General features: G+C 44.2%; 1 long non-coding RNA gene across 2 annotated transcripts; it reads right to left on the reverse strand.

Moving 5' to 3' along the window:
- Positions 1 to 20061: 20061 nt before the first annotated feature.
- LOC129553420 (uncharacterized) lies at positions 20062 to 53809 on the reverse strand. 2 transcript variants are annotated; one of them, XR_008685453.2, is made up of 6 exons: positions 53587 to 53809; positions 44106 to 44230; positions 36298 to 36410; positions 29645 to 29750; positions 26455 to 26598; positions 20062 to 20158 (listed from the first exon to the last, which is right to left on the reverse strand). It is a non-coding gene; the product is annotated as an uncharacterized LOC129553420 (long non-coding RNA). The 2 variants fall into 2 exon arrangements; XR_016035221.1 differs by lacking the exon at positions 20062 to 20158 and having other exon boundaries at positions 25050 to 26598.
- Positions 53810 to 72089: the final 18280 nt, after the last annotated feature.

A 72089-nucleotide genomic window follows, 5' to 3' on the forward strand; every position in this document is an offset into this window, starting at 1 on the left:
GAAAAACATCTATTTCTGCTTCATTGACTATGCCAAAGCCTTTGACTGTGTCGATCACAATAAACTGTGGAACATTCTGAAAGAGATGGGAATCCCAGACCACCTGACCTGCCTCTTGAGAAGCCTGTATGCAGGTCAGGAAGCAACAGTTAGAACTGGACATGGAACAACAGACTGGTTCCAAATAGGAAAAGGTGTACGTCAAGGATGTATATTGTCACCTTGCTTATTTAACTTCTATGCAGAGTACATCATGAGGAACGCTGGGCTGGAAGAAGCACAAGCTGGAATCAAGATTGCTGGGAGAAATATCAATAACCTCAGATATGCAGATGGCACTACCCTTATGGCAGAAAGTGAAGAGGAACTCAAAAGCCTCTTGATGAAAGTGAAAGAGGAGAGTGAAAAGGTTGGCTTGAAGCTCAACATTCAGAAAACCAAGATCATGGCATCTGGTCCCATCACTTCATGGGAAATAGATGGAAAAACAGTGGAAACAGTGTCAGACTTTATTTTTTTGGGCTCCAAAATCACTGCAGATGCTGATTGCAGCCATGAAATTAAAAGACGCTTGCTCCTTGGAAGGAAAGTTATGACCAACCTTGATAGCATATTAAAAAGCAGAGACATTACTTTGCCAACCAAGGTCCGTCTAGTCAAGGCTATGGTTTTTCCAGTGGTCATGTATGGATGTGAGAGTTGGACTGTGAAGAAGGCTGATCGCCGAAGAATCGATGCTTTTGAACTGTGGTGTTGGAGAAGACTCTTGAGAGTCCCTTATACTGCAAGGAGATCCAACCAGTCAATTCTAAAGGAGATCAATCCTGGGTGTTCATTGGAAGGACTGATGCTAAAGCTGAAACTGCAATACTTTGGCCACCTCATGTGACGAGGTGACTCACTGGAAAAGACTCTGATGCTGGGAAAGGTTGGGGGCGGGAGGAGAAGGGGACGACGGAGAATGAGATGGCTGGATGGCATCACCGACTCTGTGGACATGAGTTTGAGTGTACTCCGGGAGTTGGTGATGGACAGGGAGGCCTGGCGTGCTGTGATTCATGGGGTCACGGAGAGTCGGACATGACTGAGCGACTGAACTGAACTGAACTGAGTCCACATGGTATTAAAAGTCACCATAGGAAGAGTAGCCACCATGCCTTGAGTGCTGTGGATGGCCCTGATGGAACTGAAACTATGAGATGTCTGAATTCTAGTTTTCCATGTAACACTACACCAAAGCAACTGTCAGAACATAAAGTGAATTCAGGGACTTCCCTGGCAGTCCAGTGGTGAAGATTCTGCACATCCACTGCAGGGGGTCCGGGCTTGATCCTTGGTCAGGGAACTAAGATCCAACATGCTGAGTTGCATGACCAAAAAATAAATCAGTAGAACTGCAAGATCATGTGTGATTTTCTACACTAATAATGAACTATCAGAAAGAGAAATTAAGAAAATAATCCCCTGTACAATTGCATCCCCCCAAAACTAGAAATTTAACCAAGGACTTGAAACAGCTGCAAGCTAAAAACTGCAAGACACAGTTCTCAATTAAACAAAAGGAGAACAGGCTGGCAGCATCTCCGTCCCTGACTTCAATCTACATTACACACCTAAGGGCACCACAAGACGTGTGGAACTGTATCAGAAGCAGACACAGATACCAGAGAGCCCACAAATAAATCTGCAGGTTCATGGTAATCAATTTACAAGAAAGGAGCTAAGAGCATACACCCAGGAAAGGACAGTCCCCTCAATAAGCCATGCTGGGGAAAATGGACACCACACATCAAGGAACAACACTGGACACCATTCTATACCACAGACAAAAACTGACGAAATACCCACAACTTTCCACATCAAGCCCCAACAGAAGACAGACACTCTGAAGACAGACACTCAGCAACAGCCACACACAGAAAGTTTCTTCTCAATTTTCCTCACCTCTTCCTTCAGCAGCGTCACCTCCCTGCAGGTCCTGAGGAAACCAGACTCCTGTCAGACTCAACTGAACCTCACAAGTACCAAAGATGAAGCCCCAGCGAGTCCTGAGGAAACCAGGCTGTCAACCTGAACTGAACCCCACAATGTCCCAAAGCCAAAGCACTAACGGGTCCTGAGGGGCCAGACTCCCATCACCCTGGATTGAACCGCAAATGTATCAAAGCTGAAAACCCAGTGGGTCCTGAGAAGACCAGACTCCCGTCAGCTTAAGCTGAACCCCATAACATCCCAAAGCCGAAGCCCCAGTGGGTCCTCAGTGGCCAGACTCCTGTCTCCCTGAACTGAACCCCACAATGTCCCAAAGCTGAAATCCCACTGGGTCCAGAAAAGACCAGACTCCTGTCAGCCTGAATTGAACCCCACAAAATCCCAGAGCTGAAGCACCAGCAGGTCCTGAGAAGACCAGACTCCCATCAGCCTGAACTAACCCCACAATGTCCCAAAGCCAAAGCCATAATGGGTCCTGAAGGGCAAGACTCCCGTCACCCTGGATTGAACCCCAAAATGTATCAAAGCTGAAACCCCAGTGAGTCCCGAGAAGACCAGACTCCCGTCATCTTGAACTGAACCCCACAGAGTCCCAAAGCTGAAACCCCAGTGGGTCCTGAGGAAACCAGACTCCCATCTCCCTGAACTGAACCCCACAAAGTCCTAGAGCTGAAGCACCAGCAGGTCCTGAGGAGACCAGACACGAATTCAGCCTGAACTAACCCCATGATGTCCCAAAGCCGAAACACCAATCGGTCCTGAGGAGAACCACCTCCTGTCAGCCTGAACTGAACCCCACAAATGTCCCAAAGACAAAACCTGAGCAGGTCCTGAGGAGACCAGACTCCCTTCAGCCTGAACTGAACCCCACAACGACCCGCAGCTGAAGCCCCAGTGGGTCCTGAGGAGACCAGACTCCCGTCAGCAGCCACACGTGGCCAGGCGCTGGGTCAGAGCGGGAACTCCGCTTGGGGTGGGGGCGGGGCGGGAGGCGGGCTCCGCACTCCTGCCAGCCAATGAGAACCGCAGATCTAGCCTCCCTCACTCTCGCAGGCGCTGCCAAGCGGAGACTCCGCCCCTCAGGGCAGTTCTGCTAGGTTCACTAAACTATGAAAATTCAAACTGAAACATCGCCAATGTCCAAAACTTCTCCAAAATAGTTAAGGAATAATTAACTTGAAACTGTAGAGAATGAAATGTAGTCACCAAATTCACTCAAATTTATTAACAGACATTTAAATTTTGAAACTATCAAAATTGTGGACATAAACATAGAAAATCTACATGACCATGGGTTTGGCCTGTATATCATGAGCTTAGAGTTTTAACACACAAGCTGTCAGTCCACAAAAGAAAAATATTGTGCACTTTATAGAAATAAAGATGTCTATTCTGAAAGACCTCATTCAGAAAATCAAAATACAAGTAACAAACTGGGAGAAAAATATTTGCAAAATTCATATCTGATACAGGATTTGAACACAAAATAGACAAAGACCTCTTGAACAACCCTATAAACAATAAATAAAGATCTGAACAGACACTCAGTCAAAAAAAAGTTATACAGATAGTACAAGACAGAAACACGCTCAACAGCATACATTAGGGAATTAGAAATTAAAGTCACGAGCTTTCACACTACACCCATTAGGCTGCTGAACTCTAAATATATGACAATACCCATTGCTGGAGGCTGAGGAATAGCAGGAACGCTCCCTCACTGCTGGTGGGATGCATGCACAGCCAACTTGTAACACAGTTGGGCAGTTTTCTCCAAAGCTAAACAAACCTCACCTTGGGATCCAACAACAGTACTTCCAGTATTTAGGAAACTGCTTTGAAAAATCCATGCCCAAATGCAAACAAAGATGAACTTAGGCACAGCAGCACTATCCATAATAGTTAAAAGCTTGAAGTAATCAGGGTATCCTTCAATAGATGAATGCATAATCAAGTTGGGGAATATCCATGTCAAAGCAAGTAGAACATGCCACCCCAAAATATGCCTCTCTGCTGTGAGGATTGCTTAAGTCCACTTCCATGGGGGGGCGGGGGGAAGAGGACTCTCAGTAAACTAAGTAGCAATTGCAGTTTTGTGATGGACATTTACAATAGAGAAATCTCTGCATTTAAGGGTTGTCCCTGTTTGCACCTCATTCAAACAGTTGACTCACTGGAAAAGACCCTGATGCTGGAAGGGATTGGGGGCAGGAGAAGAAGGGGACGACAGAGGGTGAGATGGCTGGATGGCATCACCGACTCGATGGACATGAGTTTGAGTGAACTCCAGGAATTGGTGATGGACAGGGATGCCTGGCGTGCTGTGATTCATGGGGTCGCAAAGAGTCGGACACGACTGAGAGACTGAACTGAACTGTTTGCACCAGAAATAAAAGGATAATTAAAACTGCAATAACTTATCAATGGAGAGGTCCCGACTTAAATCTATAAACAATCATACCCTTCTTTACTGTGTTTTGTGTAATTACCTTCCATAACAGGCTTCTCCCATTCTTCACGGTCTTATTTTTAGCTGAAGATGGCATTTAAGGTGACGACTTTGGGCATTTCAGGGAGTGACTCAGGTTTCTTTGGTAACTCCCCTGTATACAGAAGCTATTTGTTGTTTTAGTCACTAAGTCATGTTCGCCTCTTTGCGACCCCATGGACTGTGGCGGGTCAGGCTCCTCTGTCCATGGGATTCCCCAGGCAAGAATCCTGGAATGGGTTGCCATTTCCTTCTCCGGGGGATCTTCCCAACCCAGGGGTCAAACCCAAGTCTCCTGTATTACAGGCAGATTCTTTACCACAAAGCCACCAGGGAAGCATAGAGGAGGTATGCTTCTGTTTTTTCTCCTGGTAATTTGTCTTTTATTATGGAGGGAAGATGAAAATTGCTTTTCCTCCCATACACATGCAATGGAGTATTACTCATCAGTAGTAAGGAATGACGGAGAAGGCAATGGCAAGCCACTCCAGCACTCTTGCCTAGAAAATCCCATGGATGGAGGAGCCTGGTAGGCTGCAGTCTGTGGGGTCGCTAAGGGTCAGACGCGACTGACTGACCTCACTTTCACTTTTCACTTTCACACATTGGAGAAGGAAATGGCAACCCACTCCAGTGTTCTTGCCTGGAGAATCCCAGGGACGGGGGAGCCTGGTGGGCTTCCGTCTATGGGGTCACACAGAGTCGGACACGACTGAAGCGACTTAGCAGCAGCAGCAGCAGCAGTAAGGAATGAACCACCAAACCTTGAAAAGCATGGTTAAATCTCACATGCATGTCACTCAGTGAAAGGAGAGACAGCATACAGTGTGACCTCATTCATGACCTTCCAGGAAAAGCAGAGCCACACAGTGTGACCTCATTCATGACCTTCCAGGCAAAGCAGAGCTGCACAGATGATAAGCAGATCGTCTGCTGAAGGGCGTGAAGTATTCCCTGTGATGCTTTAGGATGGACACCTGTCACTAGGCCTTTGTCTACACTCATCAATTTGTATAGCCCAAGGGATCAAACAATCTATTCAAATATACTTATTTAGAGTGTAGGAGAGTCACAGGACACAATACACAATGCAATAAAACTTAACCACATTAGAAATGCACAAAAAAAGATATCTCACTGTAGGAGATGGGGCAAAATGTGTTGACTTTGGAAATGAATGAACTGATACACAAAAGGCAAAATGGCCTGCACATAAACAATGGGCTTCATTTTATAGAGATCTTTCCAGAGTGCAGTAGCTAGCAATTCTGAGGCCACTGTACATGTAATCTGAAGAGGAGAAAAGAGCTGACAAATGCAAATGATGGGGGCCAGGCTCCTCACTGCAGGAGTGGGAAGTTACAGAGCAAAGAACAAGAGGATGAAGCTGAGCCCCTGACCACCACTCCTTATGGCTCTGAGTTGTGTCCAACAGGACCACCACCACCTGTATGTAGGTGCTATAACCCTCCTGCCCCCTCCTGGCCTTTCCCCTTCAGCCCTGTGATGATTCCAGTGACATTTCCAGCCTGCACCCCTCTCCCAGGCCAGGTACATCTGTCCATCCACAGCCTTCGCATCTCATCCTGGGGTCTAACAGGCCCCTCAAGGACTGCGATCCTGCTGCTCCCCACGCCCAGGAGGCAGCCCCAAATTCTCCAGCTGCTGAGCCCAGACACCTGGTGTAACCAAGCAGGAGCCTATGCGGCCCTCCCAGGACAGACCCAGTCCCATATCCTCTGCTCTGGCTCCTCTCTGACACATGGAGATAATAGTATCTAAGGCACACTCAGGGAGTTGTTTTACAGCTGCTAAAAGCCCCACTGAGTGGCAGAAGTCAACTACTTGATGAGCATGAACACGTCACCCCCAGAGTGTCCAGTGCCTGAGGATTTGTGAGGTTAGCCGCCTCTTACCTCACCAACCAGAGAACCGTGCACCAGCGAATCACATACTCGGTGACCCCCTCCCTCGTGTAACCTGAAAAACTGCTTTCCTGAAACCCTTCAGGGATTTCAGGGTTTAGAGCACAAGTTACCCGTCTCCATGTATCAGTGCCTTTACAATTAATGCCGCACTTTCCTTTTTTGCAACTGGCGTCAGGCGACTGGCTTCATTGCACTCAGGTGTGTGGACTCAAGTTTGGTTCCCAGGTCCTTGTGCCCCAGGGACTGTCAGCTCCTTCTCCAGGGCATATGGCCAACCCCCACGCTAATTCCCCTCTATACCCACGGCCCTGGCCCAAGCCTAATCCCTCCATCAGGCCCTACAAAGCTCCCTGCCCTCACGGTGCGTCTCACATCCCAACCAACATGGTCTTTCTGAAGCCTGAACAAGACCATGCCCCGCTCCTCCCTGTGATTCCCCTCACCTGAGGAAACGAGGCCTTGATCCGTTCCACGTGATTCCAGGATCCTCATTCTCTCCAGATTCCACGTGTGTGGCCGCTGTCTGTGCCAATCTATATGGGCCTGTGGTGATCTCCTAAAATAAGGGTTATTTTATACACAGATAATGGGGTGAATGGTGACCCCAAAAGGTGTGTCCCCCCAGAACACGGGAACAGGCCCGTATCTGGGAAAAGGGTCTTTGTAGATGTAGTTAAGGATATCAAGGTAAGGTCATCTAGGGTTAGGCTGACCTCCAATCCATGACAGAGTCCTTATAAGAGATGAAAGAGGACACAGACGAGAAGCCTCGTGAAGATGGAGGCAGAGGTGGGAGGGAGGGGGCCACAAGCCCCGGGACCCCTGGAGCTGGAGAAGGCAGGAAGGACCCTATCCTGGAGCCTCTGGAGGGACCTCAGCCCTGAGCCACCGTGATCTCAGGTGTCTGGTCTCCAGGACTGGGGGAGGATGAACTCCTGTTGCTTTAAATCACCCAACATGTGGTCGTTTGTTAGAGAAGCCACAGAGAACTCACACAGGCCCTGCTCTGTAGGACCCTAGAAGTGGGGGTCTCACTAAAGGAAGATGGAGGCTGGATTACAGAACCCTTAGAGTCAGCACTGGGCCCTCAGAAATGCTAAAGCAGTGGATGGAACCCAAAATGTTGAGGGGTCAAGTCTGAACCCTGTCCCTAGGGGTACTGGCTGCACATGCCTCCCCAGTTCTTACACCTGTTTGTGGCGTAGTAAGTATCTAGTCCTGGCGGAGGACATTCAATGTCACTGTTCACATTGCTCATTAAGAACCCACCAGTTACACAGGTGAAAACCCAATTAGAATGCTTGATACACCAATGAGCAATTCTGAAGATGGCGGGGGTGGGGACTTACGTGCAGACCACAGCCCTTCCACCCACTCAACCCCCCACCCCCACTCCCACAGGGAGGCTCCTCAATGGGAAGCTGGGGGACCACGCAGTGGCATCTTGAAGTAAATGCTGCCTGATCCCTAGGCTAGCTGCTCCTGAACATTCTCCATCCATCCCAGTTAAAATACTCGAATATGTGCAAAAAAAATTAGAGATACCAAGGGAAGATTTCATGCAAAGATGGGCTCAATAAAGGACAGAAATGGTATAGACCTAACGGAAGCAGAAGATATTAAGAAGGGGCAACAAGAATAGACATAACTGTACAAAAAAGATCTTAATGACCCAGATGATTTGATCACTCACCTAGAGCCAGACATCCTAGAGTGTGAAGTCAACTGGGCCTTAGGAAGCATCGCTATGAACAAGGCTAATGAAGGTGATGGAATTCCAGCTGAGCTATTTGAAATCCTGAAAGATGACGCTGTGAAAGTGCTGCACTCAATATGCCAGCAAATTTGGAAAACTCAGCAGTGGCCACAGGACTGGAAAAGGTCAGTTTTCATTCCAATCCCAAAGAAAGGCAATGCCAAAGAATGTTCAAAGTACCACACAGCTGCACTGATTTCACATGCTAGCAAAGTAAAGCTCAAAATTCTCCAAGCAAGGCTTCAACAGTCCATGAACCAAGAACTCCAGATGTTCAAGCTGGATTTAGAAAAGGCAGAGGTACCAGAGATCAAATTGCCAACATCTGCTGGACCATAAAAAAACAAGAGAATTCCAGAAAAACATCTACTTCTACTTCACTGACCATGCTAAAGCCTTTGGCTGTGTGAATCACAACAAACTGAGGAAAATTCTTAAGCAGATGGGAATACAAGACCACCTTATCTGCCTCCTGCAAAACTTTATCCCGGTCAAGAAGCAACAGTTAGAATCGGACATGGATCACTGGACTGATCCCAAATTGGGAAAGAAGTATGTCAAGACTGTATATTGTCACCCTGCTTATTTAACTTACATGCAGAGTACATCACGAGAAATGCCGAGCTGGATGAAGCACAAGCTGGAATCAAGATTGCCAGGAGAAATAACAATAAACTCATAGATGCAGATGACACCACCCTTATGGCAGAAAGTGAAGAGGAACTAAAGAGCCTCTTGATGAAAGTGAAAGAGGAGAGTGGAAAAGTAGGCTTAAAAGCCAACATTCAAAAAACTAAGATCATGGCATCCAGTCCCATCACTTCATGGCAAATAGATGGGGAAACAATGGAAACAGTGAGAAACTTTGTTTTCTTGGGCTCCAAAATCACTGCACATGGTGACTGCAGTCATGAAATTAAAAGATGCTTGTTCCTTGGAAGAAAAGCTATGCCCAACCTAGACAACGTATTAAAAAGCAGAGACATTACTTTGCTGACCAAGGTCCATCTAGTCAAAGCTATGGTTTTTCCAGTAGTCATGTATGGATGTGAGAGTTGGGTCATAAAGAAAGCTGGCTGCCAAAGAATTGATGCTTTTTAACTGTGGTGTTGGAGAAGAGTCCTGAGAGTCCCTTGGACTGCAAGGAGATCAAACCAGTCATTCCTAAAGGAAATCAGTCCTGAATAGTCATTGGAAGGATCGATGCTGAAGCTGAAGCTCCAAATCTTTGGCCTCCTGATGCGAAGAACTGACTCATTTGAAAAGACCCTGATGCTGGGAAAGATTGAAGGTGGGAGGAGAAGGGGACAACAGAGGATGAGATGGTTGGATGGCATCACTGACTCGATGGACATGAGTTGAGCAAGCTCTGGGAGTTGGTGATGGACAAGGAGGCCTGGCGTGCTGCAGTCCATGGGGTCGCAAAGAGTCAGACACGACTGAGCACTCAACTGAACTGAACTAGGGAACATTGAGTTAAAATCATGAGGTATCACACCACACTTATCAGGACTACTAAACTCCATATACGTGACAATATCCACTGCTGGAGGATGAGGAACAAGAAGTCTCCCTCACTGCTGGTGGGATGTGTGTACGGCCACTTTATAACACAGCTGGGCAGTGTTCTCCAAAGCCAAAACACTGGATCCAACAATCATGTGTTCAGTGTTGTCAACTGCTTTGAAAACTTATCCCAAATTCAAACAAGGATACAATTATGCATAGCAGCACAATTCATAATAGCTAAAAAACTGGAAAAAACTCAGGAGATCCTTCAATTGATGAAAGCATAAGCAAAGTGCGTTACATCCATGATAAGATGAGTAGAATATGCCACCCCAAAATATGCCTCTCTGGCATAAGGATTATTTCAGTCTAACTTTTAAAAAAGAAAAAAAAAAAAAAAAAAACCAGAAATCTCAGGAAACTAAGTAGCAATTGCCCTTTTGTGAAGGACATTTACAACAGAGAACTCTACATATTTAAGGGCTATGCCTCTTTGCACCAGAAGTAGATGACGAGTAATTCTCAAGTAATTATTATCAGTGCAGAGGTCCTGACTTAATCTGCAACAATCATACATTTCTTTATGATGTTTTCATGATAACCTGTCATAACAGGCTTCCCCCTTTCCCCAAGGTCCTTGAGGTGATGGCTTTGGACATTTTGAAGAAGGAATTCATAGGGCCTGGACTCCATCTTAGGCCTGTTTATGCTGATCATGCTCGGCCATCTTTCCAATGGACTCTGAACTCTGTGTTTAGTGCCTATGAAAACGACAACAGAAGGATAAGACCCCCTCCAGTCAGGGAAACCTTGAAGATCGTATCTAGATTACTCATCGCCTAAGAGAAAACATACACTAATCACCCCTTCCTCCAGACAGGCCGTAAATTTTTCTCTATCTATTGGAGTGTAACCTCGGGTTTGTTGATTATTGGCTAATTGTTTGACTGTTTGAGCACATGAGGACACAGCACGTGAATGATAGGGTTATTGGGGTCGTATTTTCCTTGGTTTATGTAAGTCTCAAGGAATTTGGAGTGGTGAGTTCAGACGCATGGGGTATAAAAGATTTTCACAAATGCTGGTCGGGGTCGTTGGCTAAGAGGAGACTCTGCCTTGGGCCCGCCGATGTAATAAACTGCATTCCACTATCTGCATTGTCCTTCTGAGTGAGTTTGTTTCCCAGAATGCATGGCTACAACAATTTCACGGAGTGACTCAGGTTTCCTGGATTGTTCCCCTATATACAGGAGATAGACAAGTTATTAATGTCTGCTTTTCTCCTGGTGATGTCTCAAACTCACTGCTTTTATACAGCAACTGGAGAACGAGGCTGGGCTCCTGAAGGCCACTCCTTCTCATCTAAGTTGCTTCTATCAGTGTTGCAGTTGACAGGTTGTGGTTGAATGAAAAGACGCCAGGATTCTTGGCCTCATGAGGAGAAGAATTCAATCCGGGGCCAGAGACGAGGCTTGATCCCTCAGAGCTTTTGTGTAATAAAGTTTTATTAAAGTATAAAGGAGATAGAGAAAGCGTCTGACATAAGCATCAGAAGGGGACAGAAAGAGTACCCCCTGCTAGTCTTCAGCTGGATGTTATATAGTCACTAGCAGTCTGTTAATGAAAGAAAGGAATGTCTTAAATATCAGAATGGCAAACAGGCCCCTCATCCATAAGATGCATTTTGGGATAATCTTGGCACCAGATGGTTCATCCTGGGCCATAAAACGATTGACTTGAATCTTGTAGAAGGGCAGATTACCATACAAATAGTTTCGTTTACATAGATTAGGGGAACAATATCTGAGTATAACATACTGGTTTGTCAAGTAGGTTCTGAGCCGTTAGGTGGAACCAACTTGAAGACAGAGTCTGGGGTAAATGCATAGTCCATTCAGTTCAGTTCAGTGGCTCAGTCGTGTCCGACTCTTTGCGACCCCATGAATCACAGAACGCCAGGCCTACCTGTCCATCATCAGCTCCCGGAGTTCACTCAAACTCATGTCCATCGAGTCCGCGATGGCATCCAGCCATCTCATTCTCTGTCGTCCCCTTCTCCTGCCCCCAATCCCTCCCAGCATCAGAGTCTTCCAGTGAGTCAACTGATGCTAAAGCTGAAACTCCAATACTTTGGCCATCTCAGGCATAGTACATTAACATAGCCCGAATGGAGGAGCCTGGTAGGCTGCAGTCCGTGGGGTCGCTAAGGGTCGGACACGACTGAGCGACTTCACTTTCACTTTTCACTTTCCACTTTCACACATTGGAGAAGGAAATGGCAACCCACTCCAGTGTTCTTGCCTGGAGAATCCCAGGGACGGGGGAGCCTGGTGGGCTTCCGTCTATGGGGTCACACAGAGTCGGACACGACTGAAGTGACTTAGCAGCAGCAGCAGCAGCAGCAAGACCAACATTTCCATAAGAAAAATGCATTGGTTAACTCAGGTTTGAGAATAGTTAACTTCAGGTGAAACCAGGTGTCATTATGGCAACAGAGTATTTTAAGAGAAACCTTCTTTTAAATTTGTAAAGAGAAGAAAACAATATCGCTAGTTTGTTTCCTTCTGCATCTTAAGAGAGATAAAATGTCTGACACTTGCAGGCTATTTCCTCCTTTTGGAGACCTCTGGCCTTCCTCCCTCCTACCCTCTCACAGTGAAAAGAAAAGAGCGAAATGATTTTCTTTTCTTTCCTGAGAACAAAGAAGATAAAGAGAACAGCGAGCAGGCCGGATCCCTCCTAGATTTTCCTTCACTGCTCCTAATCTGCTCTCTATACCTAAGTCTGTTTTTCTACTCCCTAACTTTTCACTTTCACACATTGGAGAAGGAAATGACAACCCACTCCAGTGTTCTTGCCTGGAGAATCCCAGGGACGGGGGAGCCTGGTGGGCTTCCGTCTATGGGGTCGCACAGAGTCGGACACGACTGAAGTGACTTAGCAGCAGCAGCAGCAACTCTGCCTGAGCCACATCCTGCACCTAGTCTCCTCTAACCCCATGCTACTTACACCCTGGTGCTTGCATTTCCCACAGACCATGCCTTGTAGTTTTCCTTCCTTTTGCATCAGAAAGAAAGCAGCAGTGCAATGAACTAGAGACAAATGGACCTAATGATCGGGATACCTGATTCCAGCTCTGATTTTGGTGGGGGGTTATTGCTGTTGTTATTTTATAATTTTTATTCATTTATTGTCTATTTTTGCCTGCGCTGGGTCTTTGCTGCTGCGTGGACTCTCCTCCAGTTGAGGAGCGTGTGGGCTTCTCCTTGTTGCAGTGTGAGGGCTTCTCATTCAGCTATTGAGCCTGTGCGGAAGAGCCTGGGAGCCACAGCTGCTGAGCCCATGTGCTGCAGCCACAGCAGCCCGCACACCCTGGAGCCTGTGCTCCACAACAAGAGAAGACACTGCAATGAGAAGCCCTCACATCGCAAGGAAGAGTAGCCTCCACTCACTGAAACTAGAGAAAACCCATGTGCAGCAACAAAGACAGTGCAGCCGAAAATAGATGAAGTAAACAAGTAAAATCAACATTTAAAAAAATTAAAGTAAAATAGATGATCAACAAGGACCTAATGTATAGCACAGGCAACTGCACTCAACATTTTGTAATAACTTAAAAGGGAAATGATGGCAGAGTGGAAGGACGTGTGGTCACCTTCTCCTGCGAGAACTCCAAAATGAAACTCACTGCGAAACAACAACAGCAATCGACAGGAGAACGCTGGATCCACCGAGAAAAGACGCCCCACGTCCACGGGCAACGGAGAAGCCCAAACAAGACGGCAGGAGGGCGAAATAGCGCTTAGACTCAAACCCCGTGCCCGGCGGAGACGCGCGGTGGCTCAAACAGAACCTCGTGCACCAGGACCCAGGGGCCCGCAGAGACCACGCAGACCCGCCTCTGAGCGTGCGCGGGTCTCCTGCGGGGCACGGGCCAGGAGCAGCCTGCTGTGGGGGCAGGGGCTCTGGCTGCAGCAGACCTGGGTCAGGCGGCACGTGGCATAAGGACCCAGAGGCCCGCAGAGACTGCACAGACCAGCCTCTGAGCTTGTGAGGGTCTCCTGCGGGGGTGCAGGATAGCAGCAGCCTGCCGCCGGGACAGGAGCTCTGGCTGCAGCAGACCTGGGTCATGCAGCACGTGGCGCAAGCCCTCCTGGAGGAGGTCTCCATTAGCCCCACCACAGAGCCACCGAGCAGATGACCCACAAACTGCACGACAATTACACCAAAGAAATTCTCGCACTGTTAAGAAAGTTCCAGGACCCACAACAGATTTCCCTACCTGGGGATCTGGCAAAGGGACTGAGAAACCCCAGGGAACTAGACATTGGAGGCCAGTGGGATTTGATTACAGAACTCCCACAGGACTGGGGAAACAGCCTCTCGGAGGGCACAAACAGAACCTTGTGTGCACCAGGAGCCAGGAGAAAGGAGCAGTGTCCCCACAAATGACTGAGCTGGACCTCCCTGTGAGAGTCCAGGACCTCCCTGTGAGAGTCCAGGAGTCTCTGGTGGACGCTGGGTCAACACTCTGGTCTCAGGCCAAACAACAGGGAGGGAGTGCAGCCTCCCCATCAACAGAAAATTACATTAAAGATTACTGAGCATGGCCCCTTCCTCCAGAACAAGACCCAGTTTCCCCCACAGTCATTGTCTCCCATCAGGAAGCTTCCATAACTCTCTTATCCTTATTCATAAGAGGGCAAACAGAACGAAAACCACAATCACAGAAAACGTACCAAACTGATCACATGGACCAGAGCCTTGTCTAACTCAATGAAACTATGAGCCATGCTGTGTAGGGCCACCCAAGACGAACAGGTCATGGCAGAGAGTTCTGACAAATCATGGTCCACTGGAGAAGGGAATAGCAAACCACTTCAGTATTCTTGTTTTGAGAACCCCATGAACAGTATGAAAAGGCAAAAAGATATGACACTGAGAGATGAACTCCCCAGGTTGGTAGGTGCCAAATATGCTACTGGAGAAGAGTGGAGAAAGAACTCCAGAAAGAATGAAGAGACGAAGTCAAAGTGAATACAGTGCCCAGTTGTGGATGTGACTGGTGATGGAAGTCAATTCCAATGCCATAAAGAACAATACTGCATCAGTTCAGTTCAGTTCAGTTCAGTCGCTCAGTCGTGTCTGACTCTCCACGACCCCATGAATCACAGCATGCCAGGCCTCCCTGTTCATCACCAACTCCCGGAGTACACTCAAACTCATGTCCACAGAGTCGGTGATGCCATCCAGCCATCTCATTCTCCGTCGTCCCCTTCTCCTCCCGCCCCCAACCTTTCCCAGCATCAGAGTCTTTTCCAGTGAGTCACCTCGTCACATGAGGTGGCCAAAGTATTGCAGTTTCAGCTTTAGCATCAGTCCTTCCAATGAACACCCAGGATCGATCTCCCTTAGAATGGACTGGTTGGATCTCCTTACAGTATAAGGGACTCTCAAGAGTCTTCTCCAACACCACAGTTCAAAAGCATCAATTCTTCAGCGATCAGCTTTCTTCACAGTCCAACTCTCACATCCATACATGACCACGGGAAAAACCATAGCCTTGACTAGACGGACCTTTGTTAGTAATGTCTCTGCTTTTTAATATATTATCAAGGTTGGTCATAACTTTCCTTCCAAGGAGTAAACGTCTTTTAATTTCCTGGCTGCAATCAGCATCTGCAGTGATTTTGGAGCCCCCAAAAATAAAGTCTGACACTGTCTCCACTGTTTTTCCATCTATTTTCCATAAAGTGATGGGACCAGATACCATGATCTTTGTTTTCTGAATGTTGAGCTTCAAGCCAACTTTTCACTCTCCTCTTTCACTTTCATCAAGAGGCTTTTGAGTTCCTCTTCACTTTCTGCCATAAGGGTAGTGTCATCTGCATATCTGAGGTTATTGATATTTCTCCCAGCAATCTTGATTGAGGCCAGCGGCCGAGAGGAGCTGCCCCACGTCCAACAGGCGGCGGCTGCACGGGCGCAGGAGGGCCGAGAAGAGCTACTCCACGTTCAAGGTCAGGAGGGGCGGCCTTGAGGAGATACCCCTCGTCCAAGGTAAGGTACAGCGGCTGCACTTTGCCGGAGGGGCTGTGAAGAGATTTTCCATGAACAAGGTAAGAGAAACCCAAATAAGATGGTAGGTATTGCGAGAGGGCATCAGAGGGCAGACACACTGAAATCATAATCACAGGAAACTAGTTGATCTGATCACATGGACCACAGCCGAATGTGGTCCACTGGAGAAGGGAATGGCAAACCACTTCAGTATACTTGCCTTGAGAACCCCATGAACAGTATCAAAGGGCAAAATGATAGGATACTGAATGAGGAATTCCCCAGGTCGGTAGGTGCCCAGTATGCTACTGGAGATCAGTGGAGAAGTAACTATAGAAGGAATAAAGGGATGGAGCAAAAGCAAAACCAATACCCAGTTGTGGATGTGACCAGTGATAGAAACAAGGTCAGGTGCTGTAAAGAGCAATATTGCATAGGAACCTGGAATGTTAGGTCCATGAATCAAGGCAAATTGGAAGTGGTCAAACAGGAGATGGCAAGAGTGAACATAGACATTCTAGGGATCAGTGAATTAAAATGGACTGGAATGGGTGAATTTAACTCAGATGACCATTATATCTACTACTGTGGGCAGGAATCCCTTAGAAGAAATGGAGTAGCCATCATGGTCAACAAAAGAGTCCAAAATGCAGTACTTGGATGCAATCTTAAAAGCGACAGAATGATTTCTGTTCATTTCGAAGGCAAACCATTTAATATTACAGTAATCCAGGCCTATGCCCCAACCAGTAATGGTGAAGATCCAAAGTTGAACGGTTCTATGAAGACCTACAAGACCTTTTAGAACTAACACCCAAAAAAGATGTCCTTTTCATTATAGGGGACTGGAATGCAAAATTAGGAAGTCAAGAAACACCTGGAGTAACAGGCAAATTTGGCCTTGGAGCACGGAATGAAGCAGGGCAAAGGCTAATAGAGTTTTGTCAAGAGAATGCACTGGTCATAGCAAACACCCTCTTCCAACAACACGAGAGAAGACTCTACACATGGACATCACCAGATGGTCAACACCGAAATCAGATTGATTATATTCTTTGCAGCCAAAGATGGAGAAGCTGTATACAGTTAGCAAAAACAAGACCAGGAGCTGACTGTGGCTCAGATCATGAACTCCTTATTGTCAAATTCAGACTTAAATTGAAGAAAGTAGGGAAAACCACTAGACCATTCAGATATGACAATACTGCATAAGAACCTGGAATGTTAGGTCCGTGATCACGGTAAATTGGATGTGGTCAAATAGGAGATGGCAAGAGTGAACACTGACATTTTGGGAATCAGTGAACTAAAATGGCCTGGAAAGGGTGAATTTAATTCAGATGATCATTACATCTACTAGTGTGGGCAAGAATCCCTTAGAAGAAATGAAGTAGCCATCATAGTCAACAGTTCAGTTCAGCTGAGTTCAATTGCTCAGTCGTGTCCGACTCTTTGCGACCCCATGAATCACAGCACTCCAGGCCTCCCTGTCCATCACCAACTCCCGGAGTTCACTCAACCTCATGTCCATCGAGTCAGTGATGCCATCCAGCCATCTCATTCTCTGCCGTCTGTTGAGAAACTGATGAAGAGGTTGCCAGAGGAGAAGGTCCTCACCAGAGGCAATGGCGAAGGGCCGGCCTCACTCGTCACGTCTCCAACGTTCTCATAAACATCTTGGCCTTTGAAGCTGCCTCACTCAGCCCTTAACAATTCTTGGCATTTAGCTTAAGGAACACTCCCTGCTCTTTCCATTTAGCCTAAGGAACATAGATATAGATCAATATAGATCAATGGAACAAAACAGAAAGCCCAGAGATGAATCCACACACCTATGGACACCTCATCTTTGATAAAGGAGGCAAAAATATACAATGGAGAAAAGACAATCTCTTTAACAAGTGGTACCGGGAAAACTGGACAACTACCTGTAAAAGAATTAAACTGGAACACTTTCTAACACCATACACAAAAGTAAACTCAAAATGGATTAAAGATCTAAATTTAACACCAGAAACTATAAAACTCCTAGAGGAAAACATAGGCAGAACACTCTCTGACATAAATCACAGCAAGATCCTCTATGACCCATCTCCAAGAGTAATGGAAATAAAAGCAAAAACAAACAAATGGGACCTAATCAAACTTAAAATCTTTTGCACAAGGAAGGAAACTATAAGCAAGGTGAAGAGACAGCCTTAAGAATGGGAGAAAATAATAGCAAATGAAACAACTGACAAAGAATTAATCTCAAAAATATACAAGCAACTCATGGACCTCAATACCAGAAAAATAAATGACCCAATCAAAAAATGGGCCAAAGAATTAAACAGACATTTCTCCAAAGAAGACATACAGATGGCTAACAAACACATGAAAAGATTCTCAATATCAATCATTAACAGAGAAATGCAAATCAAAACCACAATGAGGTACCATCTCATGCCAATCAGAACAGCTGCCATCAAAAAGTCTACAAACAATAAATGCTGGAGATGGTGTGGAGAAAGCGGGGGTACCCTCTTACACTGTTGGTGGGAATGCAAATTAGTACACTCACTATGGAGAATATTGTGGAGATTCCTTAAAAAACTAGAAATAGAACTGCCATATGACCCAGCAATCCCACTGTTGGGCATACACACTGAGGAAACCAGAACTGAAAGAGACACCCTTACTGCTAATTGTAGCACTGTTCAGAGTAGCTAGGACATTGAGATAACCTAGATATCCATAGGCAGACGAATGGATAAGAAAGTTGTAGTACATATACACAATGGAATATTACTCAGCCATTAAAAAGAATACATTTGAGTCAGTCCCAATGAGGTGGATGAAACTGGAGCCTGTTATTCAGGAGCCAAGCACCATACAGACAGGCCTAGCCTCGCAAGCTCTCTCCTGCAGAGCAAACGTGATGGAACAGCCGTGTGGAGGTTGCCTGGACATTCACTGGGAGTGTGGCAGCCCTGCCTGGGCACGGGACCCTAGGGGCCATTGCCACGGCAAAATAACTTCCCAGCCAGCACTCCCAGCCTGGGATGACTCTCAACCCCCAGGGTGCTGGGGCCGCTATCGTCCTAGTGTGTGGCTCCTCAGGCACCAGACCGGCGAGGCCTGATCCAAGGAACTCATTTCCCAAGTCAGGGCTGGATGTCCGCCTGCACTCTGTGAGCCTTACAAACACATTCTTAGGTCAGCGCAGTCCTGCCCATGGGTGAGGCGGCTGCGGGAGTGCGTCTGAGGGGGCCGGGTGCCATGTCGGGAACCCTAACCCTAACTCAACCCTAACCCATCTGACCCTATCCGTAACCCTAACCCCAAACCTAACCCTAACACGGTTTCCGGCTGTCTTTCCTCTCTAGGACAGACGCCGTGGCTCGCTGCTCCCTGACGTCTTTCCTCTCTAGGACTGACGCCGCCTCTCGCCGCTCCCTGATGTCTTCCTCTCTAGGACTGACGCCACCGCTTGCTGCTCCCTGATGTCTTTTCTCTCTAGGACTGACGCCGCCGCTCGCCACTCCCTGACGTCCTCCTCTCTAGGTCTGACGCTGCCTGTGGCCGGTCCTGACTTCTTTCCTCGCTCTGTGCCCTGAGACGGCCCCCTTCAGGTCCTCTCCACAGACCCCGTGTGCTGCCACTCGTCCACTTACAACTCCCCACCCCAGGTCCGCTGCACCGCTCCCCTCAGGGTCCTCTCCACGGACCACCACCCCCCGCCAAGTTCTCTCAGTGGTTCCCCCCCCCACCCCCAGGTCCTCTCATCGGCCAGATCCGGTCCCCGGGTCCCCTCACCGGCCCGCCGCTGCTCCTCACTACATCCTGACCCGGGCTCACTACCGCCTGACTCTGGTCCTCGCTGTGCCCTTACTCTGGACCTGACCACACTTCGATCCTGGTTCTATGTCCTGACACTTCTCCATGGAATTCCTGACACTGCTTCTCACTTTGTGCTGACACTGGTCTCACTATATCCTGACTTAGTTTACCCTACATCCAGATTTGGGCCCCACTGTGGGCCTGACTCGGCCTCACTTGGACGTGACTCTGATCCTCAGTCCACCCTGTCTCTGGTCCTCACTTGGGCCTGACTCTAAAACAACTGTTAAAATATGCCATAAATTACCTACACAGAGTGAAGTTATTTCAAACACAAATACAGATCACTATCACTTCAAAGCAATTCAGAAGCACCTTCCAGATGAGATTTCCTGGAATGAACAACCACCAAAATGGGAACCAAGATTACCCTAAGTCTACAGAACCACAGTGTGTCTGCCCTCTGATGCCCCCTAGCAATACCTACTGTCTTCTTTGGGTTTCTCTTACCTTGCTCGTGGGATATCTCTTCACACCTGCTCCAGCAAAGCGCATACTTATATGTAGGGTACATCATGAAGAACGCTGGGCTGGAGGAAGCGCAAGCTGGAATCAAAATTACCGGGAGAAATATCAATAACCTCAGATATGCAGATGACACCACCCTTATGGCAGAAAGTGTAGAGGAACTAAAAAGCCTCTTGATGAAAGTGAAAGAGGAGAGTGAAAAGGTTGGCTTGAAGCTCAACATTCAGAAAACTAAGATCATGGCATCTGGTCCCATCACTTCATGGGAAATGGATGGGGAAACAGTGGAGACAGTGTCAGACTTTATTTTTGGGGGCTCCAAAATCACTGCGGATGCTGATTGCAGCCAGGAAATTAAAAGATGCTTACTCCTTGGAAGGAAAGTTATGACCAACCTAGATAGCATATTAAAAAGCAGAGACATTACTTTGTCAACCAAGGTCTGTCTAGTCAAGGCTATGGTTTTTCCCGTGGTCATGTATGGATGTGAGAGTTGGACTGTGAAGAAAACTGAGCACCGAAGAATCGATGCTTTTGAACTGTGGTGCTGGAGAAGACTCTTGAGAGTCCCTTGGACTACAAGGAGATCCAACCAGTCCATTCTAAAGGAGATCAATCCTGGGTGTCCACTGGAAGGACTGATGCTAAAGCTGAAACTGCAATACTTTGGCCACCTCATGCAAAGAGTTGACTCACTGGAAAACACTCTGATGCTGGGAGGGATTGGGGGCGGGAGGTGATGGGGACGACAGAGAATGAGATGGCTGGATAGCATCACCGACTTGATGGACATGAGTTTGAGTGAACTCCGGGAGTTGGTGGTGGACAGGGAGGCCTGGCATGCTGTGATTCATGGGGTCGCAAAGAGTCAGACACGACTGAGCGACCGAACTGAAACACAGAGTGCATGCCAGCAAGTTATCACACACTGTCTGAGTTCTTGCAACACCCCATGTGCTACTTTCCTGGTTTCCCAGATTAATTCCTTGGAGTAGGACATTTGGAACAGTCCAGGCAGGATGAAGAGAGGATCTTCCTCAAGGCAGAGTTGGCCTTGACAACCGCTAGGCCAGTCCCTCTTCGCTGTCTGCTGCTGCCCTGGAGTTCCAATTGTCAGATGGGGTATGACTCGGTCTCAGCCTTTCCAGGCAAGAATGCCAGGTGATCTGCCCTCTCATGGCATTCTCTAACCCTCCATTCTCTTGAAAGAGGCTGGCATGGAGAAAATCTTGGAGCATCTGATCAAGTCAGAGGACCCACAGGGGCCATCCCCAAGTCAGCCCCACTCTGAGCACCAAATCCGATCCCAAAACACCACCTCTGTACACCTGTGCAAAACCGAATTTCAGAGATAGAGTTTGTGGTAAAGTAGAAAAGCATAGCTTTACTGCTTTGCTAGCAAAGACGGACACAGAAAACCCGTGCCTTCAAAAACTGCCCCAAAGCAGGAGGATTTGTTCACGAGTTTTATAGCTATGGGCTTCCCTGGTAGCTCAGCTGGTAAATAATTTGCATGTAATGCAGGAGACCCTGGTTCAATTCTTGGGTTGGGAAGACTCCATGGAGAAGGGATAGGCTACCCACTTCAGTATTCTTTGGCTTCCCTGGTGGCTCAGCTGCTACAGAATCCACCTGCAATGCGGGAGACCTGGGTTTGATCTCTGGGTTAGGAAGATCCCCTGGAGAAGGGAATGGCCACCCACTCCAGTATTCTGGTCTGGAGAATTCCATGGGATCACAAAGAGTCGGACTGAGCGACTTTCATTTTATAGCAATGGTTAAAGAGCAGAGTTGTTGTAAGGATTAGGGTGTGTACCGGGACTGAACTCCCTTCATCTGACCTCAGGTGGTCTCTGGGTGAGCTTCTCTGGAATGAAGAATGATACAATTTTCCATTTTGCTGGTACAGATGTTTAGTTGGGTAAAAACTTTAGAGATATTTTTATGTGTATCACTTTGGACAGAAACAGGACCCTGACCCAAGACAAAATACTCTTTCTTGAGTGTTCTTTCCTTCTCTCTGCATCCCCTCCCTTCCCTGATTAGCACCTCTTCCAATCTGCCCTTTGGAGCTTAGGGTAGGTCATGGAGCTGGGAGTCTATTCCCAACAAATAAACTGGGGACATGGGAAAGGCTTCTGGGCTCTGGAGCCTCACAGGGACCTGCTCAATTTCACTACCAGGCCCTGACCCTACACTAAATATGGCCCTGAGCTGTGCATGATGGCCTGAGCTTTCCCAGTCTGTCCTCTTAACTCTCTCCCTAACTAAGGCCCTGATGCTGGTTGTAACGAACACCCTGACAATACCCCTGGGACAAATGGTCTAAAGCGGCTTTTACTAAGGTCTCAAAGTTTTCTCTGAGGCCCTGACACTCTCCCTAATTAAGCCCTTAACTCTGTATTTAAGTGACGGCCTGATGCACTCCCTCACTTCAAGGCACTAAGGCCTTGAAGAAGTCTCTACCTGAGGGGCTGATACTGTCTGTAACCAATTTTCTAACTCTTCCCTAACATCCTCATTTTGCCTCTAAATAACACCCTGAGACTCATCCTAATGCCCTGATGGTGTCCCTAATAGCCCTCAATATCCCTACTTTTGCCATGATCCTATCCATAACTAAGGCCCTGAATATGTACTGAAGTAGTTCTCTGACGCTGTCCCTAACTGACACCCTGACACTAGTCACAACTATGAACCCAACGCTAGCCCTATTAAAGTCCTGAGATGTTGCTAAGTAACAGCCTAAACTTCTTTAAGGCCCTCAAGTTATCTCTAACTGAAGCCTTGAAACTGTCTTTAGCTAAGCCCCAGACACGTCCCTAGCCAAGGCCTGAACTATAGTTCAGGAAGGCCCTAAGCCTGTCCCTAAATCTGACACTGCCCCTAATTGAGGCCATGATACTGCCCCTGATCGCCTAAGCTGTCACAAAATAACACCCTGATCCTATTACTAAGGCCCTGACTATGTCCCTCAGAAAGTCACTAAGTACATCTAACTAACAGCCTGAACTATCTCTTACTCAGGCCATGAAGTTATCTCTGAGGTCCTAATACTGTCCCTAATTAAGGCCCTGCTGCTGGCCCTATCCAACGTCCTGCTGCTGAATCTGAGTCCCTGATGGTCTTCCTGTTATCCTTTGCCCTGCCAACAGAGTTTTGTCAAGAGAACACACTGGTCATAGCAAACACCCTCTTCCAACAACACAAGAGAAGACTCTACATAGGGACATGACCAGACGGTCAACACCAAAATCAGATTGATTATATCCTTTGCAGCCACAGATGGAGAAGCTCTATACAGTCAGCAAAGACAAGAATGGGAGTTGACTATGGCTCAGATCATAAACTCCTTATTGCCAAATTCAGACTTAAATTTAAGAAAGTAGGGAAAACCACTAGACCATTCAGGTGTGACCTACATCAAATCCCTTATGATTATCCAGTGGAAGTGAGAAAGAGATTCAAGGAATTAGATCTGATAAACAGAGTGCCTGAAGGACTATGGACAGGGGTTCATGACTTTATACAGAAGGCAGTGATCAAGACCATTCCCAGGAAAAAGAAATGCAAAAAGGCAAAATGGTTGTATGAGGAGGCCTTACAAATAGCTGAGAAAAGAAGAGAAGCTAAAGGCAAAGGAGAAAAGGAAAGATATACCCATTTAAATGCAAAGAATAGCAAGAAGAGATAAGACCTCCCTGGTGATAAATGCAAAGAAATAGAGGAAAACAAAAGAATGGGTAAGACTAGAGATCTCTTCAAGAAACTTAGAGATACCAAAGGAATATTTCATGCAAAGATGGGCACAATAAAGGACAGAAATGGTATGGACCTAACAGAAGCAGAAGACATTAAGAAGAGGCGGCAAATGCCAAAGAATGTTCAAGTTCAATCCAGTTCAGTTCAGTTGGTCAGTCGTGTCCGACTCTTTGTGGTAGTTGGAGCATTCTTTGGCATTGCCTTTCTTTGGGACTGGAATGAAAACTGACCTTTTCCAGTCCTGTGGCCACTGCTGAGTTTTCCAAATTTGCTGACATATTGAGTGCAGTCTTTCACAGCATCATCTTTTAGGATTTGAAATAGCTCAGCTGGAATTCCATCACAATTGCACTCATCTCACATGTTAGCAAAGTAATGCCCAAAATTTTCTAAGCCAGGCTTCAACAGTACGTGAACCATGAATGTCTAGATGTTCAAGCTGAATTTGGAAAAGGTAGAGGAACCAGAGATCAAATTGCCAACATCTGTTGGATCATCAAAATAGAGAGTTCCAGAAAAATATCTATTTCTGCTTTATTGACTATACCAAAGCCTTTGACTGTGTGGATCACAACAAACTGTGGGAAATTCTTAAACAGATGGGAATACAGACTACCTGACCTGCCTCCTGAGAAATCTGTATGCAGGTTAGGAATCAACAGTTAGAACTGGACATGGAACAACAGACTGGTTCCAAATCAGGAAAGGAGTATGTCAAGGCTGTATATCATCACCCGGCTTATTTAACTTATATGCAGAGTACATCATGCGAAATGGCAGCCTGGATGAAGTACAAGCTGGAATCAAGATTGCTGGGAGAAATAACAACCTCAGATAGACAATGACACCAGCCTTATGGCAGAAAGCGAAGAAGAGCTAAAGAGCCTCTTGATGAATGTGAAAGAGGAGAGTGAAAAAGTTGGCTTAAAACTCAACATTCAGAAAAATAAGATCATGGCATCTGGTACCATCACTTCATGGCAAATAGACAGGGAAACAATGGAAATAGTGAGAGACTTTATTTTCTTGGGCTCCAAAATCACTGCACATGGTGACTACAGCCATGAAATTCAAAGACACTTGCTCCTTGGAAGAAAAGCTATGACCAAACTAGACAGAATATTAAAAAGCAGAGACATTACTTGGCTGACAAAGGACCATCTAGTCAAAGCTATGGCTTTTCCAGTAGTCATGTATGGATGTGAGAATTGGACTATAAAGAAAACTGAGCGCTGAAAAATTTATGCTTTTGAGCTGTGGTGTTGGAGAAGACTCTTGAGAGTCCCTTGGACTGCAAGGAGATCCAACCAGTCCATCCTAAAGGAAATCAGTCCTGAATAGTCATTGGAAGGACAGATACTGAAGCTGAAACTCCAATACTTTGGCCACTTGTTGCAAAGAACTGACTCATCTGAAAAGACCCTGATGCTGGGAAAGATTGAAGGCAGGAGGAGAAGGGGATGATAGAGGATGAGATGGCTGGATGGCATCATTGACTCAATGGACATGAGTTTGAGCAAGCTCTGGGTGTTGGTGATGGACAGGGAAGCCTGGCCTGCTGCAGTCCATGGGGTCACAAAGTGGTGGACACGACTGAGCGACTGAACTGACTGAAGCTCTTCCTAACTAAGGTCTTGATGATGACTCTACCTAAGGCCCAGACACTGTCATTAATAACCTAATTCTTTCCCTATATAACACCCTAATTGTGGCCCTAACTCATAACCTAATAATGGTCCTATTTCTCTGATCCTATTCCTTCGTAAGGTCAAGAACCTCCTCCTCACAAAGGCCCTGACACTGTCAATAATAATGACCTGACTTTTCCCCTAAGTAACACCCTGATTTTGTCACTAACTAATGCCCTGACACTGGTTCTAACTACAGCCCTGACGCTGGTCCTATTGAAAGCCCTGAGATACTCCTAAGGAACAACCTTACCTGAAGCCTTGACACTGTGCCTAGCTTAGGTCTTTGTCCCTTATAGTCTATGCTGTCACCAAATATCCCTCTGATTCTGACCATAACCAAGGCCGTGAATATGTCCCTGATAAAGTCTGCGAAGTGTCCCTAATGAACAGCCTTAACTGACTCTTGCCAAGGCCATCAAGTTATCTCTGAGATCCTGACACTGTGTCTAAGGCCCTGATGCTGGCTCTAACGAATGGCCTGACACTGACCCTTACTAAGTCCTTGCCCAGGAGTTTTCCCAGGCTGCTGGGCAGCTTTCTGTTTTCCTCATCTCTCCCCAGCTGCCTGCCATTGGCTAATCTAAGATTCTGTGATGCAGTGGTCCCACATAGGATATGCCTGAGGAGGCTTACCTACCGGAGGACGGTCATGGCCATTCCACCCTCCAAGAGACAGTGGCTCAGGGTGGGAATTTCTCAGCCAGTGTTTGACCTCAGGTTCTGTGTCCCTATTTGTTGTAAAACCCTTGGAGTTACTTCAATAACATTTTTTAATGGATCTCCCCCTTGGCATATTTATAAGATAAATTTTACTGAATTAAAATTCAGGAACAACATTATTAGAATGAGCAGGAAGACAAAGGATGCCCCCAGTGATCTATTACTTGGAGGGTTTTACAGTTCTCATGAGAAAACACTCACTCTCGTCACCCTCGAGGCATCAGCACGAGGTAGGAATCATCTGCATTCTTTATTTATCCCTATGAATCTTTCAGAACCTGCCCTTCAGGAGAAATCTCTGGGCTCTTCAGGAACAGTGAGTGGCGATGTCAGGTAACTCTGAGACTGAAAAACAAGAGGAAAAGAAGGGTGAGGAGATGAGACTTCTTGATGGATAAGCAGGGGCGTCCACGTTCACAGTCAACCTGCGAGTCTGAGTTAGTATCCAGTGAAAGCAAGGACCACCAGGACCTCCCCCACTGGCCGCGTCACCTGGTGCAGGGACCGGAGACACTCGACCTGCCCTGGCCACTTTCAGAGAGATGGAGAAGGTGGGAGAACACCACGGGGCCAACACTGGAAAAGGTCACTGCTACGAAGTAAGATGCACTTTTCAAGAAAGTGAAGGATGATCCCTTGGTTCTCAAAGACTTGCAAAGATTCTGTGTTCTTCTGGAGACATGTTGAAGCCTCCAGTCTTTGAGGGCAGTGATGAGAAGGAGCGGGGCTCAAAACCATCCAGCACTCACTCCTTGAGGGTGCTGAGGATGACCAGTATCCAGCCCAAGGGTGCTGTGGGGCCTGAAACCCCCTCATCACCTGGGATGGGAGGGGCCCCACGGGCACCCCACTGGGCCAGCGGGGCCTTGGCTTGTAGGCTACAGACCTTTATCAGGTACAATATCTGCAAACATCTTGTGCCATTTTGGATGGCGGATCTTTTTCCTGACTCCTTTTGTGCACAACAACTTTTGTTGTGAAGAAGTCTGATTCATCTCTATTGTCTTCTGTTGTTTGTGGTTTTGGTAGCAGATCTAAGAAATCACAGCCAAATCCAAAGTCATGCAGTTTTCTTCCCATGTTTTCTTCCATGGGGTGTATAATTTTGGTTCTTACATCTAGGCCTTTGAGCCATTTTTGAGTTGATTTTGTACAGCGAGGGAAGTAGGGGTCCAACTTTGTTCTTTTGCATGTGGGATCTGGTTGTCCCAGCACCTGTACTAATTGTTGGGGAAAAATATTTGCAAATGATGCCACCAAAAAGGTCTGATTTCCAAAATACACAAACAACACATGCATCTCAAAAAAAAACATCTTTAAATGGGCAGGTCTAAATAGGCATTTCTCCAAAAAAGACATAGAGATGATCAACAGGCACATGAAAAGACACTTCACGCGGCTCATCATTAAAGCAATGCCAATAAAACCACAGTGAGGTATCGACTCATAGTCGTCAGAATGGGATCAATAAAATGTCTACAAATAACAAATGCTGGTGAGCGGGTGGAGAAAACGAAATCTCCCACACTGTGGGTGGGAACTGATGCAGTCACTGTGGAAAACAGTATGGAGGATCCTCAAAAAACTAAAAAGCTGTCATATGAATTAGCAATCCCACTCCTGGGCATATATCCAGACAAAGCTATAATTCGAAAAGATATATTCACCACTCTGTTCACAGCAGCACTACTCACAACAGCAAAGATGTGAAATCAAGCTACCTGTCCAACAACTGATGAATGGATAAAGACGTGTGTGTGTGGCTGTGGTGTGTGTGTGTTTATATATACACACACACACACAGTCCATGGGGTCGCACAGAGTCGGATACGACTGAGCGACTCCACTTCACTTCATATATATATATAAGTATCTCCCATGCACACATGAACTGAAAAGATAAATTCAGCACAAAAAATTGGAATACACACAAATCAATTTTGTTTCCATACATGAATAACAAACTATCAAAAAGAATAAGAAAACAATCCCAGTCACAATTCAAGAAAAAAAACTGTCAAGGAATAAACTTAACTAAAGACATCAGTCAGTTCAGTTCAGTTTAGTCGCTCAGTTGTGTCCGACTCTTTGCGACTCCATGAATCACAGCACACCAGGCCTCCCTGTCCATCACCAACCCCCGGAGTTCACTCAAACTCATGTCCATCGAGTCGGTGATGCTATCCAGCCACCTCATTCTCTGTCGTCCCCTTCTCCTCCTGCCCGCAATCCCTCCCAGCATCAGACTCTTTTCCAGTGAGTCAACTCGTCGCATGAGGTGGCCAAAGTATTGCAGTTTGAGCTTTAGCATCAGTCCTTCCAATGAACACCCAGGATCAATCTCCGTTAGAATGGACTGGTTGGATCTCCTTGCAGTCCAAGGGACTCTCAAGAGTCTTCTCCAGCACCACAGTTCAATAGCATCAATTCTTCGGCGATCAGCTTTCTTCACAGTCCAATTCTCACATCCATACATGACGACTGGAAAAACCATAGCCTTGATTAGACAGACCTTGGTTGACAAAGTAATGTCTCTGCTTTTTAATATGCTATCTAGGTTGGTCATAACTTTCCTTCCAAGGAGTAAGCGTCTTTTAATTTCCTGGCTGCAATCAGCATCCACAGTGATTTTGGAGCCCAAAAAAATAAAGTCTGACACTGTTTCCACTGTTTCGCCATCTATTTCCCATGAAGTGATGGGACCAGATGCCATGATCTTTGTTTTCTGAATGTTGAGCTTCAAGCCAACATTTTCACTCTCCTCTTTCACTTTCATCAAGAGGCTTTTGAGTTCCTCTTTACTTTTTGCCATAAGGGTGGTGTCATCTGCATATCTGAAGTTATTGATATTTCTCCCAGCAATCTTGATTCCAGCTTATGCTTCTTCCAGCCCAGCGTTCCTCATGATGTACTCTGCATATAAGTTAAATAAGCATGGTGACAATATACAGCCTTGACGTACTCCTTTTCCTATTTGGAACCAGTCTATTGTTCCATGTCCAGTTCTAACTGTTGTTTCCTGACCTGCATACAGGTTTCTCAAGAGGCAAGTCAGGTGGTCTGGTGTGCCCATCTCTTTCAGAATGTTCCACAGTTTATTGTGATCCACACAGTCAAAGGCTTTGGCATAGTCGATGAAGCAGAAATAGATGTTTTTCTGGAACTCTCTTGCTTTCTCCATGATCCAGAGGATTGTGGCAATTTGATCATTGGTGCCTCTGCCATTCTAAAACCTGCTTGAACATCTGGAAGTTCATGGTTCACGTATTGCTGAAGCCTGGCTTGGAGAATATTGAGCATGACTTTACTAGCCTGTGAGATGAGTGCAATTGTGCGGTAGTTTGAGCATTCTTTGGCATTGCCTTTCTTTGTGATTGGAATGAAGACTGACCTTTTCCAGTCCTGTGGCCACTGCTGAGTTTTCCAAATTTGCTGGCATATTGAGTGCAGCACTTTCACAGCATCATCTTTCAGGATTTGAAATAGCTCAACTGGAACTAAAGACATAAAAGACCTATAATCAGAAAACTCTAGGGCATTGATAAAGAAATTGAAAACAGAAAAGAAAAATATCCTATTCTCATGCATCAGGAAAAATATTTTAAAAATATTTTCTACTGAGCCCAAGAAGCCCGGTTTCTTACCACTGGAGTGAGAGGTTACAAGCAGACAAAGGGAGAAGGTTACAATAGCTGTGTCTTAACAGATCAGGTTGGAGACATAATTATAAACTATCTTTAGCTTAATGCAGAAACACATAGCTCTCTGTGAAAATTTTCATAACTGTGTGTATGCATAGTCTGGCATATGTATTTTCATGCATTGTCTACTGAGAATAGTAAGCTCCCAAATGCAAGTTTTTATTCCGATTCTCTAATAAAAAGGAAGAAGGGCTCTTTAAATATGTGGCTGATACTAGGACTGAGACAGTAAATATGTAAAGCAAGATAATCTTAAAATATGAGAAAGAAGTACCAAAAAAACCCCACAAACCTGAATTATGTAAAATAAAAACAGGAGAACATGGAAAAGGCTCTCAATAGAGATGCAAAATGGTGAAATCAATGTGTGTAAAACTTCAGCATTTTCTCAAAAATATAGAAATGCAATTATCATATGTTTTGGAAGCTCCACTCCTAGACATACATACAAAGAATTTAAAACAGGTGTTCAAACATAAAGTTGTACACCAATATTCATAGCAGCACTGTTCTCAACAGCCCAAGGTAAAAACAATGAAAATGTCCACCAACAGGTGAATGAATAAGCAAAATAAGGTAGAACCATCCATAAGATGCATTACTCTGCCATATAAAGGCATAGAGTAATATATGCCACATAGTAAAATAGAGCCACAGCTGCAGAAAACAGTAGGGGGCTCCTCAAACACAAATACAGAGTTAACATAGAACCCATCAATTTTGGTCTAGGGAATACACCCAAAATATTTAAAACCAAGAACTGGAACAGATATTCGTATCCCGTATTCACAGCAGCATTATTCACAGTAGCCAAAAGGTGGAAGCAACACAAGCATTCAACAGATGAATGGATAAGCACAGTGTAGTATATACACAATGGAATATGATTCGACCTTTAAAAACAAGATAACTCTCACACATGCTCTAACGTGAATGAAACTTCAAGTCATTATTTGAAGTGAAACAAGGCCAACACAAAAGGAAAAATGTCCCATGATTCCACTAGTACAAGATATCCATATAAGACAAATCCAAGTAGAATAAGGTAGCCAGGGTTTGAGGGTGGTGAGTGTTTAATGGTTACAGTGTCACTTCAGGAAAAGGAAAAGATTCTAGAGATAAATGGTGAGGATATTTCTACAACGTGAGTGCAGTTAATGCAATAGAAGTGCATACTTAAAATGACTCAAATGATAAATATTACATGCTTGTAATCACAAATGATGCTTTTGAACTGTGGTGCTGGAGAAGACTCTTGAGAGTCCCTTGGACTGCAAGGAGATCCAACCAGTCCATTCTAAAGGAGATCAATCCTGGGTGTTCATTGGAAGGACTGATGCTAAAGCTGAAACTCCAATACTTTTGCCACCTCATGCGACGAGTTGACTCACTGGAAAAGACTCTGATGCTTGGAAGGATTGGGGACGGGAGGAGAAGGGGACGACAGAGAATGAGATGGCTGGATGGCATCACCGACTCGATGGACATGAGTTTGAGTGAACTCCGGGAGTTGGTGATGGACAGGGAGGCCTGGTGTGCTGTGATTCATGGGGTCGCAAACAGTCGGACACGACTGAGCGACTGAACTGAACTGAACTGAATCACAATTAAAAAATGATACAGGTTACAACATGAAAAAGCACTGAAAACATCCTCAGTGAAAAAAGCCATAGAGAAAAAGCCATGCAGATCATAGTCATCTTATCACTTTAAATTCACGAAAGTTTTTGACATAAGAGAAAGCCCCAGTGGTGGTCCCAGAAAATGAAAAGTGCATTAGAATGGAGAAAGACATCTGCACAAAGTTTGGGCAGCTGATGCAAGTTGAAGTGGTCCTATGGATAGGATTTTAATGTGGACACCATAACTATCCCCCATTTGGGGGTTATGGGCTGGTTCCCTGGGAAAGTGACCCTATTTAGGAAAAACACATTGCATTTTTCGGTGTGAATATAGAAAATTTTTTACCACTATTAAAACTTGAAGCTTTTGAAATTTTACTAGAAAGTAAATTACTTTTCACTACAACCATATAAGTCACATGCCAAAAAATCAGAGATGGCATCAAACATTGCAATAGAGTCCAAGACTTAACCAGACCAAATTCAACTAAAGTAGTGATGCTAATTGCCTTGTAGTAGTCCACATGGTATTAAAAGTCACCGTAGGAAGAGTAGCCACCATGCCTTGAGTGCTGTGGATGGCCCTGATGGAACTGAAACTATGAGATGTCTGAATTCTAGTTTTCCATGTAACACTACACCAAAGCAACTGTCAGAACATAAAGTGAATTCAGGGACTTCCCTGGCAGTCCAGTGGTGAAGATTCTGCACAACCACTGCAGGGGGTCCGGGCTTGATCCTTGGTCAGGGAACTAAGATCCAACATGCTGAGTTGCATGACCAAAAAATAAATCAGTAGAACTGCAAGATCATGTGTGATTTTCTACACTAATAATGAACTCTCAGAAAGAGAAATTAAGAAAATAATCCCCTGTACAATTGCATCCCTCCAAAACTAGAAATTTAACCAAGGACTTGAAACAGCTGCAAGCTAAAAACTGCAAGACACAGTGCTTAATTAAACTGAACAGATATGAAAAGATACCCCATGCTCATGGGTGACATTACCGTTAAAACCTCCATTCTAATCAAAGTAACATATACATTGATGCAATCACTACCAACATCTCATTGACATTTTTCACAGAAACAAAAACAATGTTAACATCCATGTGGAACCACAAAGGACCCAGAAGAGCCAAAGTAACCCTGAGAAAGAGAACAGGCGGGCAGCATCTCCATCCCTGACTTCAATCTACATTACGCACCTAAAGGCACCACAAGACGTGTGGAACTGTATCAGAAACAGGCACAGACACCAGAGACCCAGAAATAAACCTGCAGGTTCATGGTAATCAATTTACAGGAAAGGAGCTAAGAACACACACCCAGGAAAGGACAGTCCCCTCAATAAGCCATGCTGGGGAAAATGGACACCACACACCAAGGAACAACACTGGACACCATTCTATACCACAGACAAAAACTGACGAAAAACCCACAACTTTCCACATCAAGCCCCAACAGAAGACAGACACTCTGAAGACAGACACTCAGCAACAGCCACACACAGAAAGTTTCTTCCCAATTTTCCTCACCTTTTCCTTCAGTGGCACCACCTCCCTGCAGGTCCTGAGGAAACCAGACTCCTGTCAGACTTGACTGAACCCCACAAGTACCAAAGATGAAGCCCCAGCAGGTCCTGAGGAAACCAGGCTGTCAACCTGAACTGAACCCCACAATGTCCCAAAGCCAAAGCCCTAGTGGGTCCTGAGGGGCCAGACTCCCATCACCCTGGATTGAACCCCAAATGTATCAAAGCTGAAAACCCAGTGAGTCCTGAGGAGACCAGACTCCGGTCACCCTGAACTAACCCCACAACGTCCCAAAGCCGAAACACCAATCGATCCTGAGGAGAACCACCTCCTGTCAGCCTGAACTGAACCCCACAAATGTCCCAAAACTGAAACCTGAGCAGGTCCTGAGGAGACCAGACTCCCTGTCTTCCTGAACTGAACCCCACAACGTCCCGAAGCTGAAGCCCCAATGGGTCCTGAGGAGACCAGAATCCCTTCAGCCTGAACTGAACCCCACAACGTCCCGAAGCCGAAGCCCCAATGGGTCCTGAGGAGACCAGACTCCCGTCGGCAGCCACACGCAGCCAGGTGCTCGGTCAGCGCGGGAACTCCGCTTGGGGTGGGGGCGGGGCGGGAGGCGGGCTCCACGCTCCTGCCAGCCAATGAGAACTGCAGATCGAGCCTCCCTCACTCGCGCAGGCGCAGTCAAGCGGAAACTCCGCCCCTCAGGGCAGTTCTGCTAGGTCCATTAAACTATGGAAATTCGAACTGAAATATTGCCAATATTCAAAACTTCTCCAAAATAGTTAAGGAATAATTAACATGAAACTGTATAGAGTGAAATGTAGTCTCCAAATTCCCTCAAATTTATTAACAGACATTTAAATTTTGAAACTATCAAAATTGTGGACATAAACATAGAAAATCTACATGACCATGGGTTTGGCCCGTATATCATGAACTTTGAGTTTTAACACACAAGCTGTCAGTCCACAAAAGAAAAATATTGTGGACTTTATATAAATAAAGATGTCTATTCTGAAAGACCTGATTCAGAAAATCAAAATGCAAGTAACAAACTGGGAGAAAAGTATTTGCAAAATTCATATCTGATACAGGATTTGGACACAAAATAGACAAAGACCTCTTGAACAACCCTATAAACAATAAGTAAAGATATGAACAGACACCCAGCCAAAAAAATTATACAGATAGTACAAGACAGAAACACGCTCAACATCATACACCATTAGGGAATTACAAAGTAAAGTCACGAGTTATCACACTACACGTATTAGGCTGCTAAACTCTAAATATATGCCAATACCCATTGCTGGAGGCTGAGGAATAGCAGGAACGCTCCCTCACTGCTGGTGGGATGCATGCACAGCCACCTTGTAACACAGTTGGGCAGTTTTCTCCAAAGCTAAACAAACCTCACCTTGGGATCCAACAATGGTAGTTCCAGTATTTAGGAAACTGCCTTGAAAAATCCATGCCCAAATGCAAACAAAGATGAACTTAGGCACAGCAGCACTATCCACAATAGTTAAAAGCTAGAAGAAATCAGGGTATCCTTCAATAGATGAATGCATAAACAAATTGGGGAATATCCATGTCAAAGCAAGTAGAATATGCCACCCCAAAATATGCCTCTCTTCTGTGAGGATTGCTTAAGTCCACTTCCATGAAAAAAAAAAAAAAGAGGACTCTCCATAAACTAAGTAGCAATTGCCGTTTTGTGATGCACATTTACAACAGAGAAATCTCTGCATTTAAGGGTTGTCCCTGTTTGCACCAGAAATAAAAGGATAATTAAAACTCAAGTAACTTATCAATGGAGTGGTCCCAATTTAAATCAAACAATCTATTCAAGTATAGTTATTTAGAGTGTAGGAGAGTTGCGGGATAGAATACACAATGTAACAGAACCTAACCACATGAGAAATGCACGAAAAAGACATCTCACTGTAGGAGATGGGCAAAATGTGTTGACTTTGGAAATGAATGAATCGATACACAAAAGGCAAAATGGCTGTAACATAAACACTGGACTTCATTTTATAGAGATCTTTCCAGAGTGCAGCAGCTAGCAATTCTGAGACCACTGTACATGTAATCTGAAAAGGAGAAAAGAGCTGACAAATGCAAATGGTGGGGGCCAGGCTCCTCGCTGCAGGAGTGGGAAGTTACAGGTAAGCTAAGAACAAGAGGATGAAGCTGAGCCCCTGACCACCGCTCCTTATGGCTCTGAGTTGTGTCCAACAGGACCACCACCACCTGTATGTAGGTGCTATAACCCACCTGCCTCCTCCTGGCCTTTCCCCTTCCACCCTGCAATGATTCCAGTGACATTTCCAGCCTGAACCCCTCTCCCAGGCCAGGTGCTTCTGTCCATCCATGGCCTCCCCATCTCATCCTGTGGACTAACAGGCCCCTCAAGGACTGCGATCCTGCTGCTTCCCATGCCCAGGAGGCAGCCCCAAATTCTCCAGCTGCTGAGCCCAGACACCTGGTGTAACCAAGCAGGAGCCTATGCGGCCCTCCCAGGACAGACCCAGTCCCATATCCTCTGCTCTGGCTCCTCTCTGACACATGGAGATAATAGTATCTAAGGCACACTCAGGGAGTTGTTTTACAGCTGCTAAAAGCCCCACTGAGTGGCAGAAGTCAACTACTTGATGAGCATGAACACGTCACCCCCAGAGTGTCCAGTGCCTGAGGATTTGTGAGGTTAGCCGCCTCTTACCTCACCAACCAGAGAACCGTGCACCAGCGAATCACATACTCGGTGACCCCCTCCCTCGTGTAACCTGAAAAACTGCTTTCCTGAAACCCTTCAGGGATTTCAGGGTTTAGAGCACAAGTTACCCGTCTCCATGTATCAGTGCCTTTACAATTAATGCCGCACTTTCCTTTTTTGCAACTGGCGTCAGGCGACTGGCTTCATTGCACTCAGGTGTGTGGACTCAAGTTTGGTTCCCAGGTCCTTGTGCCCCAGGGACTGTCAGCTCCTTCTCCAGGGCATATGGCCAACCCCCACGCTAATTCCCCTCTATACCCACGGCCCTGGCCCAAGCCTAATCCCTCCATCAGGCCCTACAAAGCTCCCTGCCCTCACGGTGCGTCTCACATCCCAACCAACATGGTCTTTCTGAAGCCTGAACAAGACCATGCCCCGCTCCTCCCTGTGATTCCCCTCACCTGAGGAAACGAGGCCTTGATCCGTTCCACGTGATTCCAGGATCCTCATTCTCTCCAGATTCCACGTGTGTGGCCGCTGTCTGTGCCAATCTATATGGGCCTGTGGTGATCTCCTAAAATAAGGGTTATTTTATACACAGATAATGGGGTGAATGGTGACCCCAAAAGGTGTGTCCCCCCAGAACACGGGAACAGGCCCGTATCTGGGAAAAGGGTCTTTGTAGATGTAGTTAAGGATATCAAGGTAAGGTCATCTAGGGTTAGGCTGACCTCCAATCCATGACAGAGTCCTTATAAGAGATGAAAGAGGACACAGACGAGAAGCCTCGTGAAGATGGAGGCAGAGGTGGGAGGGAGGGGGCCACAAGCCCCGGGACCCCTGGAGCTGGAGAAGGCAGGAAGGACCCTATCCTGGAGCCTCTGGAGGGACCTCAGCCCTGAGCCACCGTGATCTCAGGTGTCTGGTCTCCAGGACTGGGGGAGGATGAACTCCTGTTGCTTTAAATCACCCAACATGTGGTCGTTTGTTAGAGAAGCCACAGAGAACTCACACAGGCCCTGCTCTGTAGGACCCTAGAAGTGGGGGTCTCACTAAAGGAAGATGGAGGCTGGATTACAGAACCCTTAGAGTCAGCACTGGGCCCTCAGAAATGCTAAAACAGTGGATGGAACCCAAAATGTTGAGGGGTCAAGTCTGAACCCTGTCCCTAGGGGTACTGGCTGCACACACCTCCCCGGTTCTTACACCTGTATGTGGCATAATAAGTATCTAGTCCTGACGGAGGACATTCAATGTCACTGTTCACATTGCTCATTAAGAACCCACCAGTTACACAGGTGAAAACCCAATTAGAATGCTTGATACACCAATGAGCAATTCTGAAGATGGTTGGGGGTAGGGACTTAGGTGCAGACCACAGCCCTTCTACCCACCCAACCCCCCACCCCCACTCCCACAAGGAGGCTCCTCAGTGGGAAGCTGGGGGACCATGCAGTGGTATCTTGAAGTAAATGCTGCCTGATCCCTAGGCTAGCTGCTCCTGAACATTCTCCACCCATCCCAGTTAAATACTCGAATATGTGCAAAAAGAATTAGAGATACCAAGGGAACATTTCATGCAAAGATGGGCTCAATAAAGGACAGAAATGGTATAGACCTAAAGGAAGCATAAGATATTAAGAAGAGGCAGCAAAAATAGACAGAACTGTACAAAAAATATCTTAATGACCCAGATAACCAAGAATAGACAGAACTGTACAAAAAATATCTTAATGACCCAGATAACCAAAGATCTTAATGACCCAGATGATTTGATCACTCACCTAGAGCCAGACATCCTAGAGTGTGAAGTCAACTGGGCCTTAGGAAGCATCGCTATGAAAAAAGCTAGTGAAGGTGATGGAATTCCAGCTGAGCTATTTGAAATCCTGAAAGATGATGCTGTGAAAGTGCTGCACTCAATATGCCAGCAAATTTGGAAAACTCAGCAGTGGCCACAGGACTGGAAAAGGTCAGTTTTCATCCCAATCACAAAGAAGGGCAATGCCAAAGAATGTTCAAAGTACCACACAGCTGCACTGATTTCACATGCTAGCAAAGTAAAGCTCAAAATTCTCCAAGCGAGCCTTCAACAGTCCATGAACCAAGAACTCACAGATGTTCAAGCTGGATTTAATTGCCAACATCTGCTGGATCATAAAAAAAAAAAAAAAAACAAGAGAATTCCAGAAAAACATCTACTTCTGCTTCATTGACCATGCTAAAGCCTTTGACTGTGTGAATCACAGCAAACTGTGGGAAATTCTTAAGCGGATGGGAATACAAGACCACCTTATCTGCCTCCTGCAAAACTTTATCCCAGTCAAGAAGCAACAGTTAGAACCGGACATGGATCACTGGACTGATCCCAAATTGGGAAAGAATTATGTCAAGACTATATTGCCACCCTGCTTATTTAACTTACATGCAGAGTACATCACGGGCTGGATGAAGCACAAGCTGGAGTCAAGATTGCCAGGAGAAATATCAATAAACTCAGAGATGCAAATGACACCACCCTTATGGCAGAAGGTGAAGAGGAACTAAAGAGCCTCTTGATGAAAGTGAAAGAGGCGAGTGGAAAAGTGGCTTAAAAGTCAACATTCAAAAAACTAAGGTCATGGCATCCAGTCCCATCACTTCGTGACCAATAGATGGGGAAACAGTGGAAACAGTGACAGACTTTATTTTCTTGGGCTCCAAAATCACTGCACATGGTGACTGCAGCCATGAAATTAAAAGATGCTTGTTCCTTGGAAGAAAAGCTATGACCAACCTAGACTATGTATTAAAAAGCAAGAAACTGTAGAAAATTCTTCAACTGATGGGAATACCAGACCACCTTACCTTTCTACTGAGTAGTTGGTATACAGATAAAGAAACAATTTAGAACCGGTCATGGAAACTGGTTCCAAATTAGGAAAGGAGTGTGTCAAGCCTGTATACTGTCACTCTACTTATCTAATTTCTATGCAGAGTACATCATACGAAATGCTGGGCTGATGAAGCACAAACTGGAATTGATTGCTGGGAGAAATCTCAATAACCTCAGATACGCAGATGACACCTCCATTATGGCAGAAAGCAAAAAGGAACTAAAGCGCCTCTTGATGGAAGTGAAAGAGGAGATTGAAAAAGCTGGCTTAGAACTTAACATTTGAAAAAATGAAGATCATGACATCCAGTCCCATCACTTCATGTCAAATAGATGGGGACACAATGGAAAAATGACAGACTTTATTTTCTTGGACTCCAAAATCACTGCAGATGGTGACTGCAGCCTTGAAATTAAAAGACGCTTGATCCTTGGAGGAAAAGCTATGACCAACCTAGACAGCATATTAAAATGCAGAGTCATTACTTTGTCAACAAAGGTCCATCTAGTCAAAGGTATGGTTTTTCCAGTAGTCATGTATGGATGTGAGAGTTGGACCATAAAGAAAGCTGAGAACTGAAGAATTGATGCTTTTGAACTGTGTTGTTGGAGAAGACTCTTGAGAGTCCTTTGGACTGCAAGGAGATCCAAACAGTCAATCCTAAAGGAAATCAACCCTTAATATTCATTGAAAGGATTGATGCTGAAGCTGAAGCTCCAATCCTTTGGCCACCTGATGCCAAGGACTGACTCGTTGGAAAAGACCCTGATGCTGGGAAAGATAGAAGGAAGGGAAAGGGGATGACAGAGGATGAAATGATTGGATGGCATCACTGACTCAATGGACATGAATTTGAGCAGGCTCTGGGAGTTGGTGACGGACAGGGAGGCTTGGCTTGCTCCAGTCCAAGGGGTCGCAAAGAGTCAGACAAGACTGAGCGACTGAACAGAACTGAATGTTCATATTTGGTCCACTCTAACCTCTTTTGTGTTCACTTTATGCTATACTTACTGCTAACAGCAAAATTACCATTGGAGCTCTGATTACTTTTTTTTTTTCTTGCAATGCTAGCAGGAAAACCAAAGAGTAATTTCTACATCAAACCAGAGAATTATAATAGACACTTTAAATAATTTTATGTAACAACATTGCCATGCTCCTATACAGTCAAAGGCTATGGTTTTTCCACTGGTCATGTATGGCTGTGAGATTTGGACTATAAAAAAGTTGAGCACAGAAGAATTGATGCTTTTTAACTTTGATGTGGAGAAGACTCTTGAGAGTCTCTTGGACTGCAAGGAGATCCAACCAGTCCATCCTAAAGGAGATCAGTCCTGGGTGTTCACTGGAAGGACTGATGTTGAAGCTGAAACTCCAATACTTTGGCCACCTGATGCGAAGAGCTGACTCATTGGAAAAGACCCTGATGCTGGGAAAGATTGAGGGCAGGAAGAGAAGGGGACGACAGAGGATGAGATGGTTGGATAGAATCACTGACTCAGTAGACATGGGTTTGGGTGGACTCCAGGAGTTGGTGATGGACAGGGAGGTCTGGTGTGCTGCAGTTCATAGGGTCACAAAGAGTCGGACAGGACTGAGCGACTGAACTGAACTGCACTATATAGTCAAATGAACATTCAAAATGACCTGATTTTTCTGTTTATTTCAGAAAGTTAGAATTTGATTAATGTAAACAATAATTATATATTAATAAATAAGCTAATAATAAAGCCATTCTCTTTCCTATGTTGCCAAAACTAATTGACTACAAGTTAATTTTAGCAACTATTAGTAAAGTAAGACCCTTATCAACAAGTGAAGGTGTATAGGAAAATTCTAATATATCTAAAAACGATCAATGAAAAATGATGAGAAATTCAGTGAAACTTTAGTTGGTATAGGAAACAGAAGATTATGAAAACAAAGCCAACAATCATGTACCAGTCTTTGATGCCTGTGGCTGTCATAAGCATTGACCTTTATCCTCCATCTGACATTGTAAACGGTGCTTTGTAAATTTCTGATGCTTGCAACCTCCTAAAGAGATTGCGATAAAATGGGATTTGAAGGACATTCTTACAGTTTCCTTCTACCAGGCTGTGGTGAGCTCAAGCAATACATACTCCCGAGGACAGAAGACAGAAATGTTGGGAAGCAGCGATTACTTCCACTGCACTTAGGGAGAAAGGGCATGTTGGTACTCAGCAACTGCCTAGTACAAGAGTAAATGCAACACCTCAGTGATTAATTCTTTTAAAAGTCTATAAAATGACAATGACTAGCATGAAATATCCTTCAGAAGTTCCTTCACAGACCTCCCATCATAATCACAAGCATAATAAAAACACTGACTTTACATGGTCTCAACACAATATTTGGGCTTCCCTGGTAGCTCTGCTGGTAAAGGATCTGCCTGCAATGCGGCAGATTGCAGATCTTCCCTGAGTTGGGAAGATCCCCTGGAGAAGGGAAAGGCTACCCACTCCAGTATTCTGGCCTAGAGAATTCCATGGGCTGTACAGTCCATGGGGCAGCAAAGATTGGACACAGTGAAAATGAGCAACTTTCACTTTCACTTTTCACACAAAATTAGACTAACGTGACAATGGCTGGAGAGGCTTTTCTATGACATCAGGCCTGGTATTTACTGCACAATACACATTGGTTTAGTGCATCACCATGTGTTGTGTAAATAGAGGCTTACTAACAGGGTGAGTACATATTCTAGAATAAAACAGCAAATAACACTGCAAATTCAGGAACAACAGCTGGAGTGACAGTGACCAACTCCACAAGGGCTGCTCCTTATCGAGCCAGGCTTGCCCCCCAGCTACTGGCATAAATGCGTGGCCAGCTGGGATATTAGCAACTGGTTGTATCTGTTGATTTCACTTAGAAAAATAGCCTAATATTTTGCATGTTTACTAGCACAAGGAACGGAGAAGGTGATGGCACCCCACTCCAGTACTCTTGCCTGGAAAATCCCATGGACGGAGGAGCCTGCTAGGCTGAAGTCCATGGGGTCACTATGAGTCAGACAGACTGAGCGACTTCACTCTCACTTTTCACTTTCATGCATTGGAGAAGGAAATGGCAACCCACTCCAGTGTTCTTGCCTGGAGAATCCCAGGGACGGGGGAGCCTGGTGGGCTGCCGTCTATGGGGTCGCACAGAGTTGGACACGACTGAAGCGACTTAGCAGCAGCAGCAGCAGCACAAGGAAAAGAATAATGTTCCTTGTAGAAGGAATTTGGATTGACACACTTCTGTTTTATCACAGAAGTTGCTTATGATAGGTTCTGATCACAAATAGATTGCTATTTCCAAATTTATGGAAAGTTATGTGGAGATTATTTTAAAACGTGGCAACAGACCTAGTAAGCTTGTCAACTAATGAACGAATCCATACAAACATTAGTCATCAGCCTCGTCCTCTACAGTTGACGCCCAGGGTCTGCTCTGAGAGGAGCGGAGCTGCTCGCGTCAGAGAATCGGGCCTTTCTTCTCCGGAGCGTTTCTTCGTCACTCGGTTGCGTGCAGTGAGTAAAGTACTTGAGGACCTAACGCATACGACAGCATGAGGTAAAGAACACAGACTTTTCATTCGCTTTCTCTCTCAAAGGGTGGAATATTTGGGGCTTGCATTGATTTTATGTCTGGATTTCATGTACAATTTTTATATGATATTTTAGTTGAATTACAATAGGAATGAAAACATTGATATAATACTAATAAATCATATTGCTGTGTACAGTTGTCACATATGATTAACAGGAGATTTAAATTCCCAGTTGTCATTACAAAGGATTAAAGCTATTTAGCATCTTCCTGAATCTATGCCAGGAATGAACAGCATTTCTCAAAATATTTCACTGAGGCAACTACAATGAGGCATAAAACTATGTTTCGACTCACAAATTTCTGAGCATGGCTCAGAATACAGATGTAATTTTCAATATTAGAGTTCTTTACGTGTCCATCAATAGCATTTGTTTTTATGTGTACAGAAGAAAAAAATCCACGAGTATAAAACTTGTTCACATAAAACAGTGTGTGAATTGTTATCTTCCCAACGCAGGGACCAAACTCAAGTCTCCTGTCTTGCGAGGCATATTATTTCCCAAACGTGCTGCCTGGGAATCAGTACACGTTTCGAGAACTACTGCCGTCAGCTTCCACTCTTCATGACAGGAGGAGAAGTAAGATCATTGGGAGAAGTACTCAAAAGTGTATTTACTTAGCCAAAGAAATGTTATACTGGGTACTCCAATTATTTCTGGGACAAGTTCCAAGTCCTCCAATTATGATGGCTATAACTGAAAAATTGTACTCATGGGATGCGATGGCTACATTATAAATTTATTCATCTCATGGTACTGCTTCAGATATGCCTACTTCAACATGAAATACTGGACTTAAACTGTGCTACAATTCCAGCTCAAGCAAGAAAAAGTAAATATAAAGTGCTGATCATTGTCATTTTATGAAAATAATCAGCAATTTGTCAACATATGTAAAATGCCAGAGCAAGCCTTGAAATGTAACTCTAAAAACAGTTTTCAGTTCAGTTCAGTTCAGTCACTCAGTCGTATCCAACTCTTAGCGACCCCATGAACCACAACACGAAAGGCCTAGGCCCTCTTTTTACCAAGACCTGTGATAAAATACAAGTAAAAAAAAAAAGAGAGAGAGAGAGAGAAAAGCATTAATTTTGTCTGGGCTTCCTCACCTTTTCTTTCTGGCTGGCAGAAAACATACACTAAAGGCCAGGTGACTGCAGGATTTACCAGTGAAATAAAATTTGGTGGGGGAGAAGCACATCACTGTGATAATTTATGGTGAACAGTGCTGAACTATTGATTTCTGAAGGAGAAGATGTCACTCTGGGACCAAAAGACACAGCCTCAGTCACTCAGACCTTCGTGTAGCAAAAAATTTATTAAAGTTAAAAAGGATAGAGAAAAGACATCAGAAGGGGGCAGAAAGAGTACCCCCTTGCTAGTTTTTAGTAAGATATCATATACTCTTCAGTTCAGTTCAGTTCAGTCACTCAGTCGTGTCCGACTCTTTGCGACCCCATGAATCACAGCTACAGCTCCACTGAGCTCCCTAACGTGTTCCCGCCTGCACTGTCCTGTAAAACTTGGAATGGGGGTCTGGCTAGAACCCAGTAACAGCATGAATTGCAAGTCCCCAAAAAAGCTATAATCTGACACACTAGGTTAGTAGCTTCAACTCCCCAGGCAGTTGCAATTGAGAAATGGTTGAAGAGACCAGGAAAAGTTGATCAAGGAAGGAACGCTCAGTCTACATACAAATAGACACACCAAGTCAGTAAAGCAGAAGCTTTCACCCTGAAATAGCAGAAGAATTAGGCCTCTGAGTGTCCTTACCTTGTCTTCACATCCCGGCAGAGACCCCAAGATGATTGGTGAACAGTGCAGAACTCTTGATCTCCAAAGGAGATGTCACTCCAGGATGAAAAGATGCAGTCTCAGAGTCTCAGTCTCAGAGCTTCCTGTAGCAGAAACTTTATTAAAGTAAAAGGGCCAGAGAAAGCTCCTGACATAGACATCAGAAGCAGCCAGAAAGAGTACCCCCTTGCTAGTTTTTAGCAAGGCATTATATACTTGTTCAGTTCAGTCGCTCAGTCGTGTCCGACTCTCCGCGACCCCATGAATCACAGCATGCCAGGCCTCCCTGTCCATCACCAACTCCCGGAGTTCACTCAAACTCATGTCCACAGAGTCGGTGATGCCATCCAGCCATCTCATTCTCTGTCGTCCCCTTCTCCTCCCGCCCCCAACCTTTCCCAGCATCAGAGTCTTTTTCAGTGAGTCAACTCGTCGCATGAGGTGGCCAAAGTATTGCAGTTTCAGCTTTAGCATCAGTCCTTCCAATGAACACCCAGGATTGATCTCCTTTAGAATGGACTGGTTGGATATCTTTGCAGTATAAGGGACTCTCAAGAGTCTTCTCCAACACCACAGCGAGCTGCTAATCACACATAAATTAATCACCTCAAGGCTGAGAGTTGTACCAGGCTCCTCTCCCACGACACACATCCCGATAGCATCGGTACAAAGGAAGTCGTCCCCAGTGTATATCGCATCCACAAAACAATTGACGTAAATTTGAAGAAACACAGATTTCCAAGCAAGATACATAGTTTCATTAACATAGCTTAAGAGACACATTTCCATGAGTAAGAGGTATTGTTTTGTTGAACAATCAGCAGCTCAAGGTTTAGGGAAAAGTTAGTTTCAGTCAGAACCGATTGTCATAGCAACACAGGATTAAGGAAGACTCCTATGAGACTAAAGCAGAACAAAGGAATGTAGGGGGGAAAAAACCTCCAGTTTGAGAATGCTAGCCTCCCTACCAAGATCTGCCTGTTAACTCTTTCTTCTCTAGTAAGAATGTGGCTTAATTAAACTGTTTGACTTTTGTTCAATTCATCTACATGGAGTTCTGTAATACTTCAATAAGGAAGTAAACAAGTCATACTTCCTTTGTTGGGAGCCCTAACATCTGAGTAGCCAGGATAGGCCTGAGACCTTGCTTAGGCCTAAGTTTCAATTTCCTGGAGACAGGGTGGAAGCTAAGTTCGCAGAAACTCCTCCCTAAGAAGATCCCGCCGGCGCCAAAATTAAGAAACTCCTCCCTAGAAAAGTCCTGCCGGCGCCAAAAATCAGGCCAATCAGAGGAAAAAGGGAAATCCCCCAGCATGAACTGGCCAATGAGCTTCTGCCAGTTTGATCTTTTGAACAAAAATAGGTGCTTATGTAATCTAAGACTATAAAAACCGCTGTGACCTGGGCTCGGGGCTCTTGTCAGCACTCCACTGCGCTGGAGGAGGCATGAGCCCTAGCTCGAGCTAGAAATAAACCCCATTCTTGCTTTTCATTGCTGTGAGTGTCTTATTCTACCAGTATGGGGGGACCGGACTCAGGGCATAACACCTTCCACCTTGGAAATCTCTCAGTCTGCACTAACGTAAATCTCTAGCCCAGCACCGACACAATGGGTGTTACAGGCAGTAGCAGTACATAAACGACGATGAGCAGCAACAGGAAATTTATTTATTCTGTTTCAGTTCTCTATTGACTTTTATATAATTATCCAATGAAAATATGTTGATCAATGAAAAAAGAGTCAAAACTATGGACTGAACATTTTATGACCATTATAAATACATGTTGAGTAGTGCTGTGATAACTGTTAGTGTTGGCACAATGATTATCATTTTTATTATGTCTTTTTCATATATTCCTTTTGAGGTTCTGTTCCATTATACATGTTCATAAAATATTCAGTATAGTTTCTTATACTATCCAGTAGGTCCTGTGGTTTTACATATAGTAGCATGAATCTGTTAATAATCCCAAACTCCTAATTAGTCCCTTCTTACCTTTTCCCTTTTGGTTACCATAAATTTGTTTCTTATTTTTGTGAGTCTACCTCTGTTTCATAAATAAGTTCATTAGTATCAATTTTTTACATTCATTCCACATATAACTGATGCCATATGACATGCCATTCTCTGACTTACTTCATGTAGTATGATCATCTCTAGGACTGTCTATATGTGGCTGCAAAAGTCATTACTTCATTCTATTTTATGACTCAGTAATATTCCACTGTGTGTATGTGTTTGTCTATGCACATAAACACATAAATATATCATATATTCTTCATCCATTCATCTGACAATGGACATTCATTATTTATTTATTTAGGTTGGCTTTATTTATTTAAATTGGCTTCTTGTCTTAAATAGTACTGCTATGAACATAGAGGTACATTTATCATTTCAAAGTAGATTTTATTTTTGTCTTTTCCACATATCTGACCAGGAACAAGACCGCTGGATCATATAGCAACTCTATTTTTAGCTTTTTTACAGAATCTCCATCGTGTTCTCCATAGTGGCTACAACTTACATTCCTACCAATAGTACAGGAGGGTTCCTTATTCTCCACAACCACTCCAACATTTGCTATTTGCAGACTTTTTAATGATGACCAATCTGATAGCTGTGAAGTAGTACTTCCTTAAAATGTATTTTTTATTTTCTTTTGAGTAAATGTCAAAACTATGGATTGTCTGTCCCCATTAGCCCTACATACCTAAGTACCTGGTTAATATATTTAGGTAGCTAACTCACAGTTCTAATAACTTGGGTTGGAAAAGTAAAGGCAATATATTTGTTAGATGAATCAATAGAATCTTATTATATATCATTATATGTTGACCTTGTTTTGGGAGTCTAGCAGGGTGATGATGTCTATTGCAAAGAAGGAGATTTAGACTGAGGTATGGGGGTTTGATTAAACAGGCTGTTTATCTGAAATGTGCATGTGTACATACGTATGTCGTTGCTCTATGTTCTATAACCATCCAAACAATGTCACGCTATGGTTCCTGATAAATAATATTGGTAAATAATATTTAATTTAATGTTAGCTAAAAGCTATTTGACTGCATTAAGGATGCTGACATCCATAGCTAACTCCCAAAACCCCCCCAAAATAAAAAAATAGCAAATTCATGAAACAACTATGTGCGAGCATGGCAGGTCAATCATGATGTCTTACTTAAGGGGAAACAGTAAACGATTTACGTGAGATGAAGTAAGAACCAGATACCACAAACAGTTCATTTACAGAAATCCACATGGGAGTGTGGGCCAGAAATTAAGGCACATTTAGGGGCAAGTGGATACTTTCTCACACCTTCACAATTAAGCTCTGATTATCAGCAATGACAGGCTTGTTCACCACAAATGACATCAGGTCAGTTCAGTTCAGCTGCTCAGTCGTGTCTGACTCTTTGTGACCCCATGGACTGCAGCACACCAGGCCTCCCTGTCCATCACCAACTCCCAGAGTTTACTCAAACTCATGTCCATTGAGTCAGTGATGCCATCCAACCATCTCATCCTCCGTCAACCCCTTCTTCTCCCACCTTCAATCTTTCCCAGCATCAGGATCTTTTCAAATGAGTCAGTTCTTCACATCAGGTGGCCAAAAGATTGGAGTTTCAGCTTCAGCATCAGTCCTTTCAATGAATATTCAGGACTGATTTCCTTTAGGATATATCATGTAATACAAATGATATATCATGTAATATATATAATATATAGGTACATGTATTACATGTAACATACATATATAATAAAGCATAGTACTATACTTATATATGTAGAAGGGGCATACAATTCTTAAGGTACAACTATGTACTGCTAGTTGTTATGACATGAATTTTTAATGCTTGTGTAGCACTTGATGATAGTGTTTATGTCCCATTGACAAAGTGCTCAGGAAACAGTATAGCTAGAGCATCTTCCTTGAGTCTAAAGGAGACATATTACTCCCCATTTCTTACAAAGACTCTTAAACTTTAGCAGCTTACTTTTAATAATGATTATTAGTGCTATAACAGCAACAAATACAAAAAAGTACAGAGCAGATGCTAGTTCTCCAACTGTAAGGTATCGTTGGTCAACGGACTCTCTTCCAGTTCACCTTAGTGTTACTAGGTCCACTACTGGGAATCCAAAGAAACATTAGCTAAGAGGTGAGAATGTTATACTCTATTGTTTTGATATACAAACAATTGGGGAAACTGCTAAAATGACAATTTAGACTAAAGATAAAACACCCATTTATTGTGAATGGATCACAGAACAGCAGATGCAAAAACAAGTATTATTTCAGTTTGATGTGAAGTGGGAATGTCTAAGGAGTTAGCTAGAATATAACTTTCTGGGTCTCCTAGAAGGTCAGATGAGACTACTACTAGAATTAATACAACAATTAATAAGTACAATAGAAAAAAACATTAATAAGTACAAAGCAACCAAGTGATCCTTAACTTTGTAGTACGGATGAAATGAGATCTTACCATAACTGGATGGGATCCCTGTCGAATTACTAGACTGTTCCATGAAAGAATAGGAGGTAGCTGACTGCTAAAATGGCAACAAAAAGTGGGAGGGCTAAGTGGAAGGAAAAGAATAGAATGAGAGTGATTTTATCAACTGAAAATCTTCTGCTGATTCTTTTCACTAATTAATGCCAATGGGAGGAATGGCTAAAATGAAACTTGGAATAACTTCCTCCTCAAAAGGACACTGAGCTTCATTAAACAGGTAACAAATTAACGTTATGACTATTAAAACTGTGGGAAAGTCTTAAACAGAAGGGAATACCAGACCACCTGACCTGCCTCCTGAGAAATCCGTATGTAGGTCAAGAAGCAACAGTTAGAAATGGATATGAAACAACAAACTGGTTCCAGATAGGGAAAGGAGTATGTCAAGGCTATACACTGTCATCCTGTTTATTCAATTTACACGCAGAGAACATCATGAGAAATGCTAGACTGGAGGAAGCACAGGCTGGAATCAAGATTGCTGGGAGAAATATCAATAACCTCAGATATGCAGATGATACCACCCTGATAGCAGAAAGTGAAGAAGAACAAAAGAGCCTCTTGATGAAAGTGAAAGAGGAGAATGAAAAGGTTGGCTTAAACCTCAACATTCAGAAAACTAAGATCATGGCATCTGGTCCCATCACTTCATGGCAAATAGGTGGGGAAACAATGGAAACAGTGACAGACTTTATTTTGGGGGACTCCAAAATCATTGCAGATGCTGACTGCAGCCATGAAATTAAAAGACGCTTACTCCTTGGAAGAAAAGCAATGAGCAACCTAGACAGTGTATTAAAAAGCAGAGACATCACTTTACCAAGAAAGCTCCGTCTAGTTCAAGCTCTGGTTTTTCCAGTAATCATGCATGGATGTAAGAGTTGGACCATAAAGAAAGCTAAGTGCCAAAGAATTGATGCTTTTGAACTGTGGTGTTGGAGAAGGCTCTTGAAAGTCTCTTGGACAGCAAGGAGATCCAACCAGTCCATCCTAAAGGAAATCAGTCATGAGTCTTCATTGAAAAGACTGATGTTGAAGCTGAAACTCCAATACTTTGACCACCTGATGCAAAAAACTGACTCATTTGAAAAGACCCTGATGTTGGGAAAGATTGAAGGTGGGAGGAGAAGGGGACAACACAGGATGAGATTGTTGGATGGCATCACTGACTCAATGGACATGAGCTTGAGTAAGCTGTGGGTGTTGGTGATGGACAGGGAAGCCTGGCATGCTGCAGTCCATGGGGTCATAAAGAGTCAGACATGACTGAGCAACTGAATTGAACTAAACTGAAAGATGTTCTAACGTTTCATATTTCTAATATGATGTAAAATCCTCACTGTAAGCCTCTTGTTACATGAGTAAATACACAAATAAAGAATATGGAACCTCCATTTTCATGTAAATAACAAATAATCCATAGACTGCTAACATATTGATACATATGACTTATGGATGAGAAGACAATTATTGTTTGATATACAATGAATAACTAGAATAATCTGTCATATTTCATTTGTAAACTTAAACAAATACAAAACAAACAGTGGGAATTTCATTATGATGAAGTATTTCATGGGGATGATTGATCAATAAATGCAATGTAAACAATTTTGATTAAAACTGGAATTCTCAAATGTTAGTCATTAATGTTCTTTCATATAGTTGAAATACAATGATGATTTTTCATTTCATTGGCATAGTTCCACTTCATGTAAGAATACAAATGAAATTGATTATATTTTAAGTACTGTTTCTGCTGTTAGTTTTATAAGTTTTTTTTTTTCAAAACTCACAAATTTGTATTGGCCTTGGATTTATTAACACGGTAGAACTGATTGTGTTATTCTAAAGAATTTGATGGTTGATTTGGGGCCTTAATGATTTTTTTATTTCCTATACACTGATTGTTAGTAAATTTCTGTAATACAACAACTATAAGTCCTGAGCAAGATGCTGAGGTTTGAGTTTATAATAAAACTGTCTCAGGTACATTTCCTTTCTGTAATGATGAAAATACAGATTGCAATCACAATGCAATATTTGTTCACATTCACTAAATGATTATAACCAGGGTCTAAATATTAACAATGTGGAAAATTAGATACCTTGTGGATATGAAAAATGGTACAGACTATATGTACAATAGATTGGCATTTCCTCAAAAAGAAGAAAATATACCTTACTGCTTACTTCAAAACCTCCACTCCTCAAAAAAAAAAAACCACCTCTGGGCATATACCTCAGTGAACCGAGAACAGCTATTCAAACAACAACTGGTATACAAATACTATTCCGTTCCGTTCCGTTCAGTCGCTCAGTCGTGTCCGACTCTTTGCGACCGCGTGGACTGTAGTCTACCAGGCTTCTCCGTCCATGGGATTCTCCAGGCAAGAATACTGAAGTGGGTTACCATTTCCTTCTCCAGGGGATCTTCCCGACCCAGGGATCGAACCCAGGTCTCCCGCATTGGAGGCAGACGCTTTAACCTCTGAGCCACCAGGGAAGCCCACAAATATTATTAGTGGCACTATTTACAACAGCCCAAAGGCAGGAAGCATTGAACTATCCAGTGGATGAATGTATATGCAAAACAGGGTACATTTAAACATTTTATCAGTACCCTACAAGAAATGGTGTGGCCACTGTGGAAGACATTATAGTAAATCCTCAATAATAAACACATGGAATTAACATATGATATGTCATAACTGGATTCCCATGACTTCTCCAAAACCAGTTATACAACAATTAATTGGAAACCATATGCAATCAAATAAATGTAGACAGGAACTTTACAATAAAAAAGATATAAAATTCATAACATGTACTTTAAATTTTAAACTCAGTGAAAGGCCTTATTCAGAAAACATAAATACAAGCCAAAAACAGAGAAAAATATTTATAAAATATATATCTGATAAAGGATTTATAGTAACGTTATACCGAAAGCTGTAGAATAAGTAAATTCATTAAAGTTACAAATCTGAACATTTGGCAGAAGACAATATATGGACAGGAGATAAGCATATAAACATACTCAAAATCATATATCATTAGGGAATTACAAAGTAAAACAGTGAATGAAGTAGCACTGCAAACCTGTAAGAACCACTGAACTCAACCAAAAAAAAGGAAGAAAGAAAAATGACCCTATTGATTTATGGTCAGTTAGGAAATACACAAGCTCCTTCACTACTGCCAAGATGCATATACAGCTGCTCTGAAAGACAGTTTGACAGTTTTTTCCAAAGCTGAACAAGGCTCACCTGAGGATCCAGCACAGCACATCTAATATTTACAAAACTACTGTTATACACAGTGTCCAAACAAAAACATCATGTAATTATGCATAACAACTCTACTAATGATGGCTAAAAACTTGTAAATATCAGGAGGTCCTTCAGTAGATGACCGTGTAAGCAAACTAAAACATCCAGGTGAAAGGGGGCAAATGCCATCACTTTGGAGTGAGTATTGGGAGCTGATTGATCCTTTTTAAAAAGGACACATGATCATCTCTGAAACCCAAGTTAAGGTGGCTCTTCTGTGGGTCAAATTTACAATTATAAGGGAAATCTTCATTTGCAAGGAAATCTCCCTGTCTATGGGCTTCCCAGCGGGCTCAGTGGTAAAGAATCTGCCAGCCAATATCCTCTGGAGAATATCTGGCAATACCCTCTGGAGAAGAAAAGGGCAATGCACTCCAGTATCCTTGCCTGGAAAATCCCATGGACAGAGGAGCCTGGCGGGCTACAGTCCGTGGGGTTGCAAAAAGCCAGACTTGATTCAACAGCTAAACAACTGCTCCCTCTCCATGCCCAGAATAGAAAAATGACAATCCTGTGACATTCTGATCAGTAGGGAAGACTAAGGCGCATGCTGCACAACAGCCGTGCCCTCCCTTTCGTTTTTGCCTCTTTTAATGCGCATTACTTCGCTGCGGCGGGTCGATCTTCATTGCTGCACACGGGCTCTTCAACTGCAGCATGCGAACTCTTAGTTGTGCCCATGGATCTAGTTCCCAGACCAAGGGTCAGTCCAGGACCCCTGCCCTGGAAGAGCAGAGTCTTTGCCACTGGACCACCAGGGAAATCTCTGTTTTGTTTTGAGATGAAGATGGTATCTTGGGCCATTTCAGAGAGCAACTCAATTTCCTGGGTTTCCTCAGTGTATAAACAGCTATATATGTTATTAAACTTGTTTGCACAACGAGTGAAGGTAGTTTATACTACAACACTGTACACTTAAAAATATTTAAATGGTATGTCATGTTATTTTTTTAAATTACAATGGGAAAAATAATATAGCACTGGTACACAATACAACATGAATAAACACTAAAAACATCCATAGTGAAAAAGCAACCATACAGAAAAGGCCACCCAGATCCCATGTTTATCCTGTTCGCTTTAAATCCATGAAGGTTGTCCAAATGACAGAAAACCTCAGTCACATTCCCGAAAAGAAAACTGGATGAGGCTAGAAAAAAGATACATTCATACAGTTTGGAGAACTAGTGAGAGTAGAGGTGGGTCTCTGGGTTATGTAATAATGTGGAAACCATATGATTTCCTGAACTGGGGGTTATGTGCTGGTTCCTCAGGGGAATGTGCCCATTTAGGGTAAAATATATGGAGTGTTTTAGGTGATGTGGCAAATTTGAGCACTTTGTACCATTATGAGGAGTTTCCTGTACATTTTGCATTAAATGAAGTGAAGTCGCTCAGTCATGTCCGACTCTTTGCGATCCTGTGGACTGTAGCCCACCAGGCTCCTCCATCCAAGGGATTCTCCAGGCAAGAATACTGGAGTGGGTTGCCCTTTCCTTCTCCATTACTAGAAAGTAAATTACTTTTGAAAACAACCATGTTAAGACCATGCCAGAAAATCACATAAGACAGGCATGAAACTTGGTTAACAGAGGCCAAGACTTACCCAGATCAAATTCAGAGGATGCTGTGATGCTCATTGCCCTTGTAGGGGTCCATTTGGGATGAGAAGCACTGTCAGAAGAGTCCATTAGTAGCTACCATGTTTTCGGTCCACCGGATAACGTAGTGCAGGAGAGACTGAAACCATAGACACATTTTTCAACATACTTCATAAAAAGTTGTTAGAATTCATAAATTCAGTATAATTGAAGAATTTGATATCAACGTACAGATATCTGTTTATTTCTATATAATATATAGTAAATATTTTTATATTTAAATATATTTAAGTATTATAGTAAATATATAGTAAATTATTTCTATATAATAAATAGTAAACCTTTAGGAAGAAAAATTAACAAATTTCCATTTACAGCATTAAAAGGAATAAAATATCTAGCAACAAATTTAACCAAGGACATAAAAAACCATGACTCATAAAAACTAGACAGCATCAGGAAAACAAACGGAGGAAAACACAAAGAAACAGGAAAATATTCTATGCTCATGCACTGGAAGAATGAGTTATTAAAACATCCATTTCAACCAAAACCAGCAGCAAATGAAATTATAATGCTCAAGGGCATTCTTCATAGAAATATAAATACTCCTAATATTAGTATGCAACAACTAAGAACTCTGAATAGCCAGAGACTCTGAGAAAGAATACAGCTGGAGGCATCTTGCTCCCTGACTTCAGGCTCCAGCAAGGAGCTGTGGCACCCACAGCAGAGGAACTGGCACACACAGACAGGCGGAGAACACGGAGCCCAGCAACGAGCCCACTTACATGTGGACGGCTAACTCACGAAAAGTGAACCAAAAAGGTGCAGAGAAGAAAGGACAGTCCTCTCAAGAAACAGTGCCAGGAGAACTGGATGCCCTACAGCAAAGAACATCACTGGTCATCCTCCCCATTACACAGAAACCTCACCAAAACCCCACCATTTTCCACATCGAGCTCTTTCCCTCCTGCGTCCTCTGAGGGTTGGCCTGCCCGGTCAGCACCTAGCTGCTCGCGGGCAGCTCCTTCGTCCTCATTTTCCCCTCTTCCAGCGCCTCTTTGCTGATCAGTACTGAGTCAGCCCCGTTCCTCCCAGCGTGGACGCAGCTCCGCTATCCGGAAGCCTGAGCCCTGATGGGTCCTGAGGAGACAAAGTTCCGCCAGCTGTGCCTGGAGCCGACTCTGGGGGCAGAACGTGCCCGTGCCCGCGGGTCAGGGGCGGGTGTGACGCCCCCTGCGCACCGCCAAGTTCAACCCCCGGAGGCAGCATCCTGAATGCTAGTCTTCTGGGTGCACTAAGCTCGGAAATCCTAACTGAAATGGGGCCGACCGTCTTCACAACCCTTCTCAAAATAATTACTTGGAAAAATTAATTAATTAGAAACCACATGATTTAGAAACACCAGTAGTACATCACTGGTCATCCTCTACGTCACACAGAAACCTCGCTAAAAACAGTGAAGAACAGTGATGTTTCTAATTAATTAGAAACCACACAGTCATGAACTTTGCAATTGACACCACAATTCAATGACAAAGCTGTTAAAAAAATTTAGGGAAAAAAAAAAAAAGCTAGGGTATGCTAAGGAGTTTTAACACAAAACACTAAAAGTCAACTTAAAAAATTTTTAAAATAAACTAATTAAAAGGCCGACGTTCAAAAAAAAATATGCATTTCTACTCTGTGAAGGACCTTATGCAGAAAACAAAACAAAACAAACAAACAAAACCTCTTAGAGGAACATGGACTGAAACCACCCACCCTTGCCAGGCACCATACTAATCACTTGCCGAAGTTTTCTTACAACAGGAGGTCCTGGTAAAGCAGAAAGAGGAGAGTGAAAAAGTTGGCTTAAAACTCAACATTCAGAAAACTAAGATCATGGCATCTGGTCCCATCAGTTCAGTTCAGTTCAGTTCAGTCGCTTAGTCGTGTCCGACTCTCCGCGACCCCATGAATCACAGCACGCCAGGCCTCCCTGTCCATCACCAACTCCCGGAGTTCACTCAAACTCATGTCCACAGAGTCGGTGATGCCATCCAACCATCTCATTCTCCGTCGTCCCCTTCTCCTCCCAGCCCCAACCTTTCCCAGCATCAGAGTCTTTTCCAGTGAGTCAACTCGTCGCATGAGGTGGCCAAAGTATTGCAGTTTCAGCTTTAGCATCAGTCCTTCCAATGAACACCCAGGATCAATCTCCCTTAGAATGGACTGGTTGGATCTCCTTGCGGTACAAGGGACTCTCAAGAGTCTTCTCCAACACCACAGTTCAAAAGCATCAATTCTTCGGTGATCAGCTTTCTTCACAGTCCATCACTCGCATCCATACATGACCATGTCTCTGCTTTTTAATATATTATCAAGGTCCCATCACTTCATGGCAAATATATGGGGAAACAGTGTCAGACTTTATTTTTCTGGGCTCCAAAATCACTGCAGATGGTGATTGCAGCCATGAAATTAAAAGACGCTTACTTCTTGGAAGGAAAGTTATGACCAAACTAGATAGTATATTAAAAAGCAGAGACATTACTTTGTCAACGAAGGTCCGTCTAGTCAAGGCTATGGTTTTTCCCGTGGTCATGTATGGATGTGAGAGTTGGACGGTGAAGAAAGCTGAGTGCTGAAGAATTGATGCTTTTGAACTGTGGTGTTGGAGAAGACTCTTGAGAGTCCCTTGGACTGCAAGTAGATCCAACCAGTCCATTCTAAAGGAGATGAGTCCTGGGTGTTCACTGGAAGGACTGATGCTAAAGCTGAAACTCCAATACTTTGGCCACCTGATGCAAAGAACTGACTCATTTCTGGGGAAGACTGAAGGAGGGAGGAGAAGGGGATGACAGAGGATGAGATGGTTGGATGGCATCACCTGCTTGGTGGACATGAGTTTGAGTGAGCTCTGGGAGTTAGTAATGGACAGGGAGGCCTGGCGTCCTGCAGTCCACGGGGTCGCAAAGAGTCGGACACGACAGAGTGATTGAACAGAACTGAACTGACGAGAGGAAGGTGAGGAACAAAGTAAAAGACTCTTCTTTCCTTGCAAATGTCCCCAGAATGGCAAGCCTCAGGCAGGGAGCGTGTTAGTTTCACTCCCCTGCAGTCCCTCACAGGTGGGCTGCTCAAGTTATCTCCCTGAGGCAGGCCATTATGTGTGTTTACAACAATAAAAAAACTTTAAACTCACAGAAGCAAACCCAGTGTAAATTTAAAATTTACCCTTCCAGGTTACACTACTAGAGAATTACAAATTAAAATCAGGAGACATCACACCACACCTGTCAGAGCTGCAAAAACCCAAATTGATGACAATGTCAACTACAAAGAGCCTTTGCCAGTTGTGTTAGTTGCTCGGTCGTGTCCACCTCTTTGCGATCCCGTGGACTGTAGCCTGCCAGACTCCTCTGTCCGTGGAATTCCCCGGGCAAGGCTACTGGAGTGGGTTGCCATTCCCTCCTCCACAATGACAGTGGCCTTTGCCATCTGCCTCTGTGGAGACTGAACCTGTGCTGCTGCAGCTGTGAACCTTGAACCCCTGAGGGATTTCAGGGTGGGGTGGGGCACTCTGTGCTCCAGGGAATTTGGTGGCACAGGTCTTTAGGTAGTTGGGTGTTTTTAGGAACTAATTCTATGATTTCAATCCTTGCATCTCCTCATATTTAGAAAAACACTAAATCCCCTCATGCTGACATCAGCTCCCCATGACTAGCACCAAACTGTTTTTAAAATAAGCACTTGATTGCATTGAACTCCACCATCACCGAGACCTTATATATTGAACTTCCCCCACTGCCTCTGTGCAGCAGTCTCTCAGAGCTGAGTGCTGTCTCCCAGGCTGCAGTCCTCACATTTCACCAAATAGAACTTAACTCACAACTCTCAAATTGTGCACTTTTTTGCATGCTAAGTCGCTACAGTCATATTCTAGCCTACGGGCCATAGCCCACCAGGCTCCTCTATCTATGGGATTCTCCAGGCAAGAATACTGCAGTGGGTTGCCATGCCCTTCTCCAGGGGATCTTCTCCACCCAGGGATCGAACCTGTGTCTCCTATGTCTCTTGTATTGGCAGGCGGGTCTTTTACCACTAGCATCACCTAGAACTTCTCAGTCAACAACATCAACTGCTGGATGTAAGAATAGGTTAGCATAAGAACGGCCATCTTAGAGGCCGGAAAAACCATTTTTACTGAGTACGTGACTTGAGGGAAGAAGAACTAGATAAAACCTGGGAGACAAGTTAATCTTAAGTACCAGGAAGGCAAGTTAATCTTAAACACCAAGAACGTGGGCGGCTTCGACACTGAAAATTAGGTAAACAGGTCTCATAAACTTATCTCCTTAAGACCCAGGAGAGAGATAGGCACAGCTGTGTGTGTGTGTGTAATGAAAATTCCTGTGAGTTAGGTAATTTAGAAATATCATGATTTGAAAATGCTATATAACCCCTTGGCTCTGAGTGCTCGGGGTCCTTGTTGAAACCCGCTGCGTTGGGCGGACACTTGGACCCCAGCTATCTGGAAATAAACCTCGCTGTGTGTCTTGCATTATCGTGAGTGTCCTCTGTTCCTTTGAGGGAAGGGCGACTCCAGACTCTAACATTTGGGGGCTCGTCCGGGATCCCAAGACCCCTCCTCAAAGAGACAGACAACCTCCGATACCGAGGTTTGCACAAAAGCCGCAGCAGGAGGTTTGGCCACCTCCTAGAGGGGAGGACTGAAACAGTTCCTCGACCAGAGACTGAAACAGGTCTCGGCCCGGTCCCAATTGAGAATTCTTGTGGAAGGGAAGAAGCCGGTTACGACCCTGGAGGCTCCATTACTGGAAGTCATGGGAGACGTCCCCGACGAAGGGGTGCCTGAACGACGTCCACAGTGGACGCCGTTTGGAACCCTAGGTGAGGGTCCTGAGTGTTGTGTGAATGAGACGGCGCCTGTGAATGTGGTGTGGTGGACCGGCCAATGAGTGTTAAAAAGCTCAATTCGAATTTGTGTGTTTGCTGGAATTGTATCCCTTGTCTTTTTCTGGCTCTGCAAGGTCTGTTCAGGGGCAAATTGATCATTATAGCCGGCATAAGGCCGAGGCCCAGCATTCGTGCTGGAAGGCAGCTGGCTCTGCGGGAGAGAGGAGGTCTCCCGATCCGGAATCTGGTGGGCAATGGACGCCCTTCGGTAAGGTTACTTTAAACTGCAGGAAGCCTCAGAGGTCTCAGAGACCTAGTAGTGTGTTTTCGGCTGACGTTTGTCTGTCCTCCGTTTGTCGTGTTATCATGTGTGCCGGCATTGTCTATCTCTCTCCTGTGTCTGTTCTCTCCCGTAATCTATTCTGTGGTCATGGGTCAAGGAAGCTCAGTAGCTGTTACAGGTGCTCTTCACTATGGAAGAATGGGAGCGGATTCTATCGGAAGCTCGGAAACATGTCCCGGGTGTGGACGGGAGGCCCACCATGCAGCCGAACCTAATTGATGAGGGATTTCCATTGACCCGGCCCCAGTGGGACTTTGAGCGCGCAGAAGGTAGGGAGCATCTCCGAGTGTACCGCCAGACTCTTATGGCAGGTCTCCGAGCAGCTGCCCAGAGACCAAGGAGTTTGGCTAAGATAAAGTTGTTCCGGGATTGGTTTTGGCTATGGAGATTAAATGAAAATTACGCTGCGAATACAATCCCCAGAGCTTGGGTCAAGTAAAAAGGATGAATCGGACCCTAAAAGAATCATTGGCAAAATTGGCAATAGAGACTGGCGGGGACTGGGTGGCTCTCCTTCCTTATGCCCTTTTATTGTTTATGGGGTCCCTCCGCTGACCCCCTATAGAATCGGTCCCACTGTTTTTATAAACTAGTAAATTATATATTGTAATGTCTAATTCATGACTAAAGACTCGCACTGTGTCTGTCTTAATATGTCTTGGTATGTCTTTGTCTCTGAGTAATATTTTTGAAGTTAATTTGTAAATGAGCTCTATTTAATTGGCTTAAAAAAGGGTAAGCGCTTACAAATCAAATAATTCTAAAATAATAAATTCCAGGTTCATGTAAACTGGAAAATACTCAGTATTTAATACCTGATATTAATGTTTGTTGATCTATCTAATATAGACATGTCTTAGAGTAATTAACATTAAATAGAATATTTTCATTGCACCTAGGTTCAATATAAATTAAATATCACATCTGTTACAAGTTTGTCGACAAAGAAATTACCTTGAGTGAAGAAAAAAAAAAATTCTAAGAAATGTAAATGAGACATGAGCTTTTAGATAAACTCTATTAAGATTAAAAATGTCTGTCTAAAACAGTTTCTCTAGATTTTGGTAACCTGAATTTCTAAGGTTGTGCTAAATTAAGTAACAAAAGTTTATTGAATAGCTTGGTCATTTCCAAATAAAATAAGGTTCTGAAACATTCAGTACTGAATACTAACTTATGGAAAAACTAAAGATTTTAGACTATTAATAAATAATGTTTGATGCCATCCTGAGATGTTTGCTAAAAATTTTTAAGTTATCACTGGTATTTATGTTCACCAATCTATAGAATGCTAATATAAAGGTCAATTCTTGGTTGCTTAAGGAAAGTAAGATGCGTGTGTTCAGTAAAAAGGTATGGAAAATGAAGTTACATTTTATAGAGGAAAAAGGTAGTAGATCTAACTTACAGTTGGCTGTTCCAGGATGGGAGAACAAATGGGTACAGAAAGTGATAAAATGGTTTTGTGGAAAGTGGACCCCAAGGAAAGGGTTTTGTGTATAAACAAAGGTTTTTTTGAGATGTTAAACTGCATTTGACAATAGATTTAAGTTTATTTGCCTCTTAAGTGGTCTGTCCTATGTTTGCCTCTGAAATCCTATATTGTTACTATGGCTGAGTGAATAGCTATTGTTTCACTGTGATCTTTAATCCCATCTGACTGAGTGCTCTAAACCTTTCTGATATTTGTTGACAAAACTTCCTAAATCAATCTGATGAAGCACTTTTGGCTTCTAGCTGACTTTGGGATGCTTCAGAGGGCCCCTGAAACATCCCAAAGGGAGATATTACACTAACTGGGTTCAACTTCCATGTTAAATTACATGGGAAGTATTGTCAAGTGAATAATAAGTCTTGGGTATATTGTATGGTAAATGTTACTAACACAGATATCCTAGAAACAATTTATATATAAATTCTGATATATTCAGGTAAAATGTTGCCATAATTCTGATTACTATCTTAAAGTGGTGTCACAGCACTAACCAAGTTTCTTGTGAAAATGCTTCCTCTTCCAGAAGATTTATAAAAAGGACTTTTGGATAAATACAAGTTTCTGAACTGGGTAAGAAATTAAAAGATTCTAGTGAGAAACCTGATGACTGTACAAAGTTTAACAAAAGGACCGAATGAACTGGCAAATATGCTTATAACCTTTATGCTTTCTGAAAAATTACTGGTTTGAATCTGTGTTTTCCAGATCTTAGGAAACCTTCCCTTCAAACTAAGCATTTAACATTTTTCTCTATCTGACCCCTTCAGAGACTGGAAACTCTTAGGCTTCCAGTAACTTTGTCAGATAAACTAAGAAGGTTATCTCACTAACAGGTACAGAAATCTCAGTTTTGGAGACCTTAAGAAAGGGAGGAATTCACTCACATCTGTTAGGCAAAATCTGTGATAAGCCTTTGAGATGACTTTCCTAGCCCTGAAAGGTTTTAAAGTCAAGTTAAAGACTCCATAAAAGTTTCAGCAAAGCAAAAAAAAAAAAAGAAAAGTCTATGGTTATATAAATAATCAGGTCAAGTTTATTGAGAACAGATCTATTTTGTAAACAAGTTTTAATCTGGTTATATTTGATAAAAATGAGGGTGATTTTAGGGAGAAAAAGATGTTTCAATGAATGTTGAATCCCAGTTTGTTAATGGAAGTCTGTATCTACTAAGACTCATTTCCTGAATGATCTTTGCTGTTATGTGATATTAATATGGGATTTGGTTGAGTTCTTAAAGAGCACCCTAGGTTTGTTTCTGAAGCTTGTCTCAGTGATCTATCTTTGGATGAAGATCAGATGCCTTATGACCTGCAACCAGGACTGGAAAAAGACATAATTTAAGGGACTGTCTCCAACCTGGATGGAAGGACTTTTTTTCAGAAGAAACTACACTACACCAGGATGAGAAGACGACGACATCAGAGGTAGACAGTTTGCCCAAGATGCTGGACCTGATTCGTGTGATCATTTATAATGTTTTCTTGACTTCTTAGACCTCTGCATATAAATCAAATGCTTTTCTACCATAGGCCTGATCCTATGCTAGTTTTAGAAATTAATCCAATTGTCGGGTTTGTAGACATGTAAAAGCTCATTCTACTTATACAAAAACTCTGTTAGACTTGTGCCATCCGAATGTCCTTAAACCATGGCAAAAGTCTGCTTCTAAATTGGAAAATGAAAAACAATAGTTGGAAATCAGAGTCAGGGCTATGGGAAATCCAAGAGGGCTGCTTGGCTTTTCCCAGTTCCCTGACAAACCTCATTTTTCATTTGATGGGTTAAAGCCTCCCTGGCTACAGGGCCTCCATAATGAAAAATCACAGATATTAAGTTTTGTAAATTGTTAAATTAAGTTTATAGTTTTGTTAATGTCTAGTGTTTACTAAGACTCACTGCTGAGACAGTTCCTTGTTATGTGATATGTCACTTGTTTCACTGAGCCTGTGATATAATGCTGATATGCAGTTCCATATGAGATCAATAATTGTAATAATGTGACTCTGGGTATGAGAAAAAGCAACAAGAGGGAATATTTTCCTGGACTAGGAGGCTAGTAAGACAGTGGTCCAGAGACTTTTGCTACTTGCAAGGCCTGGTCCAATTTTAGCACACTGAGTGGCCCATCACTTCCCTAGACCTGGGAATGAGCCTTCCCAGCACCGCAGGACACAATGGCCATGAAATGGTGTCACATGGTCAGATATGTGGCTATGAAGGGATCCTGCTGACTGGAAGTTGGGACTTGCCAGCTGTCTCTACAAAGATTACATCACAACCATTGCAAGCTGCTGACCTTCAACACCCCCTGAAAGAAGTTCAGGGTGAAAATCAGGAATGAGGCACTCTGTGCTCTGATTAAAAAAAAAAAAAAAAAAACTGGCAGAACAGGCCTTCAGATAGTCAGATCTTTTCAGAAAAAGGTTTTATGAGTTCCAATTCTTGCATCTTCTCATACCTAGAAAAACACTAACGTCATTAATGGTGACATCTGCTTTGGCTATAAAAAAATTTTTTTTACTATTAAAAATCAAAATAGAGTAGCTATGGTTCAGATATCCTGGGAAATAACTATTTCCCAGATAGCCTGAAAAATGATATTATGGGTGTGATTTCAGATTAGACGCTGTGACCTAATGTAGAACTTAATGCTCCTGTAATGCATTTCTGCTTCTGTACTTTGCTTGCTGCTTGTAAAACCAAAGTCACTCCATTTTAAGATAAGGTTGTTTTTAAGTAAAGATTCCTAAAATTGTTTTTGAGGAAGGATGTATAATGATCCCTGGATCAAACTCTACCCACGGAGGAAGATTCCTCCGTTTCTACAACAGAAAAGGGGGGAATGTAAGAATAGGTTAGCATAAGAACGGCCATCTTAGAGGCCAGAAAAACCATCTTTACTGAGTACGTGACTTGAGGGAAGAAGAACTAGATAAAACCTGGGAGACAAGTTAATCTTAAGTACCAGGAAGGCAAGTTAATCTTAAACACCAAGAATGTGGGCGGCTTCGACACTGAAAATTAGGTAAACAGGTCTCATAAACTTATCTCCTTAAGACCCCAGGAGAGAGATAGGCACAGCTGTGTGTGTGTGTGTAATGAAAATTCCTGTGAGTTAGGTAATTTAGAAATATCATGATTTGAAAATGCTATATAACCCCTTGGCTCTGAGTGCTTGGGGTCCGTGTTGAAACCCGCTGCGTTGGGCGGACACTTGGACCCCAGCTATCTGGAAATAAACCTCGCTGTGTGTCTTGCATTATCGTGAGTGTCCTCTGTTCCTTTGAGGGAAGGGTGATTCCGGACTCACACTGGAGAGTATGGAGCAGCAGGAAGTCTCCCTCGCCTGGTGGGATGGCCATACAGACATTGTGTAACACATTTGGACAGTTTTTCCCCAAAGTTAAGCGATGGGATATATCTGTTGCCATGAAAAGGGAAAAAAGAGGAATGAGTTTTTCTTTCCCTTTCTTGAGAACCAGGAAGATAAAGAGAACTGTGAGAGGCCCAAATATTCCTAGTTTTCTACTTTAACTGCTCCTAACTCTGCATGTCTTTAGCTAAGTTTGCTTTTCTGCCCCATAACTCTGTAGGAGCTACAATTCACATTTTTTTCTTTGACATCCTGTATCTGGTGTTTACCAGATACACCCTTCCGCTTGTAGTTCCATATCAGAAGGCCACAGAGCTACCAAACTATCAGACTTTATTCCTGGGCTACTGATGCCAGTTTATGACTGTCTTTGAAACGATGCAAGAGGAAGAAACCAAGGTCCTATTACCTTTGCTCCTCATCACCCACTCCTGACTGCGAGCCCTGTCTTCTGTCAGCCTGGGATCCTCACACAGAGCGGGTGGGGACACAGCTATCTTCCCCTCTCCACCAGCTGAGAATTAAAGCCACCTTTCTATTTTCCCCAAACTCTGTCTCCACATTCTTCTATTCAGTTTCAATGGGCAAAGAAGTTCAAGATTTTGGCCAGCAACATATCATACTTTCATTATTAGTCAACTGCTTTGAAAATCTATCCCCAAATTCAAACAAGGATGCAGTTATGCACAGCAGCACTATTCATGATAGCTAAAAACTTGAACAAATCAGGGTGTCTTTTAAAAAATGAATGCACAAGCAAAGTGGGGTACATCTATATCAAGGCAAATAGAATATGCCACTTCAAAATTTGCCTCTCTAAGGACTATTTAAGTGGGTGCCAAAAAAATAAAAGGAATCTCAGAAAACCGAGTAGCCATTTCCTTTTTATGAAGGACATTTACAATAGAGAAGTCTCCATTTGTAAAGATATGTCCCTCTCTGAACCACGAATAGAAGGATAATTAAGTCTCTGTCACAATGCATGTCTAAGCCCACAGATTTGTGTGGCCCAAGGGATTAATCATAATCTATTCAAATTTAGCTAATTTCAATGTAGCAGTGGAGTGTGGCTTCCCAGGTGGCACTAGCGGTAAAGTATCCACCTGCCAATGCAGGAAATGTAAGACACACAGGTTCAATCCCTGCGTTGGGAAGATCCCCTAGAAGAGTGTATGGCAACCCACTCCATTCTTGCCTTGAAAATCCCGTGGGCAGAGGAGCCTGGTGACTCTGGTCCATAGGGTTGCAAAAAGTTGGATGTGACTGAAGGCACCAGAGGACAGCAGTAGAATGCTCGATGTGACACTGTCTCCAACTGCAACAGAAACACACAGAAACCTCACTGTTGAGGATGGGGCAAAAACACGTGGACTTAGCTGGAAATGAGCAGAATCTGTAAACAACAGTCAGAATGGACGCGTCACAAACAGTGGGCTTTATGCTACAGAATTCTTTCCAGGGTGTAGTAGCTAAGAAAGCTGAAACCTCTGTACATGTCATCGAAAGGAGCAAAAAACACACAGACGAATAGCCGATGGCAGGAGCCAGGTTCCTCGCTGTGGGAGTGACCCTTACAGAGACACAAGGGGAGGGCCTCTGCCCTCTTAATCCTGGATCTCAGCTCCCTGGGAAGATCCTGTGGGGAGCTGACTGACCCGGGGGAAGCACAGATCTTTGCAGACGTAGGAACCTCACGCCTCATTTTCCCACAAATACCTGGAAACAGCCTTCCATGATCTGCCAGCCCCCAGGCAGGTACAGGAGTGTTTACCCCTAATCTGTCCCAGAAGTCAGGCCCTGGAGGTCGGAGCCAGGATAGGGGTGCCTGGGCCCCTGCCCAGCAGATGGTTGGAAGAAGGGAGACCAGTCCTGAGTCAGGGTTTCCCTGAAGTCAGTGAGCCCTGGTGCACTTGATGGAATCCATCCTCAGTGGGGACGTGGGCAGGGCCTGCAGCAGTTTTGTGTTCCACCCGAGCCCCTTTGATGAAGCCACAGCACTGGACTCAAAGTCTCCTGACAGCGTCCCTAACTCTGATACAGCGGTTTACACAGGAACGGGAGAATGAAGCTGAGCTCCTGAGGGCCACCCCTCCTGGCTCTGGGCTGCTTCCAACAGGACCACAGCCACCTGCACATAGTCTGCTATAACCCACCTGCCCCCGCCCAGGCTTTCTTCTTTCTCTCTGTTGAAACCTGAATTCTGGTCATAGAGCCGAGAAATGAATTCCACAAACTGGCGAACACTCACGCAGGCAGAGTTTATTTTAGAAGACAGACAGACAGACAGAGCCCTCAATGAAAGGGTCACAGCAGCCGCGTCTGTGCCAGTATCGACCTCTACATGTTTGTCTGGCTCGTGACTTTCATGTATGTCATTTTTGACCAACTAGTTTAAACAACGCAATGTCCAGGTTGTCATTTCTATGGCTTTCTTGGATCCCCCAGTTTCTCAGTTTTTTCAGACATTGTGATGCCATCCTTCAGTGCTTTTTCAAGACCCCAAACCATTATTTAGGGGCTAGATGTATATTTAGGAACTTATTGTCTACCTGGAGTTTTTCTCTTTGATAAACTGGAAAACAGTTAATGATTGCCTTGCCCTGGGTCTGAATGTTTTATGACCCTCCAGACTAGGGTGGCATTCCTCTGAGTGCCTGGAAATTGGAACAAAGAGTGACATACTTAATTGAGAAGAGAAAAATTGAAATGAAAAAGTAAAGAATCGAGATCCCAAAGTCTGACACTGTCTAGCAATTTCTAGCTTCTGTGATGATTCCAGTGACATGTCCCCCTGGACCCCTCTGAGGGTCAGATGCACCTGCCCAACCACTGCCTCCCATCTCGCCCTGGGGGCTCACAGGCCCCTCAGACAGCGGCATTCCTTCTGCTCCCCACACCCAAAGGCAGCTCCATCTTCTCAGGTTGCTGAGTCCAGACCCCCAGGCCTCCCAGGCTCCCACTTCCTCTGCCCCAGTGACGGTCAGCTCCTCCTCCAGGGCCCATGGCCAGTGCCCACACTAATTCCCCTCCACACCCACAGCCCTGGCCCATGCCTGATGCCTTCACTAGGCCCTGACAAAGCTCCCTGCCCCACAGTGCATCTCTCACCCTGTCTCAAGGTGGTCTGTCTGAAGCGCCAATGAGCCCAAGTCACTCTCCCACCTGTGACCCCCTAAAGGTTCTCTCCCTTTGACTGGCGTGACTGGCAGGAGAGGCATTCACCAGGGCCCTGAGTGTCCCCAGCATCCTCACTACTGCTGCCACTGGGGTTCCCAGACCCTGAGTATCTCAGCGGGACAGGTGATGCGGAACAAAACCCCAGAACTGCTAACCTCAGCGGGGGCTGGCACTGGTGCCGGCTGATCAAAGTGAGCAGAGAAGGGTGCTCCAGCCAGGACACAAACACTGTGGGAGGGCCTCTCCATTTCAGGAAGCCTGCTGGCACAGTTAAAATTTCCTCACTCCTTTTATGGAATAAACAAACCAGAACCTCCACCACAGGACCAGAGGCTCAGCATTCCTAATTACCTCAGAAATGTCAAGCAAAAGGACAACGAGCCATCAAATGCCACCAGTCACAATGGGCATCTTCACAAGTCTATAGACAACAAAGGCAGTGGACAGTCTGGAGGGAAAGAACCCCCACCACACACACACTGTCACTGGGGATGTACACTGGCAACAGCCAGTAAAATGGGCAGTCTCCTAATGCCTGAAAGAAAAATTATATCGAGTAGCTTAGCATAGGATCTGATGTTTCCACATTTGGGTTAAATTCCCAGAAAGCCATAAGCAAAAGGCTGCTGCTGCTGCTAAGTCGCTTCAGTCGTGTCCGACTCTGTGCAACCCCATAGACGGGAGCCCACCAGGCTTCCCCGTCCCTAGGATTCTCCAGGCAAGAACACTGGAGTGGGTTGCCATTTCCTTCTCCAATGCATGAAAGTGAAAAGTGAAAGTGAAGTCGCTCAGTCGCGACCTCAGGGACTGCAGCCCACTAGGCTCCTCTGTCCATGGGATTTTCCAGGCAAGAGTACTGGAGTGGGGTGCCACTGCCTTCTCCAAAGCAAAAGGCACACACACTAAAGACCACTGCAGCACTACTGACAGCAGTCGACGCACAGAGCCAAAACACTTTCCGGGACAGGTGAACGCCAACACAGAACGGCATACATATGCACAACGGCCTAGCACTCAAGCACGAAAAGCCGTCACTGCAACTAGGAAACCAGGTCTGACACCTACAGGGACTGACCTTCAAGGGTAATGAAACGGTTGACGGCCAGGCGGGGAGTCCAGGGGCCCAAAGCGGCCGGTCGGCCTTGTTTTCCTTCCTTCATTCCCTCACTCTCTTAGGCACGTGGGAGGCTCCTTCTGACCCTTCTTTAATGACAGTAATCAGTTCCCTCTGAAACTAACTTTTCTCCAAACCTTGAACTGCTAATTGCCCAGTAAAACAATACATCTTACTCATGGAAATGTTTTTCTTAAGCTGTGTTAATGAAACTATGTATCTTGTTTGGAGGTCTGTTTCTCCTCAAGACTTATGTCAACGTTTTATGGATACAATATAGCTCACCCAGAGACATCTCCTCTGGACTCCCCTTGTGACAACACAATCTCAGGAGCTGCCTGTGGGAGAGGAAGCTGGTGCACCTCTCTCAGCCTTGAGGTGTCTGTTTTATCTATGAATAACAGGAGCACGGAATGAAGCAGGGCAAAGGCTAATAGAGTTTTGTCAAGAGAATGCACTGGTCATAGCAAACACCCTCTTCCAACAACCCAAGACTCTACACATGGACATCACCAGATGGTCAACACCGAAATCAGATTGATTATATTCTTTGCAACCAAAGATGGAGAAGCTGTATACAGTTAGCGAAAACAAGACCAGGAGCTGACTGTGGCTCAGATCATGAACTCCTTATTGCCAAATTCAGACTTAAATTGAAGAAAGTAGGGAAAACCACTAGACCATTCAGATATGACCTCAATCAAATCCCTTATGATTATACAGTGGAAGTGAGAAATAGATCTGAGGGACTAGATCTGATTGATAGAGTGCCTGATGAACTCTGGACGGAGGTTTGTGACATTGTACAGGAGACAGGGACCAAGACCATCCCCATGGAAAAGAAATGCAAAAGAGCAAAATGGCTGTCTGAGGAGGCCTTACAAATAGCTGTGAAAAGAACAGAGGCGAAAAGCAAAGGAGAAAAGGAAAGCTATAAGCATCTGACTGCAGAGTTCCAAAGAATAGCAAGGAGAGATAAGAAAGACTTCCTCAGTGATCAATGCAAAAAAATAGAGGAAAACAACAGAATAGGAAAAACAAGAGACCTCTTCAAGAAAATTAGAGATTCCAAGGGAACATTTCATGTGAAGATGGGCTCGATAAAGGACAGAAATGGTATGGACCTAACAGAAGCAGAAGATATTAAGAAGAGGTGGCAGGAATACACAGAAGAACTGTACAAAAAGATCTTCACGACCAAGATAGTCACGATAACGTGATCACTGACCTAGAGCCAGACATCTTGGAATGTGAAGTCAAGTGGGCCTTAGAAAGCATCACTACTAACAAAGCTAGTGGAGGTGATGGAATTCCAGTTGAGCTATTTCAAGTCTTGAAAGATGATGCTGTGAAAGTGCTGCACTCAGTATGCCAGCAGATTTGGAAAACTCAGCAGTGGCCACAGGACTGGAAGAGGTCAGTCTTCATTCCAATCCCAAAGAAAGGCAATGCCAAAGAATGCTCAAACTACTGCACAATTGCACTCGTCTCACACGCTAGTAAAGTCATGCTCAAAATTCTCCAAGCCAGGCTTCAGCAGTATGTAAACCGTGAACTCCCACATGTTCAAGCAGGTTTTAGAAAAGGCAGCGGCACCAGAGATCAAATTGCCAACATCCGCTGGATCATGGAGAAAGCAAGAGAGTTTCAGAAAAACATCTATTTCTGCTTCATTGACTATGCCAAAGCCTTTGACTGTGTCGATCACAATAAACTGTGGAACATTCTGAAAGAGATGGGAATCCCAGACCACCTGACCTGCCTCTTGAGAAGCCTGTATGCAGGTCAGGAAGCAACAGTTAGAACTGGACATGGAACAACAGACTGGTTCCAAATAGGAAAAGGTGTACGTCAAGGATGTATATTGTCACCTTGCTTATTTAACTTCTATGCAGAGTACATCATGAGGAACACTGGGCTGGAAGAAGCACAAGCTGGAATCAAGATTGCTGGGAGAAATATCAATAACCTCAGATATGCAGATGGCACTACCCTTATGGCAGAAAGTGAAGAGGAACTCAAAAGCCTCTTGATGAAAGTGAAAGAGGAGAGTGAAAAGGTTGGCTTGAAGCTCAACATTCAGAAAACCAAGATCATGGCATCTGGTCCCATCACTTCATGGGAAATAGATGGAAAAACAGTGGAAACAGTGTCAGACTTTATTTTTTTGGGCTCCAAAATCACTGCAGATGCTGATTGCAGCCATGAAATTAAAAGACGCTTGCTCCTTGGAAGAAAAGTTATGACCAACCTTGATAGCATATTAAAAAGCAGAGACATTACTTTGCCAACAAAGGTCCGTCTAGTCAAGGCAATGGTTTTTCCCGTGGTCATGTATGGATGTGAGAGTTGGACTGTGAAGAAAGCTGATTGCCGAAGAATCAATGCTTTTGAACTGTGGTGTTGGAGAAGACTCTTGAGAGTCCCTTATACTGCAAGGAGATCCAGCCAGTCCATTCTAAAGGAGATCAATCCTGGATGTTCATTGGAGGGACTGATGCTAAAGCTGAAACTGCAATATTTTGGCCACCTCATGCGACGAGTTGACTCACTGGAAAAGACTCTGATGCTGGGAAAGGTTGGGGGCGGGAGGAGAAGGGGACAACGGAGAATGAGATGGCTGGATGGCATCACCGACTCTGTGGACATGAGTTTGAGTGAACTCCGGGAGTTGGTGATGGACAGGGAGGCCTGGCGTGCTGTGATTCATGGGGTCGCGGACAGTCAGACACGACTGAGCGACTGAACTGAACTGAACTGAACAGCTCACCAACAAGTATAAAATGCCTTGCTAAAAACTAGCAAGGGTATATCTCTTCTGCCCCCTTCTGATATTTAAGGCCCTTGTAACTCAGTTGGTAAAGAATCCGTCTGCAATGCAGGAGACCTGGGTTCAATGCCTGGGTAGGGAAGATGCCCTGGACAAGGAAATGGCAACCCACTCCAGTGTTCTTGCCTGGAGAATTCCAAGGACAGAGGAGCTTGGCAGAGTACAGTCCATGGGGTTGCAAGAGTCGGACATGACTTAGTGAGTAAACCACCACCAATCAGGTCAGTTCAGTTGCTCAGTCGTGTCCAACTCTTTGTGACCCCATGAACCACAGCACACCAGGCCTCCCTGACCATCACCAACTCCCGGAGTTCACCCAAACCCATGTCCATTGAGATGGTGGTGCCATCCAACCATCTCATCCTCTGTCGTCCCCTTTTCCTCCTGCCCTCAATCTTTCCCAGCATCAGGGTCTTTTCAAATGAGTCAGCTCTTTGCATCAGGTGGCCAAAGTATTGGAGTTTCAGCTTCAGCATCAGTCCTTCCAATGAATATTCAGGACCAATCTCCTTTAGGATGGACTGGTTGGATCTCCTTGCAGTCCAAGGGACTCTCAAGAGTCTTCTCCAACACCACAGTTTAAAAGCATCAATTCTTCGGCGATCAGCTTTCTTCTCAGTCCAACTCTCACATCCATACATGACCACGGGAAAAACCATAGCCTTGACTAGACGGACCTTTGTTGACAAAGTAATGTCTCTGCTTTTTGATATGCTGTCTAGGTTGGTCATAACTTTCCTTCCAAGGAGCAAGCGTCTTTTAATTTCATGGCTGCAATCAGCACCTGCAGTGATTTTGGAGCCCAGAAAAATAAAATCAGCCACTGTTTCCACTGTTTCCCCATCTATTTGCCATGAAGTGATGGGACCGGATGCCATGATCTTAGTTTTCTGAATGTTGAGCTTCAAGCCAACTTTTTGACTCTCCTCTTTCACTTTCATCAAGAGGCTCTTTAGTTCTTCACTTTCTGCTGTAAGGATGGTGTCATCTGCATATCTGAGGTTATCAATATTTCTCCCGGCAATCTTGATTCCAGCCTGTGCTTCCTCCAGCCTAGCATTTCTCATGATGTACTCTGCATATAAGTTAAATAAGCAAGGTGACAATATACAACCTTGACGTACTCCTTTTCCTATTTGGAACCAGTCTGCTGTTCCATGTCCAATTCTAACTGTTGCTTTCTGACCTGACACCACCATTACCCAGCCATGAAAACTCACCACTGAAATTATGCCACTGATCACCAGGAGAATGGAACTTGGAGGACCATA

The sequence above is a fragment of the Moschus berezovskii genome, chromosome 18, assembly GCF_049115385.1.
Source record: "Moschus berezovskii isolate FMDL1 chromosome 18, NW_MosBer_1.0, whole genome shotgun sequence".
Lineage (NCBI taxonomy): Eukaryota > Metazoa > Chordata > Mammalia > Artiodactyla > Moschidae > Moschus > Moschus berezovskii.